General features: G+C 41.0%; 2 protein-coding genes across 2 annotated transcripts; one reads left to right on the top strand and one right to left on the bottom strand.

Annotated features, from left to right (window-relative positions):
• Positions 1–12,201: 12,201 nt before the first annotated feature.
• LOC101174678 (monocarboxylate transporter 8) lies at positions 12,202–41,230 on the bottom strand. Its single transcript, XM_023959091.1, has 7 exons — positions 40,267–41,230; positions 27,670–27,814; positions 26,366–26,858; positions 22,760–22,903; positions 20,485–20,713; positions 18,711–18,971; positions 12,202–18,624 (listed from the first exon to the last, which is right to left on the bottom strand). The coding sequence occupies exons 1-6, from the start codon at positions 40,622–40,624 to the stop codon at positions 18,727–18,729; spliced, it is 1,614 nt and encodes a 537-aa protein (XP_023814859.1). The 5' UTR covers positions 40,625–41,230; the 3' UTR covers positions 12,202–18,624; positions 18,711–18,726.
• Positions 41,231–48,753: 7,523 nt separating this feature from the next.
• LOC101160917 (leucine-rich repeat neuronal protein 4) lies at positions 48,754–51,310 on the top strand. Its single transcript, XM_004073173.4, has 2 exons — positions 48,754–48,908; positions 49,963–51,310. Exon 2 carries the CDS (start codon positions 49,965–49,967, stop codon positions 50,748–50,750), a length of 786 nt encoding a protein of 261 aa, XP_004073221.1. The 5' UTR covers positions 48,754–48,908; positions 49,963–49,964; the 3' UTR covers positions 50,751–51,310.
• The last annotated feature ends 3,623 nt before the right edge of the window (positions 51,311–54,933 follow it).

Genomic DNA, 54,933 nt, shown 5'->3' with positions numbered 1-54,933 from the left:
ATGGCGAGGACTCAGATGCAGAGTTCTTGGAAAACTTTTATTCCTGAGAACCTGAGATAGGCGTAGGTTTTGGTAAACATCTACACATGATAATCAGGCACAGGACAGAGGGAGACACAGACCATAAATACATATGAGGAGGGACAGCACAGGTGGGAACGATCAGGGATGATTAGGACTACAGCTGTGGGGAAAACAGACATGAACAGGAAAGGGAGGAACTTTCAAAAGAAAACAGGAATCAACACACGAGGACACAAATGTCAGACAGGAACTTGACGAAACATGACAGTACCCCCTCCCTAAGGATATATCCATAGCCCAGCCAGTCCACTAGGAACTGCCGACCACGACCCCGTTTCCTGACGGCCAGGATCTTCCGCACCGTGTACACCGGTCCACCCCCACCATCCTGGGCGGCGGCGGGGGCTCTGAGGGAGGCACCAGAGGACTGTCCACCACCGGCTTCACCTTGCTGACATGGAACGTAGGATGAACCCGGAGGGACCGGGGCAGACGAAGACGAACCGCAGCTGGGTTGATGACCTAGGCGACAGGAAACGGCCCCACAAACCGGGGAGCCAGTTTTCTACACGGAACGTGTAGGTTGAGATCCCTGGTCGAGAGCCAAACCTTCTGTACGGGTTGGTAGATGGGAGCGGGACGCCTCCTGCGGTCCGCAGCCCTCTTGACCCGATCCTGTTGTCGAGCCAGGATCTGTCGAGCGGCCGCCCAGATGTGATGGCAGCGACGAACCAGGGCGTGAGCAGACGGGACGGCGACCTCGGTTTCCGCCTCCGCGAACAGAGGAGGATCGTAGCCATGCACGCACTTGAAGGGTGAGAAGCCAGTGGCCGAGGTAGGTAGAGTGTTGTGGGCGAACTCCACCCACACCAGGAGTCTGCTCCATGTCGAGGGGTTCTGGGAGACCAAGCACCGGAGGCCAGTTTCCAGCTGCTGATTGAGGCGCTCAGTCTGGCCGTTGGATTCAGGGTGATGTCCCGAGGATAGGCTGACCGTGGCGCCAATGAGCCGGCAGAACTCCTTCCAGAACCGGGACACGAACTGCGGTCCCCGATCCGACACAACATCCCTTGGGAACCCATGGTATCGCACGATTTGGTGCATGACGATCTCAGCCGTGGCCTTGTCGTGGACCGGAGAACCGGTCCACGACAAGGCGTGTGGCGTGGTGTGACCCCGTGAGGGGGGAAGACCAGTGACAAAGTCCATAGAGATGTCAGCCCATGGTCTGGAAGGGATGGGAAGGGGCTGAAGGAGTCCCATGCGACGTCCGGTGGAAGATTTATTCCGGGCACAGACTGAACACGCCGCAACGTACTCCCGGACCTCCGACCCCATGCTTGGCCACCAGAACCTCCGAGAGATGGCCTGCATCGTCCGCCGAACTCCCGGATGACAGGAAAGCAGCGAGGCGTGGGCCCAGTGAATCACCCTAGAGCGTAGCGACTGAGGAACGAACAGACGGTTCTTCGGGCATCCACTGGGCATCTGCAACCCGCTGTTAGCCTGCTTCACCTCAGATTCTATTTGCTAGGACACCGCTCCAACCACACATGACAGTGGAAGGATAGACTCAGGTGCTTTGGCAACAGGCGCGGGGTCAAATCGACGGGACAAAGCATCCGGCTTGATGTTCTTGGACCCCGGCCTGTAAGAGAGAACAAAAGAGAAACGGTCAAAAAACAGTCGCCAACGGGCCTGGCGAGAATTAAGTCTTTTGGCGTTCCGGATGTACTCCAGGTTTTTGTGGTCCGTCCAGACAACAAAGGGGTGTTCGGCCCCCTCCAACCAGTGCCTCCATTCCTCCAGGGCCACCTTGACCACCAGCAGCTCACGGTTGCCGATGTCGTAGTTGCGTTCGGAAGCGGAGAGACGCCTGGACAGGAACGCACAGGGATGCAGCTTTCCATCCTGCTCCGACCGCTGGGACAGGACGGCCCCAATCCCCTCATTGGAGGCATCCACCTCCACAACGAACTGGCGACGCGGGTCCGGCAGAGTGAACAGCGGAGCCGACGTGAAGCGGCGTTTCAGGGTCCGGAAGGCAGCCTCTGCTGCAGGCGTCCACCGGAACTGCACACGAGGAGACGTGAGTGCATGGAGGGGCGCTGCAAAGGAAGTGAAACCCCGAATGAAGCGTCTATCAAAGTTTGCGAACCCCAGGAACTGCTGGAGTTTCTTGCGGCTTTCAGGTGACGGCCAGTCCGTCACAGCACTGACCTTCGCCGGGTCCATCTCAACCGTCCCTGCGGACACTATGAATCCCAGAAAGGCGACGGTTGAGACATGGAACTCGCTTTTTTCTGCCTTGACATACAGATGATTGTCCAGAAGGCGCTTAAGGACCGCAGAGACATGGGTGACATGAGTGTCCGGATCAGGGGAGTAAATTATCCAAATATACGTATACAAAGTGGTCCAGGAAGTCTCTGAGGACGTCGTTGATCATGGCCTGGAACACGGCAGGAGCATTGGTTAGTCCAAAGGGCATTACCAGATACTCGTAATGGCCCCTGGGTGTGTTGAACCCCGTCTTCCACTCGTCCCCCTCCCTGATCCTGACCAGATGGTATGCGTTTCGGCGGTCGAGTTTAGTGAAGACTTTGGCCTGCTGGAGCTGGTCAAAAACAGAGGACATGAGCGGCAATGGGTAACGATTTTTAATTGTAATGTCATTGAGGGCGCTGTAGTCAATGCAGGGCCTAAGGGACCCGTCCTTCTTCCCAACGAAGAAGAACCCAACCCCGGCTGCAGAGGAGGAAGGACGGATTAGGCCTGCCGCCAGAGAGTTGTCGATGTAGTCATTCAGGGCCTGGCGTTCTGCCGCTGAAACGGGGTACAGACGCCCTTTGGGAATGGTGGACCCTGGAACCAGGTCTATGGCGCAGTCATACGGGCGATGGCGAGGAAGACTCGAAGCCCTGGATTTGCTGAAGACCTCACCCAGATGGTGGTAACAGGCGGGAACTGTACTCAGCTCCGGGGTCCCGGTCCCTAAAGCAGGACGAATGGAAGTGGGTTAATGTTCACAGAAGTTCGTTTACCTGCGGACCCAGGACTCCGGTGTTCTTCACAGCCCGACCCCCATCCCAGGATTTTCCCTGATGACCAGTCGACCTGGGGTCCGTGCTGACACAGCCAGGGGTACCCCAAGACCAGGTTCCTAGAAGAGCCCTTAAACAGGTAGAACGGCATGACTTCTGAATGGTCTTGGATGGACACTTGAAGAGGTTCTGTGGCGTGCGTGATTTGAAAAAGACCCCTTCCATGAAGGCCACAGACCCGGACGGGACTGTGCAGGGGACGAGGCTCCAGTCCTAGGTCTTCTGCCAACATCCAGTCCATTAAGCTGACATCGGCCCCTGAGTCTATAAGAGCTGTGGGGGATGTGGTGACGCCACGGTGTGTTACCTCTTGGTGTGTGAGGCTTCGTGTGGGTCTGCCCTCGGTTGCTATGTGACTCACCCTTGCCGAGTTCTTCATAGGACAGAAAGGAACCAGATGACCGAGCTCTCCACAGAAGAAGCACCGCCCCTCTCACTGACGTCGCTGTAGTTCCGCCGCCGAGAGCCGTGCTCGGTTCACCTGCATGGGTTCCCCCTAGGGGGCGAGCGAGGCGGGTCGGCCGGAACCTGGCGGAAGATCCGCCTCTCCGCGGCCACAGTTCCTCCAGACGTCGCTTCCCCCATGGGACCGCGGCTACGCCGGGAGGCCAGTTCACGGATCCTATTGTCCGTGTGAACGGCGAGAGCTATGAGGGAGTCCAGATCTGACGGTAAATCCAGGGGTATGAGCTGCTCCTGGATGCGCGGCGCCAACCCCTTCAGAAAGACGTCGTACAGCTCCACTGAGTTCCATCCGCTCTCAGCCGCCAAGGTGCGAAAACGGACGGCGTACTCACAGACCGAATCCCCTCCTTGGCGTATGCAGGTAAGCTCCCGCGCCTTATCCCTGCTGGTAGATACGGGGTCGAACGTGCACTGAAGAGCCTCTTGGAAGGCGAGGAGAGACATGCAGAGAGGGGAGTCGCGAGCCCACTCGGCCATGGCCCAAGCTCGAGCCCTCCCCGAAAGGTGGGAGATCATGAAGGCAATCCTCGCCCGGTCTGATCCAAAAGCATGGGGGGAATGTTCAAAATGAATCAAACAGTCTGTGAGGAAGTGCCTGCATAATCCTGACTCTCCTGAGTAACGCTCGGGAGGGGCGATCCTGATTTCCGAACACCGGGCAGGCGCGGGCGGGGCAGAAGCCGGGACGGCTGAAGAGGCTCCCGGGGGCGGGTTGTTCAAGGGCTGCCTTGTACGGAGTTCCTGGACTTGGGAGGTGACCTGAACCATGTGGGCGGCCAGGGACTTCTGGAAGTCCTCCTGCTGGGAAAGGCGAGCCTCCAGGCGTTGTAGAACGGCAGCTAGAGTGCTGCTCTCTGCTGAGTCCGTTCTGGCCTGATTATACTGACAAGGACCACAGAATGGCGAGGACTCAGATGCAGAGTTCTTGGAAAACTTTTATTCCTGAGAACCTGAGATAGGCGTAGGGTTTGGTAAACATCTACACATGATAATCAGGCACAGGACAGAGGGAGACACAGACCATAAATACATATGAGGAGGGACAGCACAGGTGGGAACGATCAGGGATGATTAGGACTACAGCTGTGGGGAAAACAGACATGAACAGGAAAGGGAGGAACTTTCAAAAGAAAACAGGAAGCGACACACGAGGACACAAATGTCAGACAGGAACTTGACGAAACATGACAGGTTCTGGTAAATCGCCTGTCCGTCCTGGGGGAGGATCCCTCCTTCATGTGGGCACCCCTGAGGTTTCTTCGTTTTTTCCGGAATCCGGTTTTTTAGGAGTTCTTCCCTACCGCGAAGGGGGGTCTAAGGGCAGGTATGCCAGTATAGCTTAGTCAGTTAGTTAGTTCAATTTAGTATTTTCCCATTGAATACCGTGTATTCATGATCCTTTTGATTTTATGTTTTACTTTTTCAATTACCTATAAGAAGCCCACCAAGACGACTGTTGTGAATTTGGGCTATACAAATAAAACTGAATTGAATTGAACAGACGGGCAAAAGAGTCTATGAGGTTTAACCCTTGTGCTATCCTAGGCACCTTAACATTGGGAGTTGGGTCATCTAGACCCACTAGACAGTGCTTTGAACCTTTTTTCTTCAATGATTTGTGATCTTCACTGGTGTCCATGGATTACATGAAATCTTTCCACCTTTATCCACCTTTGTCATGGTAAGGAGAACACGTCAATGTAAGGGTGGGGTCATCTAAGATAGCACAAGGGTTACACTTGCCTTCTTCAAAGTTTTATATTTTGGTTGAGAGTTTCCCAAAAAACTTTCATCACCTAATTATCAGCCAGGAAGCTGGGCTAAGAGAGGGCTGAAGTCTTGTTTTATTTGGAGGGCAGTGGGATGCTGGTCAGGACATGTGTTGGCAGGGAGATGGTGGTTTGCCATTGTGCTTGGCACAGTCAATCTCCCTGAAAACAAAGGCAGACTGCCTGCAATCTTGACAACATGCAGAGCACCTGCATTTATCTGCAGTTTAAGGACACAGAAGGGAATCAGTTATCAGCTGCCGGTGTAGCTGTAACTCTTGCGAAACCAGCAGGAACAACAGAAAACAAGCTTATGAAAGACTTCATGTTGGCATTTAGATGCAAAATACCTGCAACAACTGCAAGTCAAAGTAAACATGTGAAATGTTGAAGTCCACATTAGGGAGCTAAGACAAAGCAGACACCTTTATTTTTTTGATAATACTTGCTGATATAGCAGGAAAGTTAGCATAAACATTTCTATTCTTAAATTTGAATAAAAACATTTAAAAGTATTGGGTCCCTACAAAGAGGTTACTCTTGTATCTGTTTTGTGGTTGCTGAGATAAAATCAAGGAACCTTCCATCAACTTTTTTATCACCAATCCTTTAAAAACGAGACGTGATTTCCAAGTTTCTATTTTTTAACATCCTCTTTCTCACAATTGTAGTATATCTATGATGAACATTACAGAACAAACTAATTGTTTTTAGATTTTATTTGCAGAATCTGTGACTGAAGACAACCTGCAATGTCATCGTTCTGTGGATATAAAAATCTGATTTTGCCACTAAGTCATTCCAAGTTCATCATTCAAACAGACGTGACCAAACATCATAGCTTTATTTGACAAGCAGTTCCCCCTGCCTATGGCACACCTTTCCGGTTGATACAGGCAGTCAGATGTTGCAGGTGGACTTGGTGAGTCTCTTAAGTGTCATCAGCAGACTTGCATCAAGACTCAGAACTTCTGGTTTGTGACAGACTCAGGAGTGGAGCCATGCAAATGTCTGACAGCAATCATGAACAATACCTAAGGAGCTCTGCACTCAGTCACGGTTTAGCAAATGCTGCACAGCTGCAGGCCCGTTTAACATGTAAGTGTACCAAGGTTTCTTGACAAAACATTTGCTATCAACTCCATCGCTTTGACTAGCAGATGACTGTTGCAGGTGAATCCACTGACACCAAGACACCGCTGTGGACGTTTGCAGCGGTATCAAGACCATGTGACCTGGACAATGCAGAAGTGTTCCACCGTCCTGTTCACTGGTGAATGCCGGGTCATCTAACAAAGAAATGGTGATCATCATTGTTGCTGCAGAAGGCGAGGTGAGTGATACGCCAAGGTCAAAATGGTCCCAGGGGTTAACTTTGGTGGAGGAGGTACAACTGTCTGGGCAGACATCAGCAGTCAGTGCAAAACCAATTTGGCCCAGTCACTGCACGTTCTTACCACTGAGACATTATAGAACCAATTTTAAACCCCCAATTTTACCAGCACACCCCAATTTCTCTGTTCATGGATGATAAAGTTCTTCCCTATTGGTGCCAGAATTGTCAGAGGTCAACCTCAGGAAATGGGAGTGCCTCATATGACCAGCAATGTCCTCGGACCTTAACCCCACAGAGCAAGTCTAGGACCAGCTGAATCAGAGACTTGATGATCAAACTCCACCCCCAAGTGACCTGACAGAACCACATGTAGCTATTGTAAAAGAGTGGGACACATTGCCTCAGAGTTACATGAGGTTAGTGAGGAGCACGTGACATTAGTGTCAAGAAATCATCACAGCAAATGGTGGAAATACTCACTATTGACATGGTCAATTTTTGTTATTTAGAGCTTTATTGTCTTTATTTTTGGGGTAATAGATATCAAGATAATGAAAATGGTGTTTCTTCTGGCAACATAAGCAATATCAAAGGGAACATTTGCATTTCATTAAGATTCAGACCAAATAGCAGAAGAACTCCTGTAAATAAGAATATCCTAACTTGTTGTGAGTAGTGTACAAATATAACTTTAGCATTAAAAAATATGCTTTCCTAAAACAATATAGTGAATGTGTAAAACAACAACAAAAAACAAATTTGTGTTGACTGATATCAAAAGCACTGCAACTCTGGCTTCAGTATATAGTTTTATGTCACAGCATGTTAATGTACTGAGTCTGATGCATCACAGAATTTTTCCAAAAGGGAAGGGGGCCCAGTGTTACATGGGTTGGGTGGGAAAAGGTTTGGTGATACTGCCAGCACCTTTCCTGCATCTGCTGTCACATTGGAATGGACCTAACTAAGCTCCACAGGGCCATGAAATCTGCGGCTTCTGACATTATACAGTGACGCATGATGGAGGCTCCACCACAAACTTGTGGATGGAGGTGAGGCACTCATGTTTTCTGTCCTAAGATACGCAAACAAAAAGACTGTCTACTTTTTTTCCAGCTACTTCACTTTTTCATTCTAGTAAAGATATGGTGAAGCTGCAAGGGTCGCAGTAAACGTGGCAATGGTGCGTACTGAAAGAACTATGCTTGTGCTGTGTCAACCTGGATGTCAATGCAGAACTACACTCTGCCTGTCAATCTAACCCTGCAAAATAGTACATGGTGCAAAAATGTTTTACTGGCAAAACCAACCGAGCACTAAAACAATCATTTTCTCTTACTTTTTCTTAAAAAAATAAAAAATAAATAAAGAATCAACTTTCTTGACATATGGGCATTTATGACACAAACTGACTCGTTAATTCACAAGAAGTGACTAATTACATTTCAACCGGCTGGTTGCACAACCTAACTACTGTTGTGATTTAAAAAATTTGGCTACATCGTATGTCATATTGTAGAAATGTTCAAAAGTGTTGTTTAAAATCTTTTTTCCTCATAGATCCTGTGTAAAACACAAAGCTAAATTTCTAAACCTAGCAGGATATAATGTTTTGTTCATTAAACAGACAGAGATTTAGACAAAAAGAAATCCCTGGACAGTCTGACTGGAAAATTATAGATAGAAATGATGCCACAGTTTAGTTTATGATGTGATTAATCTGTGTTTAGTGATTGTGCATTCGCAGATTTCCTCAAATCGTTCTTTCCCAGAGAGTTTAATGTAATTTGCTTCTTTCAGAATTGTTTTTCACAGAAATAGGCTGGTGAAAAGAAACAAAAAAAGAAAAAAAAGACCACAATGGAATCATTCTACGTTGAGTAACTAGGTTTTGACTGTCGTTGCTCAAGTAAGCAGAAGTACTTTCTTCCTCTTTCTTTTTGCCCCAGCAAAAGGTACAGCATAACTGAAGGGGGGAAGAATTTTTATCAGAGGAGATTAAAAAATTATTTGCCAATGTTTCAATCTGAGCGAAGAGCAGGTACAAGCAACCATGATATTAGTTTTTTTGTTTGTTCGTTTTTTTGAGGATGAATCATCTCCACAGTTTTTCCAGCCAGATTTGAAACTAAAACCTGGTGTTTGTTAACGTCTACTTAAACCTCTAAATTTCCAGCCTGATGAGATCTGTTTACGCTTAAAAACTCCAGAAAGTCGAAACGTTTCATTACAAAAATGACATCACACCCCACAGGAAGCAAAGGTACTTCTAATATGATGATTGTACACTTAAGTTTGGATTCTTAGTGATAGTTTCTTAGATCTTGTCATATTCTGTTCTGCATTCACACTGGACCGTTGCTACCCGATACTAGCACATTGCCACTACCAACACCTGGAAGAGGTTTGGCATTTGTTCTTTTTTGATACCCAAATCATTGTGCTTGTCTCTGATTTGAAGCAAGCTACGAATGCAGTGATCCCTGAAGAGGAGGTGGACCCTGCAGCCACAAAGTCTCCCATAAGGACTTGACTTTTTCTGCATGGAGTCTGCATGAGCTGCTTCTGTGAGCCTAAACAAGGAGTTAAAACTCAACACACAAGTTAAACAACAATAACACTTTGATAATGTTGTAAATGAATAGAGCCTTTAATTAAAGCCATTTGTGTAATCACAAATAAATGCAAGTTAGACTGAAGTGTTGTGTGGGTGATCTGCAGAAGTGGATTTCTAGAATTCACTTCTGAGAAGTGAGAGGAAGGACCTCTTCTGGAGAGACTGGACTACTACACTCCTTCAAAACATTTTGAAAATGGTTGCAGTAACAACTCACATGACTAAAATTATTTTACTCTTTCAAAGTAACATCAAAACGTACGTAGTTCATCCGAAGTCCAATTACCTATAAAGAGCATCTATTATGCCTGATGTAAAACTTTTAGCTACCAGATATCTAGGCTTCTGTTCACATTGCATTTTTTTTAAATGCAGGTTTCAGGTAGTAGAAAAGCAAAAAATGTCACGCCTCCTATATGTGCAAACAGAGTTACAGGAAGTTCAAAATGAATAATGAGACGTCCTTTTTCAAAAATATTACATAGATCACAAAAAAAGAAAAAGAAAATAAACAGACCTGCACGGAGGGGCAGTGGTTAGCGCTCTTGCCTCCCAGCAAGAAGACTGCAGCTCAAGTCCCAGCTGGGGGGGCCTGAAACAGAACAACAATGGGGGACTTTCTGTGTGGAGTTTGCATGTGTGGGTTGTCTCCGGGGACTCTGGCTTCCTCACACTGTCCAAAAACATGCTTCATGGGTTAACCCTTGTGCTGTCTTAGATGACCCCACCCTTACATTGACGTGTTCTCCCTACCATGACAAAGGTGGATAAAGGTGAAAAGATTTCATGTAATCCATGGACACCAGTGAAGATCACAAATCATTGAAAAAAAAAAGGTTCAGCGCACTGTCTACTGGGTCTAGATGACCCAACTCCCAATGTTGAAGTGCCTAGGATAGCACAAGGGATAAGTGGTTACTGTAAATTCGTCCTTGGTGTGTATGGGTGTGTGATTTTGGCCCTGCCACAAACTAGCGACCTGTCCATAAGTGGTCGAGATGGGCTCTGGCAGCACTGTGACCCCAAAAGGGACAAAACAGGTTTAGAAGATGGATGGATAGACCACAAAACTGCACCCCTAATTTAAAGTTAAAAGGAGAGGAAAGGAATTAAACTAAAACACAAGGAAAAAAATGGGTTGTTCACACATGCACTTCAAGTCTGTCACAATCACACAAAAGGAAATGTGTTATTAACCATGCTGGTTTTCTTACAAATGAATGCAAAAACTCTCTGTTTTGTGATAGTGGCAGCTTGTCTTTTGAAGATGTTCACTTCAAAGATAACAGCTCCAAAGTTCTGCATAAAAAACGAGAGGTTTTGTTTTTATCTGTCAGATAGATGTAAAGTCATAAAAATGCAAAACCATGAAGGTTTTTGTCCCAACTTCCATTCCTTTTAAATTCCACTTTACTTCTATTCACCTGAGCAATGCAGCATCCCAATGAATACAACATCTTTTGTTTCAAATGTCTCCTAATGAAGATGGTGGTGTTAATGTAAGGGTTCTGTGGTTTGGTGTGGTTTGGTTTTTATGTTTTTGGTCATGTTCTTAGACAGTCACAGAAGTTTCAGGTTAATAACGATCCACAGCTGCCTTCATTTCAGTTAATTGCCATCAGCCTAGATAATTGTTTGGTTTTCTGTTTTTCGGGGTCAGGTCATCTGTTCTGTTCTGCTTTGACATCTTTTGGCTTTTTTCATATTTCAGCTTGTTAAATGCTTCAGTTTCTACCACAATCCCCAGTCTCTTTCATTTTGAGTCTTACACCACCATACCTGACAGTTTGGAGACGTCTTTAACAATTTACCAAAACAGATTTCCATGAACTGACATTTCTACATAGCCATTGGTTTAGAGTTAGATATTTAATGCATGTATTTCTGTGACCCCTTAAAAACCCATTGTGTACAATTTGGTCCATGTTCTCTGCTCTGTAGTTCATCACCATTCCTCTAGGGGCAGTAGATGGGCTTTTCCTGTTCATTTCGATATGGCTGCTTCCAAGAGATCTCAAACACTTTTAGCAGGAAAACTTTTTCCAGTTTTCATAACTCTTTCATATTCATAATATATGCATAATATATTTCATTTCATAATACTTTCATATTCTTTTTTTATGACTGCCTATTGTATGGAAAAAACGCAAAATGTTTTAATTAATTATAATACAGTTACATCATGTTAAAAATGTGTGGATCAAATTTGGGGGTAAATAATGGGCCTTTTTTCCCGACCGCATCAATATTTTTGCATTATAAACTAACATTCATTTATAATTTTTTCTTCATAAAAAATTTAAATGGAGAAATGAATCAATTTATTTTTCCTCCTGACAAATTGTGGCTGCATTTAACTTTTAAACCACTTCATCTGTACGTCTGTACGTGTAAACCTTTCATTCACTAAATGTTACAGTTAATGGCATTTAGGGGTTTCATCAACTTTTTGGAAAAACGACTTGTTTCTTTTCTGACTGGAATAAAGCAACTGTAAAAATGGGAGAAACATCAGTCATTATTTTCTCTATTTGTTTATAAACAAAGAAAAAGTGACCTTCTTTTGCTAGCCAAGCGTTTGATTCTCCACTTATGACTTTGAGGACAATAGTTCCCTGTGTGAACATGAAGAGCCCATCCAGTGAAGCGTGGTCTTTACGACTCGCATTTGGGTGGTGGGTTGCGAGTCAGCGAGGGCAGGACTTAATGCCTGATTGAACTTAGCCACGTTGCCGTGGTGATAATGAGGGCAGACTCTGAGCATCTCTGAGCAAGAGACATTTTTCTATAGATCTTCAGAAGTCTTTTGAGAAATTAAAAATGAAAAAAAAAATGGGGAAAAAAAGGTAATCTAACCTAAGAGAAAATAAAGAAATGACACGAATGGTCATTTTATATCTTTATTGATGGTTTTAAAGAAAACATGTGACACTTAGAGATTTGAAAATACAACACAACCAGAAATTTCTTTTTTTTTCTAGCAGCAAAACTTAATCTCAGATTTCATGAATTATGTTGTACTTTTAAGTGAAATTAAATAATGCATGCTTGTTAAAACGTGGAGCTTGTGATGGGACAGAAGCTTGCAAAGAGGTAAAGGGGGTCAAACTGCAGCAACCAACAGGGTACACAGAGGAATGCTTAGCGATCCTGCACTAAAATATTGAACATAATTCACCGTGTAAGGCTGAAAGTTAGTGCAGGGACACAGATGATGGTCTGTTATCACCAAGACAGCTGTACACAGGAACAGGACGATAAAGACACACATATAACAGTTAAATGGGCATGTGGGAAATACAAAGTTTCATTTGAGGTGGAAAAAAAGGACACAAATGAGGTTTCCTGGAAACAACTTTGCGGTGCATGCTCTCTTGGAGTCTGGCAGCCCAAGAGGTTCAGAGTTGTAAATCATGGCTCAGCTGTAACAATTGGACCTTCATCTTTTCATGCGTCTGAGTTAAACAAAGCACAGCAGAGAGACATTAAGCAGACTGAGGTCAAGGAAGCGCAGGAATGGCACGCCTCACAGCAGAGCAACACTGGAATGATTGTAAGCCTGGCAAACATTTCGCCAGGAGAGACACTAATGAGATGAAGCTCAGAGGCCGAGCTCTGTCTTCTGGCTGATTAGATAAGAACAACAATTTTTGAAAGATGGCAACAACAGAGAGCTGTGGCCCTTTTGTATTTTTGTCATACGAGTGCGCCTCGTATGACCTGGTGTGAATTATCAAAAAAAATAAAAATAAAAGTGGAAACAGTTAAAAAAAATATCTCAGATCTTTTTTAAAAGCAACTCTTTTTGGGGGGAAAAAAATCTTAAAAGATGCTAAGTAAAATTTATTAGTGTTGAAACTTGCAGCATTTTTGGGTAAAACACGAGGTGCATAGGCGACAGCTTTGTGTGCAGCACGTGACAAATGCAAGCTGGGAGTCCAGGTAAATATTTAGCAAGTGTTCTGTGTTAAGAGATGAGAGAGAACCGGAGTCACAGGAGGAGGACCAGTGAGGCCACATAAAAGAAACTATCTTCACACATTCTTCCTTGTGTAGCTCCTTCATCTTTAGATTTATCTATTCTGGATTTTATTCGCACTATGAGGCGGATTTAAAAGCCTTCTTTATTTCAAAAAATGATAATGCACCTTATAGTCTGGAGCGCCTTATGTATGGATTCATTCTGGTCGATCTTACTGATGCCGAAGCGATTCTGAGAGGTACACAGGGCTCTGTCAAAATGTTGGTTGGGTTTTATTATGAATACGCTAACATGGTGCAGTGTCAGACTGGTTGTTTTTTTTTAAGTGTTAAAACTAAGTTTGAGAGTTAACGTACTTACAGTAACGTTTGTTTCAGCTAAATCAGTCTTTATTAATTTTTTACGTGTATTCTTAAGGTTCTAGAGTTACTTTGAACGCCTTAAAGTATGACTGACGGGGTTATCTCTCACTCTTTTGTCTCCCTTAATGCGCCTTATGGTATGTACACACCGGCAATGTGACGCACTTTCAATGGCCTTTGGCTTTCAACGGCCATGCGTTTTCTACATAGATCCTGAAAATGGTCGTTAAAGTTGTGTTCCTACACGTCAATGCAAGAGTTTTTAACGCAGAAGCCTGAAATATGTTTACGCGTGTTTACATAGATTATCCATTGAAAGCGGTCGCTCGAACACATGTTGCCGCAGACGGTCTAACGGTAGCTGTACAGTTATACACATGTATGTGATGTGTGTATGACACAAGTTAGTAAACAGACCATTTATTGACTGTACTCCTTACAATCCGGTGTGCGCTATAGTACGGAAATGTGTGTTTCATCAGGCATCTGACCACACTCTCTCAGCAGCAAAATGGCTAAAAACAAACAAATTAAACAATGAGAAACCAAACTGCTTCTCATTCATGTCAGTCTTTTTCAAATCTTTCACAAACATGTCCATCTTCTTGGTTTACACACATTAAAATATAGGGGCAAAAGCCAAAACCAAAGATACCTGGAACCACAAAGATTATAAGATGACACCTGGCACAACAAGACTGTACAACACTCTGTGTGTGTGTTGTGTCATGTTAGCAGACATCAAAAGTTTTTCCTTAAAAGAACACAATTAGTGGAAATGTCGGTTTTTAATATAAAAGGGTTTTAGCTACAAACAAAACCTAATAAGTACAAGAACTAATAGAACAAGAAAAAACAATTCAATTAAATGTGGAAGTCCCCACCATTCATAGTAAAAAAAACTTTTTTTTCCTCTCCTTGCAATTTCAATTTGAGAATATAAAACAGACCAAAACTAATGAACGGAAAGAAGCACCAAAAGGGATCAAATCCTATATTTTAATTGACTCTGGAAGATCAAACAGCCTCTTTATCCAGAGATCCAGCCTGGAGGCAAGATGATCAGGAGGACAAACACAGACAAACACGCCTAAAGAGAGCCAAGAACAGGTACAGCTGGTACCCGAAAACCAGTTAAAGTCTTCCAACATCAGCAGGCATCTCTGCACACAGTTACACAGGTCTGCATTTTTTATAGCACCTAAAACTAAAGTATTTAAAAAAAAATCCATCTTTGGGTTTCCAACATGAACATTAAATCTCTCTATAAGTTGTCTGCAAAAACAAAATTACAACACAGTTTAAAACATGCCTATAATCAATAGAAAAAATGAGTTAAGAAATCTCAGTGGATTTCTCCTTTAAAACTGCAGCGTGGCACCCAGCTGCCATAAATCTAAACAGCCATCCAAACAGATTCTTGATTGAGGCTGTAGTGGGATGCTACATACACACACTTTCTCTTGGTGGACATAATATTGTGACGCATGTCAGGATGTCGGCTTGCACTGCTTAGAGAGGGGAAGCTTTGGAGGACGGCAACACCTCCACCATGAAACGGAAGACTGGATGGAGTCACAAAGAGGGTCGGTAACTGTTAAGGCAAAGAGACGGTGCGCCAACAGAAGGCCAATAAAGACCTGCACGAAAACCCCCGACCAGAACCCAAACAAAACAACTTCACTACTGAACGGATCAGACCCTGACTCAGACTTCTTCAATTCCTGGATCAATAAAAAGTAAGTAAAAAGTATGTCGTTATGATTTTTTTTCATGGTGAAAGAAATACTTGGTATCACTTATGCATAGATTATTTGTCAAGAGTGTCTAATTTTCTTTAAGTAAGTCAACATTTCTGCAACAGAAGCCATAAATTCACAAACACAACTTTGCCCACACAACAGGTTTGTAATTCACTGTAAACTGTAACTTACCCATGGCAGAACACTTTTGCTAATCTTTTTGTAGACACTAAATTGCTGGGGGGAAAAAATGTAATAACAATAAACTAAACTAAACTAATAAACTCTAAACTAAAAGGATGAAGCGGTCCTTCTCAGCTTTTACAATTTATTTACAGTGGAGGAAACAAATATTTGATCCCTTGCTGATTTTGTTGACTTGCCCACTTAAAATTTTCCATTTCATCGCGGGAAATAGGTGGGCCTGAAGTTTGCCAATGAACACCTTCATGATTAAGAGAGGGATTGGGAGAAGGTGCTGTGGTCAGATCAGATCAAAACTGAGCTCTCTGGCATCACCTAAACCCATTGTGTTTGGAAAAAGACTAATGCTGCCTATGACCCCAAAAAGACCATCCCCACTGTCAAACATGGAGGTGGAAACACGTTTTTTTTTTTTTGGGGGGGGGGGGGGTTCTGCCCATGATTCTCCACCGTGTGGATGGGAGGATGAACGGAGCCTTGTACTGTCAAATCCTGAGTGAGAATCTCCTTCCCTTCTTAAGCCAAGATGCTTAAAATTGGTGGTGAATGGGTCTTTCAACAGAATCATGACCCAAAACATACAACCAAGAAATGGCTGAAGAAGTCATGGAGTGGCCCAGCCAGTCTCAACCCAGACTCAACCCTATAAAAAACCTATGGAGAGAATTGAAGGTTAGAGTTGCCAAGCAACAGCCACCAAATCTGAATGCAATTGAAGTCATTTGCAAAGATGAGTGGACTAGAATTCCTCCTGATATGTGCAGAAACCTGATCATCAACTACAAGAAACATCTGACCTCTGTGTTGTTAATAAGGGTTTTACCTCAAAGTACAAAGTCTTTGTGGAAAGAGGGTTCAAATAATTATTTCCCTCAATGAAATGGAAAAAAAGGGCTTTTCTATCTATCACAGTTAAAATGAACCTACCATTAAATTGACAGACTGTCAATTTCTTTTGATAAAGAAATCATAAATGGATAAATTACTTCTTTCATCCGCTGTTGCGATGAACGATTCTCAGGGAACCAAATCTAATTGCTAACATGTATTTTGACAGATTTGACTATGGTGCATTAGAAATATAAAATTCATTTAAAAATAACAAAAACTGCCTCAATGGCTCGAAAATGTAATGTATACACAGCAGGAAGTCCTCAATGAAAGCAAAGGATAATGGAAAGAAATGCCAGACCAGAATCAGGGCGTTCCCTTTTCCTTTTCCCAGATGACCTTTTGCCATTACTGTACCGCCCTACACATATTCTAGGTTGCTGCAGCCTCTCAAAAGATTGTCAGTATGTAAAATGTTGAAACTGTGAATGGCCAAAGGAAAACTACACCCTCCTTTGCTGGGCTTCTTTGTTTGGATTCATGACTGTATGAACATTCAGAGTTCACAGGAGTCTGATTTTGTTGCAGCACGTGTCTGCTTTTACCCCCTCCAGCTTAAAGCACCAGGCTTCTTGCATTTGCATTCTGGTCAAATGCAAACTCCTGCATTGAAGTGGGACTCTACATAAGCGAGCAGGCAGGATGAGAGCAGCAGGCTTAGCTTTGTGTGAGATCCAGCAAATAAACATAAAGATAGCCCTGGGTTTACAAATAAACTCCTCCTGGTTTAGAAAGCTTGTTTGTTTTTTTTAATTTTAGGGTTACAATATTTCAAACAAACACCGCTCTAATGTGCGTTTGGAGCACAAATGTCAGTCCTTGGAGGTTGGTACTCTGCTTCAGGTAATCAGCAGCAGGTAGGGCAGGGAACTGTTAAAAAAACACCACAACTTGGGGCCTTTCAGGACTGGAGTTTGACGCTCATCCTGGGGATCTGTACTGCTTTGCAGTGTCCCACTTTCAGAAACTGAATCTCAAAGTTACTAAGAGCTTTTCCAGTCTGACAGTTCTCCTCACCTGCATGCATAAATGTGAGTTCACCAGAGCTTTGCCCTCCGTCCAGCCATGCTTAGAAAGTTCAAGCTGATCAATACCCCGGCATGAATAAGTACTAAAATGCATCAGTACCCCATCTGAAATACAAACTGACATCACATATTCAAAAGCAGAAACTGCACTGATATAATGAAAATTCCTTTTCAAAATGAAGTAAAGACAATCCTCGGGTTCCTGTAACATCTGCATAAACACTTCTGCATAGATTCTGTGGATTTGTCCAGCACCTGCAAGCTATTTCAAAAAGACCTGTCTGATTAAAGCAGGAAGCAGATGTTCACCTTTTTTTAAGTTTGTGTAACCTGCATGAAAGAACTCACTGATCTCAACTGAAGTGAAAAGTTCATTGCATATCGTTGGAATTAGCAGCTACTCCAGTGACACAACAGTATCACACATAGGCAGAGTGGCAAAGAGATTAAGGTCCTTCAGTTTTACGTTCTGGGTCCTTTAGGGAATAGAGCGCCACGATCAAAAACGCTGAGGTCAGAAGAGCTGAGACGGTTGCGTCTATCAGAAATATCCTTTTTCTCTTTTATGATTTTCTCAAAAGTTGTCTTGCAGCTGTCTCAAAAGTACTGCATCACATTGAAGTGTAACATGTTAGAAAAATCAAAGAAACAAACAAAACAAAAAGACTATTTCAGTGAAGCTATGTCAATAAAATGTACAGCGATACCACAAGTAGAAAATTGAGGTACTGCTAAAAAACTTCGATTGTATCCCTTCACTACATGTCACTGTCTAATTTGTTAAGTATATATGTATTTATGAAATGAAAATAAAAGTGTAGTTTTGCAGCTTTAAATCTGAGATAAATGCTTTAAAACAGAGAGTTGGAATGTTTTTTTTTCCTTATGTCTTGCATCCTAATGGTTTGCTACAGCTGAGCTGTGAAAGCAATTACAGTTGTTCTGTTCGTCCTCCTCACTCATCCAACGCTGACCTTCTCTTTGCATAAAAACAGCAAACTGCTAATGGAATCTCAGGAGGGAGGAGACGAGATCAGTCAAAAGGAACAGGAAGTCCATAGGCATTGTAAGGGTAAGAAAAGTGCTGGTGGGCTGAATCCCTACAGAGGAAAAAGACCAAAACAAAATTAAACAAGGAAGTGATCACTGGATCCTAATTTTGAGAGGCCACGTGTGTGTGTGTAACCTTTGTAGGACGTGACTCAGATGTGGGTCTCCACATCGGTGTAGCCTGGCAGGATGTCTCCGTTGGAGCAGCTCTTGGCTTCTCCAGCTGGAAGCGCTGCAGGCAGCATGTAGGCAGTGGTGTCCTCTGGAGGAGCCTGGCCTCGCTGAAGTCTGCGGTGAATCAGCGGCACAAAGAACAGGACCACGCCGCCCACCATAGGAGGCACCCCGGCCAGGGAGAACGCCACCGTGTAGTTGCCAAAGTAATCATGCAGGAGACCTGTGAAAAGGAATCAAAGCGGTTTTGTATTGAGTCATTTTAAGACATTATTGTCATCAAAGACACTTTTTTAACTACTAAAAAACTACATAGTGCAGAACTATCTACTGCCCTGGATTTTAAAAGCAATTTGGGCACCAAACGGCAAGTATGTCGTCACCAAGTTCCCGAAGTAAAAAACTAGAAAATATGAACATTTTACAAAAACAAATTTTGTGTTCTGAACATGAAAACTTGGATGGTTTACGAAAAAGCATTAAAAGTGTATTTTTCACATTTAAAATAGTTCAAATGCAACACATTGCTCACTGTTTTTTTTGCAGACTAATGGCAAAAAATCTTTTTAATAAATGTGTTTTTTCTAAATTGTTCTGTTTCCATTAGGTGAATGCATGATCACAAATCTAAATTGCGTGTGGTCATTTCACGGTCAATGAAAACACAACTGGTGTCACTCACAGGCTGCAAGTCATTTTAACTACAGGAAGACATAAAAGAAAACACATGAAAAGCTTCATCAAAGGCAGTAAAAGTAACACGTAAGCTACAGAAACACCAATCATGTGACACACATTCAAGAACACACATTTAGTCCATTGTGTCCACACTGAAGAAGCAGGGATGGGCTTCTTCTTCTTTTGCTTTTGCTACTGTCGACTAGCGCATGTCTGCCATGTTTAGTTGGAAGACTCTTAGTGCGAAATGTCGACTGGGCACAAACCGCAATTTTTAAACGGTTGGCACTTCTGTGAATTAAAGGGGACGTCATCTATTCGTCACTACCCAATCCGAGTCCCTGATTGGTCAAAGTTCAACCTGGTTTAACTTGCAACGCGCGTTCAAAGGCCACACATTTTGTAAATAAAGCCTCAAAACAGTCGTAAAAGCATACGTAGCTACCCTTGGATGCCAGATATTTGAAGGCATATACGCATATACATAGACCTTTCATCTGAAGTGGCCGCATGAACGCGCATTGCCGTGGGTGGTGTGAACAAAGCTTATGGTTTGCAGCAGACTGGTGAAAGAAAAGCTACGTTACCCCTATCATCACCACTACGACACATTTTTTTCACAAAACAAATGTTCAGGTACAAAGCCTTCAGGACAAGATTCTGTGATTTCTCTGAAACGATTGCTCAAAAACTCTCCTGTTAATGGCAAAAATATGTAAAACACCGAAGCGGAATTAAGTACAGTTTTTTTGTGATTGTATGGTTGATGTTTGCTTATTTTCTGAACTCTAATACCTAATTTGGGCACAAATCCAGACACTCCACTGATTTTGGGCAACTGAAAAATCAACCCTCCTGTGCATTTATCTTCTTTTATCTTATCTTCTTTATCTTCTTAACTCCTTGCATGCTTTTTTGCTTTCTCACTTTCTCCATTTTCTTGATGTCAGTTAAAATGTCAGTAAAGGGAGCCATGTTACAGTAAGGTCATTCTGGTTCAAACATCAAAGAGAAGGAAAATGCCAGAAAGAGAATTTAAAAAACAGTAAGCTTCCCACCTGCAATGGGTGGACCTGCCGTCATGGGCAGAGACATAAGGCCAAGAAGGTAACCGATGGCCTGCGAGGCCTGCATGGGGCCAACCAGTTCGAAAGCAATGGGAGCCATCATGGTGAGAAAGCAACCGTCGCAAAGTCCCAGGAAGGCGCACACCACCACCAGCCCCTCAAACGCTGCGCACTGAGGAATCATCATGGACATGAGGCCCAGAGCCATGAAGGACACCACCTGAAAGAAAACATCAAAAATCCAAGAGCTCTGGACTTATTTTTATGGTAGATGAGGATGAATCCACTTTTACTGCGAGACAAGAGATTAGCAAAGCTGCTTTTAATATCAAGAAAACTGCTAAGTTTATGCTTTTCGTTTATTCAACCCCATTAAAGAAAGAAAAAAAGAGGTTCCTAAGTTTCAGTTTTGCCAGCAGCAGTGTATAAACCCAAAGCCCGGCCATCCATTCCTGAATTTGAAGTAAACCGGAATCTATTAACCCTTGTGCTATCTTACTTAGATGACCCCGCCCTTACATTGACGTGTTCTTCCTACCATGACAAAGGTGGATAAAGGTGGAAAGATTTCATGTAATCCATGGACACCAGTGAAGATCACAAATCATTGAAGAAAAAAGGTTCAGCACACTGTCTAGTGGGTCTAGATGACCCAACTCCCAACGTTAAAGAGCCTAGGATAGCACAAGGGATAAATGTTCCAGTTCCTCAAACCACCACAAGAGGCTCATAGGGATTCATTTTCCGTTCAATCCCTTGTTAAAAAGTCCAACTCTGTCCCATGACCACTGAGGCTAAATCAGTTTTTTTTTCTTTTTCGTTTATGTTATCTTAAATTTGTGCGTTTCTAACAATACTTTGACTGGCGGCAGCCAGGTGGATAAATGCATGGGACTCAAACAAACACTTTGTCCCAAACCCAATGTCCATCTTTACAATGTTGTAGAGTTGGGTGAAATAAACTCCTGTCAAAATGCCCTTCCTACTTTCTAGATTTATTGTCAGTAAAAAGAATCCAATAGATTACATTAAAGATGGTAGGTCCAGTGGTGTAAACAAAACGGTGTGGTAAAAAGACATCAGCAATGAGCTTATTGCAACATCCATTGTTGCATTTCAGCCTCAGAAAGTTTCTAAAGCAGCTGTGCAACAATCTGGTGTTCATCACTTCACAAAGAGGAAGATTATTTCCAGTGGAAAAATTTCACGACAAACATTCAGGCTCCCACGGTCTAACTTTGCATGCTATCGGTTAAAGCTGGAGCCAGATTACAAACAGAATACAACACACTTCAGAGGAGAAAGAAAACACACAACAGCAAAGCTTAGATTTGCAAAGCTGAATTCTGCCCAAGCGCAACGATTTCCTCCCAACCAGTGAGATCAAAGCCTGCATATTAGACCAGAGGATGACAAATAAAGAACAAAAACAGAAATGTGAAAGTCCAGGGAAATTTCCAATACCCTCAGTTAGTCCCTGAACTCACCAGGGAGTTTGCCAATCTCATCGACTCTTAACAATGATGCAGGAATGACACTGAACCCCCTATTACTATAGCATTCAGTCAGAATTAACATGAAATTTACAAAAAGATTGTAAATGTTGTGGTTTAAAACAAACATAACACACAACTGTGATATACCCATTGGAATAAATCCTTGGCACTTTGATATTTCAGTGGAGTTTTGCAAGTTTTTTTAGTCATTTTTAACATAGTTTTAACCTTGTCATTGCTTTCTTTGTGGATTTATACAGTTCTTAAGTTTCTACGTGTTTGATCTTTCTCCCATTGGCAAGGTTACACTATACTTTATAGAGAGGCAGCTTTAAAACAGGGAACAAATGCAGTCCTGAAATAGCCAGTCTGTGTTCACAAACACACAAGGGAATAATAACAAACCATTACTGCGCATCGTGTGCTGGCTTTTGCCCGTCTGTTTTCTTAGGACAAACCCAATTTCTATAGTTCTTAGCCAAGTTTTTATTTTTAATTTTTTTGTTAAAGCAAAGCTTATATTCTTCCTGAAACAGTGCATCTTAAGAACATTTGCAAAGAAAATACATTTAAAAGCTTCTTCTTTTTTTATGTCACTGACCAATTTAAATATCAAGAGTTATTTAAGAAACTCTTTAAATATGAGTCAGATATTTTGCTTTTAAAGAACCATTTCTGATTGTGCAACACTGTTTTCTCGAGAAGTTAAATGACTAAAATGAAAACAAAAAGCAGACAAGTAGCATTTGTGTGTGCTGGCTGCTCCTGACCTGCATATAAATCTTCTTCAGACCCGGAATCAGGTCACCAATCTTGCCGAAAGCGAGACGTCCCACCCCAGATGAGGCTCCAATGCAAACAAGCAACACCCATTCCTTTTCATTCTCCTTGAACTGCTCCTTTGCGAAGTTGATCTGAAATGCAGACAAACACAAAGCCATTACGCTCTCTCTAAATATGGTTAAGAGGTCAGCTGAGTTTTGGATGTAAGATCTGGAATCAAGGAACTGATCAATTTTTGTAACCAAAAAAAAAAATCAAGGGCTTGCATGTGTTCATGCACAAAACCGTGTAACAGCAGGACAGGAAGAGCCAACACATATTGGTCAGACTCTCGCGATTCAGATAAAAAAACATGAAACTGCCCGTCTCAAGTGTTTCCTGCAAGGACGCTTGGTCCCTGTAAAATATTTGATCTGCTTTGAAGAGCTCTACATTCATCGGTGGCCATAGGATAAGCGTGTTTAGGGATACAGAGAGGCCATACAGGAGAGGCTTCCTGAAGCGGTCGAGCCGATACAAAGACCGGGGCTGTGTTTACATCTGGGCTTTGGCCTGAAACAACAGTACTGACAGAGGGAGGCCGGAGCGGGAACATCCGACATCTGGATGGAGGGAGATCAGCTTTACAGCTCTGTACTGCAGCTTCACGCTCATCCTCCTCCGTCACGCTATCTCCAAGCTAACCTTTAAAAGCCTCACATTATAAAAAAAAAAGAAGTAAAAATCTGCAATATATTGTATTTTAGGAGTAATATCACCAATGTTGACCAGAAAATGAAACATATTGAGAAATAGCAGTGTTGATCTCACCCTCTCAGTGGACATGTCGGGGTTTGGCAGCATTTGAATAGCTGAGGCCCAGCAGGGTGCAAAGAAGAAGTCCACAAACCACCAAAGGGCAAATAAAAGCCCTGATGGACAACAGCATGCAGAACCCACAGACCTCAGTTTATCAAAGCAAAAGTTAGAGAAGACTGAACAATCAGAAGTTGGAGAAGAGGCTCTTATGAGAAAAAAAGGGAACGTGGAAGTTTCATTGAGGCAAATACAACCAGATTTTGGGTTTTGAAATCATGTTCTATGGATAAAAAAAAAGCTTCTCAGACCTACAAGGTGCAGACACTTTGCAGGAATGAAGTCAGTCCTGGAGTCTGTCAACCATTTTTTTTTTATCGGATCGGATCCAGCCAGCTTGGCTTAAACTGGGACAAGCAACAGAGCAGTGATCTAAAGCACAGCAGGAAATGTACATCAGAATGGCATAAAAAATAAATTAAGGTTTTTGGAAAGGCCTGACCTCATTTGAGAGACTTTGTGGGTTTCAGCATCCTAATAGAGCAGTGCAGTGTTTTGCTAAAGCGTGGCCAAAGTTTTTTACATGGTAAAATAGTGACACAGTGGTTATACAAGCAACTGAGTTCTGAACCAGCAGAACCTTGTTGAGGGATTTGTGGGGAAGGTTGAAGAGAAGAGAAGGCTGTGGGCCAGGACACAGTTGGAGGTGTTATGAGGGGCTGAAAGAAGGGCTGGGGCAATTGATGATGAAAAAGAAAAGGTTATGCCAAGAATGACACTCAGGCTTTTAACTTGAAGAAAGATGGTAACTGTAGAGTTTTTGATGAAGTGAGAAAAGCTATAAGGTTTGGAGAGGGGGGGGTTTGGTAACAACAAGAAGTTCTGGTTTGTTCATGTTAACCCTTGTGCTATCCTAGGCACTTTAACATTGGGAGTGGGGTCATCTAGACCCACTAGACAGTGCGCTGAACCTTTTTTCTTCAATGATTTGTGATCTTCACTGGTTTCCATGGATTACATGAAATCCTCTTCACCTTTATCCACCTTTGTCATGGTAAGATAACACATCAATGTAAAGGTGCGGTACGGTCATAGGATAGCTCAAGGGGTAAGATGAAGGAAGTTAAACGAAAACCAGGATCTAACTTGTGAGAGAAAGCTAGTGGGAAAGTTGTGCTTATTACCTGCGTTCACAGTAACTCTAGAACTTGCTAACCGTTTGCCGTGTATTAACAGTGCAGTAATATTGTTTGTAACACATAAAAAAACAGATACGCCGAAACAAACGTCACTGCGACTACGCTAACTTCCAACCATAAAACAGTCCAACACAGCTACACATTAGCTGCGTTACCGTATTTACAATAACACCCTACCAAACATTTTGACAGAGCACCATCCCCTAAAAATCCCTTTGACATCGGTAAACACTACCAGAATTAATTCATATGCGGATTATAAAGTGGAACCAGATGAAACAACATTTTTTATGATAGAAGGTTCTCTTATTTTAATTCAATCAGGGATTCACAAGAAATCTTTATGTAATAAATCAATTTTATTGACCAAAACTTCTTTTGTGTTCATTTTTAAAGTCTCCCTATGATTTTTTTTTATATAAATGTTCCCAGTGGTGTTTTAATTATGATTATGCAGTTTTTAACCAAAACCCCACATCCTAAAGGCCTTAAAAAGCTAAATTTCATGTCTAACTTAAGCCTGTTGCCAAAATCTTCTCTACATGGGCGTGGCCATTGGTGCTGAGCTGAGTAGCTCCGCCCTCTATCCCCTCTTTCTGCAAGCTGCGTCTTGCATGAGTGAAAAGCTTGACCCAAGGGGAGGAGGGGCGCAAACAACACCGAGTGACAATCTCAGAAACAGGGAAAATTGTTTATTTTCCTTGCACAGCAAATAAAATGAAATGCCAGAAAGAAAGTGACTGTTCACACATAATTTTCCAAATATGTGCAGCCAGAGCTACACTTTTTTTTAGGATTTAGGATTACGGGTGACGGTTGAGCTGCAGAGCTCAAAAAAGTAGCAAATCTCTGGCCACAGAAGAGGGAAAAATGCTTTCAAAGGCTCCTTTTTGCCGCAAAGGGGGGTCTAAGGGCAGGGATGCCAGTATAGCTTAGTCAGTTTGTTAGTTCATTTTAGTATTTTCCTATTGAACTCTTTGTATTCATGATCCTTTTGAGTTCATGTTTCACTTCGAAGCCCATTGAGACGACTGTTGTTGTGATTTTGGGCTATACAAATAAAATTGAATTGAATTGAATTGAATTTGCGCGGCAGCCAGTTTCAATGTTAAGTCAATGTCAAGGATGAGGTCCAGCAGGGCAAAGGTTTGGTAGCAGTGCAATTTCAGCAGCATAGGGCGATTTGGTACTCGTCTGAACCTAATTGCCCAACAGTACCCTTTCCCGGCTACTGTTGGGCAAAGGCGAGTACACACTGAAGTCTGTCACAGGGCCGATGGAGCTGGAGCGATCACTATGCCGGCTCCCGGGAGGCGAGCTGGCGGCCAGGCAGAGACCATTGCAGGATAGGGAGCCAGCCTGCTTGGGCCTCCTGAACTTTGTGATATTTTTCTTTTTTTCATCAAGTCATTAATTAAAAAGGTCCCCTGATTTTAAAAACAGAACTGTCATCAGTGGGGGACTTAGAAGAAAAATAAAGCTGCTAGATTTAATAATTATAAACCACAACTGATTTAGCAACTTTTAGAAAAAAACATTTGTCTACTTGATCTTTATTCAGTGTGTAAACATTTTGGCAGAACAACGAAGATGTCTTACCAGATGGACATATGGCACAAAGTATCCCAAAACAGCCGTGGCCACTCCAAACGCCCACACTCGGTACGTCACAATGTGAAAGACACGCAGGTTGAAGTACTTTCTGATTCTGGCGACTACTTTGCCCCACTTGCTCCCAGCTTGGACTGCAGCCTGAGTCTGGGACTCAGCCTGACCAGGCCCCATGGCTGGTGGGCCCATGGCCCCCCCAGAGGGGAGCAACGGTATAAACGTTAATGCTAGAAGGGCCTGGACCAGCATGAAGAGGCTGAGGATCTGGAACGTTCTGCTGAGGCCCAGAGGCTCAACCACTTTATCAAGCAAAACTGGCAGGCCCATGGAGAAGAGGCTGGCTCCAGCTGTGACCACACCGTTGGCTAAGCCCAGGCGCTGGCGGAAGTAGTGGCCAAGGATCACCAGCGAGGGTTGAAAGGCAAAGGAGGAGCCACATCCGAACAATATGCCGTACGTGAAGTATCGAAGAATCAAAGAGCTGCAGGGAAGAGAGAAAAGTTATTTGAGAGAAAATCATGACTCCTTAACAACCACTAACTTTTAATGATGTTTTGCCGGTTGGAAAACAAGGACAATCTTATGCATTGTACTCATTGTAAAGACTAAAGCCTCAGGACCATCAAAAATGCTGCTGAGATGCAGGTTCATTGTTTCTATCCACTGACAGCTCCCCTTACTGGACAGAGCAGGATTTAGTGCTGTTTGACCAGATTCTGAGGTCTTGCACTAGCCACCAGTTTTGGCAATCTGTGTCTTAAACCAACATTAACACTTCAAAGACGGCATCCCATTGGGGGGGCATTTAACCAGGACCATATCAGCAACCTGCACTCTGACTCAGTCAGAGAGGGGGAGTAAACATTTATGCAATTATTGTCTAATAATTTGCACAAACATCCAGTCAATGATTAATTGCCGGTCATCCACGTTGCTCCCTTTCACGTTAGCAGTAGTTGCTTAGAGAGTTGGGTGTATTTTTTCTGTAATATTAAAGGTCCTACTTCATGTTTGTTCAATCTGGTTTAAGTGGACACTTCTGGGCCAAAGCACATAGGAAAACTGGATCTAAAGCAGATCAAGCTACCATACTTTAACTGACTTTAATGTTTTCTAAATTACACCATTAAAGTCAAAATATGCTTGGTGGGACTTTGGGTACAGGGTAACAGTGTGGATTGAATCAATATACTTTTACAGTTATAAATACATGTAAAAATTAGAATATTTAATGTTTTTTTAAGAAAAGGTTGGGATTGGTGACAGTGGTTCTTCGACAGGATGGTTCTTACTTTGCAAACGATGTGCTGAGAAGCCCTATAAAAGCGAGCGCGGCCCCACTGACGGCCGTCTTCCTGCAGCCAAAATGGTCGGTAAACATGCTGACCACAGGGGAGCAGAAGAAGATCATGCCCATGGCCAAGGCCCCAACCCAGGCTGCAGAGGGAACAGAAAGGAGAGGTCGGTCATAACTCACGGCATGAGCTGTTGAAATCATGGAAAGCAAACAAGACGCTGTTTGTGCACAGAGCAAAGATAAGAGTCCTTGGAAGGCCGAATGCACCATGACACTCTAACTAACATGCACAGAAGTCAGTGGAAAAGACCTATATAAAACATGAGGAGCATCATTGGGCATACATGCAGTTTCTTACGTTCTGTCTTCTTCTCTGCTACTTGCTACTTGTTTGTATATAAGCATCTGTTATCTCAGCTAAAGTAACGTAAAAACGTGCCCTGTGTTTTCCTTCAACTGCCCTCCAGGCATTTCTTAACTCAGGCTGCATACATACTTTCATGTCATTCAGATTTGACATTTCCAGGTATTAAAAAAATACCAATTCATGACAGAAACAACACTAATTCACAAGGAAACGCCTCACTATCTACATCTATACATACATCTATACATGCTAGTTATACATGTATTAATCTGAGATTGGAAGGATTAACAAGTGAACTTTATTGTATTTATGGCCTGTGGTTCAACCTTACCAGCTTTTATTACATAGAAAGCTAAAATCCTCCACATGGGACACCATTTAAATCCAATATCCAGTATGGGATTCGGGCAGTGGATCACACGGTTTATTGGCGATGAGACTCCAGAGACGAGTACCAGGACTCCTGTAGCTGCTTGAAACATGAGCTCTGTTGCTCTGCAGAGGAGCTTTTTTTTTTTTATCTGTTGTGCATTTACCGATTAAACCGCAACATTCAAATATATTTTTTTAGAAATGGACATCAGTTTTCAAATATATTCTCCCCAGTAGTTTTGAAGTTCACAGGCTTTTGTTGGAATTCTTCTCTCTATTCCTTCACATATTTTTTTCCCTGGAGCTTCAGATTTTAGATCCTTGCTTTATGCAAATAAGGCATTTCTCTGCAGGCAGCAGTATATTAACAACTCACAGTGTAGTTCAAATTTGGGGGGGAAATGATTTAGAGATTCACTGACAATAAGCTGAGCTATTAAAGATGTTAGTACAAAGATATGCAGATTCCCCAACCTCTCAAGCATACCCTTCAGCAAATTTAAGCTTTCTGAATGCCTGCATCTTTTAAACAGTCAGTAAGCACAAGAAACAAACCAAAAAACTTTGAAAGAGTTTATTCATCATTCTCTAAATGCTGCTAATCTCTAGGGCTGCTCCATATAGGAAAACATTTGATATAATTTCTTTTGCTGCAAAATCTATACACACTTATTTGTCTGCATGTGCTCTTAAGAGCCTCACCCACATTCATAATATGTACATATTGTATTTCATATCATTTTGTACAGCTTGACCCAACGATTCACGTATTACATTGTTTACAAAATTGTAGTAAAAAATCTGTGAGCAACAGGCAAACACACATTTTTGCCACCCCCCCCACTAGCGCTATTCTCCAACTTCTAACTCCAACAGTTTTTTGCCAGTAGCGTTCCAATGGTGCTTGAGGATTTAGGAGGCAGTAGATCAAAATCTCTAGGAGGATATTAAATTTGTGGCCGGTACTGGAGGTGATTTGGGGGGGGAAATTCAAGATAGCAGCCTCTTCCCAATGTCAAAAGTCACAAAACGTCAGTAGATTTCACCAAGTAAAGTGTGTCCATTTTTTGTAGAGGTAGCTGGAACAACTTTTCTTTTCCTATATTGTGCAAAAAAGTGATTAAAATGGCCAAATTTTATACTTTGCCACAAAATGCCCCACGTCTTAAGTCCTGTGGCCATCTCATAATAATTTTCAAACGTCAGGTGTGTGTTTTGGGTTTCAAACTGGGGTTTTTTGTGCCCATAAGGAATTTTTTCCTCCAATTCATTCATTTTTTGATGGTTTTACCTGCTGCGATGTCCTCATTTTTGAGGGAGTCATTCACAATGCACATAGATCAGATCAGAGCGTGCAAATTGTGGTGAGTTTTTGAGTATGCGATGGGGGTCAAATATTCCCGCAAAAGTGCCATAAGAAAGATAAATTGAAAAAACAACATGGTCCATGTAGGACTGCTACAGGCCAGACTATATATGATAGCATAATAGATATTAGATTATAGTTTAGGATGATCAATGTGAAGAAATCATTAGGATTTCTATCTGAATAAAAAATACATTTTTAAAAAGTTGAAGGGGAAAAAACTACACAGACGACAACAACAAAAATCTTTGTTGCTTTTATGATCATACTCCTGTCAAGGTTTTTTCACAACTTTATTAGCAAATGGTCAGTCATTGAATTAAATTTATAAATGAAATTAATTTGTCCTTATCAATGCGCTGTTTCAAGTATTTATTGTCTTACATGTTTCTTCGCTATGACAGTTTGATGCCCTGGTCTGTTATTTATATTATCTTTTTTGTTAGGTATCGTTTGTTTTCTAATGAAATTATTTCATTTTACATTTTTCATTTGACCTTTTAATAGGAGTTTAACTAAATCACAAGTGCATTACAAGAACATCAAGAAGCATCATAATAAATTGGTTTTGGTTGGTGTTATAGCAGATTTTTCTTTCATCTCCCCCCCAAATTTTTGAGTGCACTCCTCAGCAATTTGTGTTTTAGAAGGATTTTTACGAAAGGAGCTATCACTTTTGTTTAACCATTTCTTAGTTAAAAGTCAAGATAAGCTCCTTCCAAATCAAATTCATACATTTTATGAAAATTTCACGTTTTTTTAGACACTGGATGAAAGGAAAAGGTTCTGTCAGATTTTTAGAGTGATCAGCCTTTTAGTCAGCCAAAAAGTAACATTTGTTATAGAGTAATGTTAATGTTTTCCTAATATTTACCTAATAAAGTATTAAAGGAGCCCATACCACCAATGCAGAGAATGCAAAGCCTCATTAATTCAATGCTTAAGCTTTTTAACTACCCAACCAAGACAAAATCAATTTAAAAAGATGTTTCTGCTTCTTATTGCCTTGGGGGAGTTTTACACCACATCAATGTTTTTAATAATTTGTTTTCTAAAAGTGATCTACTAATTGGTTGAGCGGGCAGTTAAAAGGTCAAAATGATGCAAGCAGGTTTATCCCACAAGTGTCTGTTTTGGATCATAAAGTGCGTCTCACCTTTAAGAGAATTACCTAAAATATACTTTGTGGCTTCTAACGAAGCCTCTATCAGTACTAAAAAGACTTTGTTCTTGCACAGATCATTGACTTTGTTTTCCTTTCTTTGAGTGGTGACAAAAGACCTTTACTCAGCTGACACTGCAAAGCGTCCAGAACAATACCAGCCGTTAAAAACCCCTATATTTATTGTTTTAGATTGAGCTCCGAGCAGTACAGAGAGCAAAAAGCAGGACCTTGTTTGGGGCTGAAGCACAGCTGCTGAAGTTTTCCCCGAACAAAACAATGCACAGGAGTGTGTTTGGCACCGCGTGGCATTCTCGCTGCAAATGAAACAATAGCCATACATTGTTTTACACTGTTAGCGGAAGCCAGGAGGCAGAGGAGCAGGAGTTTTTATATGGAAGTCTTTCCCGCAAAGACCAATTAAATGAAATATCCTTTTGCAGGTGGTTAGCAGGAAGACACGTTGCTGACGCAAAAGCTATTTTTGTCGCCACAAACAAAATCTTTGCTGCAGACATCGAATAAACACACTAAAATAGTATATTTTGTCTTTAATAATAAACCTATCACCATAATAAGGAATAAATTTGATATTTAACTATGGCTTAATTAAAGGCTGTACAACCATAGCTTTAGTTCAACAGAACATATTGATGTAATCTGTGCTTAAAGCGGCTTTTGTTCTCTTCTCAAATCTTTTAGCACTATATTCATTTTTTTCTTAACTTGTTCTGTCCAACAAACTGAGTAAACAGATTAGAGCTGAAGTTCAGCACTCTATTCAGATCAAATGGTGGAGATTTTGGTCTTTTGGATGCAAAACATAACCAAATTCTTACCCCACCTCCGCCATGCCAGACAGTTATTATTAGGTACTTACCCTGATGCATTTTAAAACAGTAAACATCCTAAAATCCTAGAAGTCTGGAGTTTGGTGTGAATGCAATTGTTCAGACCAATTCTCAGACTTGCACAGTCGGAGATGCACCGATTGTCCCCGTTTCAATTGACCGCAAAGGATGACACCCAACAGGACTGTTTAAGGCTGAAATTGTAAGGAAATGAGTATCTTAGTTCAGACTAGTCCTGCACAATATGAGCAAAACTTGCCATGTGTGATATAAGTGATCAATGTTGCAATGACGATATGACAAAGAGCAGAACAGCACAATTCCTTCTGGTTAATAATATGGATAACAATCAAAAACAATGTGTGCATTTCCTTAACCATTTTTTCCATGCAACATGCAAAGACCCTGTTCTTAACTGAACCTGTTTCTCTGCCCTTCTTATTGCCAAAAATGCCAGAGTGCACCCTAACCTGCCAGCTTCAGGCTTCGACTGCCCTGGTGATCCTGGAGGAATCTAGGGCAGCACAACAATATCCCTTCCATCTAAGTGTGTGGCCTGAACATCCTGCAATTAAAGTGAGCCCTCCTTACGAATGTGATTAAAACACGTCAAGTTCTGACAGATGCATGTGTTGGTGGGTCGTGGCTGAACGCCAATCTATGTCGACCTGCTGGTCTGTTCCAGCATCAGGCTGAGGAGGCGGCTTTATCAATGAATAACATGTCGATAAGTCAGTGGGAAAAAGTGCGAGCTCCTTACGAAACATGCTGAATCTTTTCATGGGGACTCGTGAGGTCACTTTTTGCCTTCCTGCTGACAACAGCCAAGTTAAAAAAAAAAAAAAAAACAGAGCAAGGCCACAGACGGTTGTGATATTTGGAACACAAAGTTGAGCAATATTACAGCAGATCCCAGTCTGCGTTTTTATTTGAACCACATTGACTGTAATCGAAAAGGAAAATTCCCAAATGATGTTGTTTAAAACACTGTGAAATAGTGCAGCACACAGTTGTATGTGATTATATAGTTTTCCTTTTGCTGCGTGATTTTCCATTTGATGAGACTAGGTCAGTGGAAGTGAGCATGTCTTTTTATAAAAACTGACTAAAATCAGCTTATTCTTAATCTAATGCAGTGGTCCTCAAGCTTTCACTGCCATGGACCTGTTTAATGTCAGCCAATATTTCCATGGACCGGCCTGTATGAGGGCTGAAGTGGGCGTCTGATTTTGATTCCTGCTTCCAGTTTGCCTTAACTTTTGAAGTTAAAGTTTATCTTAATCCTCGGTAAAATATCTGCAGCTGCTTCAAACTTCATGTGTACACTAGATTTCCTGAAGGAACCATTCAAATGTGAAATAAATTTTCCACTGACCCATAACTGTCAAAGTGGGAGCTAAAAAACTGGACGCCAACTTCAGGCTGATCCAAATTCTGATCTAAGGTGTGACAGATAAACACAAAAAAACAGTCATTTAATCTGATATTTCTAAATAAAATCATAACCTTGTTAGCAACATCCTCGTGACATAAGACAGCTGGTTGCTTAATTTTATGCATTATTATTATGGTTATTATTATGTGAACAACAGTCGTAATAAAACCATATTTTGTGTAAAGACTCCTGGTTTATGTCTTTTAAAAGCTGATATATTTTCTATAAAGGCAAAGGCTTTTCTTCTGTTTCTTCTTTTTTTGCAAAAAGCAACTTTTTAAATAAAGTATGTTTTGTTTTACCCTTGTCAGCTTGGGGGTTTCAATTTAGCAGTCCGTGCAGCCGCTTTGAGAAAATAGTGGATGTATTTCCGACACGTGACGGAGCGACTTAACATGTACAGTATCAAGTATGAGTCGGCTGTGGGGGAAACGAAACTAATAGTTTTTCAAAATAAAACATCCTTGAGAATTATATTCAAAATAAAACTGAAAAAATTTAGGACGTGCTTTCTTTCTTTTTCTGCTGCCAAGTACCGACTGGTTTGTGGAGCACCGTTCTAATGTACACATCCAGCTTGAACCTTCCCTCTGTGCATCACCTTCCATGTCAGTTGAATTAGGGAGGACTGATTCCCTTTTCCTGAGTTATCCTAAGATGCTGCACAAAGAAAAAACATCAAAGATTACTTATTATTCTTTTGATTTTTCTTGTTTATTTTAATTTTCATTCAAGATCACGCAGGGACAAAATGTTCCAATAACTTTGTCTTTTATAAATAACTAGAAGGCGGAAACCTTAAGAATGTTAAGGGACGTGAAACGCTACACAATCATCTCTTAAATCAATAAAACATCATTTCTCATCCTTTGTTCTGCTCCTTTCACACATTTTCTGCTCTGCAGACTGCGGCAGTCATCACACTCAGCTGCATTTTGAACATTTCTCCCTGGCACGCCTATGTGCTGCTGCCCCCCCCCCCATAATCATTCAATTGTTAGTTTCTTTCCTACCTCTGCACCCATTGCTTTTTTCTTTTTTGGTGTGGTCTCAAAAAAAATGAATTAATCCCACCCTGTAATCCCAAAAACACAAGTGATCAAAAACTAAATATCTCTAAAAATGACTTTATAATCTTTAATAGTTCTTCTTTTTTCTCCCTGTATCTCCACATCAGTTCGTACATGTTGGTGCTCTGCATGGATTATTTTCCAACCTAGATACTGAATTCAAAACGATGGCTACCTGCTTTTTTTAACAAATGTTTTCCTCTTAATCTTGAAGGAAAAAGGTCAGGCCTCAGCCTATTAACCTAATCCTCTCACATGTAAGTACAACTGAGAGCAAGAGCTCAGATGAGATCAAAGTCGAGAAAAAAAAGGAGAGAAAGGGAACAGAAAGCACATGTCAAATCGCTTAACAAACGCATTTAATTTTTACAATTAAAAAATGGTCATTTCCAGGCTTTTGATTGAATGAAACATAAAAGCAAAGCGACTTTTCTCTTTTACTCTTTTACTTAATAAAATAAAGATGATCCAAAACAAAACCTGGAAAGGAGAAAGCCTGGTTCTTCTTTTTCTCTTTCATTACTGTCTGTTGCCTTTGAATTATAGGGAGAAGTTGTTCCAGGGGAGCATTTCAATCTCCTCCTACATGCTGACCTTATTATTTTTTTGGGGTTTTTTTTTTGTGATTGTGGAGCTCTGCAACAGTTTAAGAAAAACAACCACCCAGGTTTCAGCCTGATTCACTGGAGCGCTGCACCCACAGAACTCCTTCACATCGGGAATGAAAAGAAAGACGACTAAGATTGAAAAAAGAACAAGAAAACAACAAAATCACAATCAACTGGTCAAATTGCCACTCTTTCTCTGAGTCATTCCCAGCAGCCAAGGCTGCAACGTGCAGCAATCTCACTCAAAAACAGCTTCATTCTGCCTGCTTGTGATGACTGTTGAGCGCCATACAAATCTGAGATATTACAGAGGAATTCCAATGAACCTGTCCAGCCAGTAGCTGTGCAGATCTAGTTTGGAGGGCTGAATATATGTAAGCTCCTAACAACCCAAATTCCAGACCAGCTTCACTCAATCTGCTGAAATGTTGTTTCCTGAAAACAGCATTAAGTCATTTCAACACTTTTTTCTATTGGAGATCCTACAAGCGTTATTAACATGTCCAACAGGTGTTGACTTTATTTTGAAGGCAGCGATCTCTTTTCATAAAAATGTCCCGACTTACGGAGCTAATTTATAGGGCTGCACGAAGAAAAATCGCAATATCAGTGATCAATATTGCGATAACGATATATCTTGCGATACATGAACAAATAGCAAAACGAACAAAAACATCAATTCTATTTCAATGCAACTTCTTAGTTTAAATAACAGTTAACCCTCGTCTACATAGCAGGCGAACGTCTAACATAAAAGGGCTCCGTCTGATTGGTCAAATGCATAAAGGGATTTGATTGATTCGTTAAACACTTCAATTCAATTAAATTTTATTTATATAGCCCAAATTCACAACAACAGTCGTATCGATGGGCTTCGTATCGGTAATTGAAAAGGTTAAACATAAAATTGAAAGGATCATTAATACATAGAATTCAATTGGAAAATACTAAATTGAACAACAGACTAAGCTAAACTGGACATCCCTGCCCTTGGACCCCCCCCTCCGCTATTTGTTTTGAAAAACCTAAATATTTTTTAAGTTGCTTTTAACTTTAAAAAGTAACCATGGTAACCGCAGAATGAATTTACTGATTCAAGCTGCCAAGAGATTGTTTTAGCACATTTAAGGTAACCATTTATTGCAATTTTCGCCGCCTTTGTGATTTGTTTATTGCACAGCTTGATATTGCGATAACGATAAATTTGCGATTCATTGTGCAGGCCTAGAGCTAGATATCAGCAGGATGGTTGTCTCTGCATTGCTCCTTGCACTGGTGCTTTTCCCAAATTTGGTAACACAACCTATAACCTTAGTCACATGACCCGTTCAGGTGCTGCTGGGCCCAAAGAGGGTCGTAGAGAAGAGCAGCCGCCTCTTAAGGGGAGCAGGTGTTTCTTGCAGTTCCCTTGAGACTCATACAGCCACCTCCAGGGACGTTGTTGAAAATGGAACGTACCATGGGGCATCATGAAGTATCCGTGAGGCTAATGTAAGTTGCACACAAGTATGACACACGGGGGATGTTGTCATCTGCTGCCCTTACACGCTTTAGTAGTCATTAGTAAAGATGCCAGTGCTGGTTTCTGACTGACCCCACGCAAATGCAGCACACAGAAAAAATACACTTCAAAAGTTTAAATTTCATGGGATTTTGGGGGAAAATCTGTACGTCATGCAGGCGTCTCCCCTAATTCACTCTTACTTACCCATGTGTGTTGCATAAGAGATCACAACAACCTATCGCTCGCAGCATACCCATGAAAAAAAAAAACCTCTTTTCTCAATACAAGTTCACTGAGTGGTCTATGACCTTAATATTTCATGTGGACCGCATGCATGACCCATACAGGTTTGCCCATTTTTCCCCCCCAGATAGCCCATATCCACCCGTCAGAGCAGTTGTGACTACAACTTATATTTTTTGGAGTTGGTTCCACTTGGGGGCAGCATTTAAAACCTCAACATGATGTTCCTCAATGGACTATTGCAAAATGCCTTTGAGAGCTGTGCTCTTCATGGGATCACAAAACTCAAAATGACACACCTGTCTCTATCACTGGTATGGAAATTCACCAACAATGTATAGCATGGTTGGTTGGTTTGTGCCCGACTTTCTTTAGCCTTTCCTTCCTCTAAGCAAGCAGCAGCTGACTGTGTTGTTTTCTACTTCAGAATCAGTCCTGCACACAAGACCACCGTGCCCTGCACTTCTGTCCACATTCAGGTTTGCGTTTAAACAAAACACGTTGACTTAAGTTTTGTCTAGGTTGGGATTTGGACTTTAGGCATATTGCAACACTGATTTATTTTTCTTTAACCCAGAGCGCTTCAGCTCTGCTTACTGTACTGCTGTATGATGCAACAGTTTGGCTGCAAGGGCCAATGCCATAACATCTGTACCCAGAATTATTGTGCTCCTTCATGTGTTATGTAAATCATTAAAAAAAAGGATTGTCTCTTTTTCTACATTTCCCTTGTTTTAAATTTTTTTGGTCAACTTTCTAGCATTGTAAAGTTTTAAGGTTTCTCAGAGAACAATATTGGCCCCTAAACTACTTGGAAACGATTTTATACCTCTATCCAGATTGATCAACATTCGCTTCTGACGTCTTTCCTCTTATTGTTTTAACATTTATACGGACGGAAAAAGCAACAAGACCTCTGGTCATTCTTGCTAATCATGATTGGTCAATGAAGTGCATTTGTTTAGGGGCATCTGTTGTTGTACGTACCCGGTCAGTTCTTCTGGTTTCACTCACACAATGAATCCAAAATGTCAAAGATTCCACTTTTGAAAATCTGCATTCAAAACGTTCACATTCACGTGTAGCTACGCAAGATTTTACAATTGCTTTCAGGTTGTGTGTACAAAACGTGTGGTCTTTGAATGTGCATTGCCAGTTAAACCAGGTGGAGGTTCGGCCGTCGTGCAGTGGTAGGGTGGTCGACCCATGATCGTAAGATTGCAGGTTTGATTCCCGCCTTGTCCAAGTGTCCTCACCTTGCCTCTGGTGGGAGGTTGGTGCCAGTGTTCAGCAGCTGAGCCGCCATCAGTGTGTGAATGTGTGTGTGCATGGGTGAATGTGCCTGTAAAGCGCTTTGGGCCTTCGAAAGAGGGTAGAAAAGCGCTATATAAGTATACGCCATCCGCCATTTACCATGGATTTGGTTAATCAGCTGCACCCAGACACTGCATCAAGTCTGACAACGTCTTCTTGCTTTTGAAATAAAGATAAACCAAGACCGCCGCTCTCGTCACATGATGTTGATCCATATCCACCCTTGAAGGACACTAGCGATGAATTGAACCCTTTCCGTTTTGTGCCTGACAGTTGCACGGTTTTGAAATTTGGTACCTCCTCCAACTACAGGTGGCGGACATGCGCAGGTAAACAGTAGAAAAGGAAAAAAGACACACATAGCGCATTTCTTTTCCGGTGTGTATGAAGCTTTACAATTAAAAAAGGCAAATAAGGTTTTTTTCTTTGGGCCTTTTTTATTATTTTTTTGTTTTTGCTGTTTTGGCCCTCTTCAGTTTGCAATCACTTGCAGCCTAAAGGATGCTGTTGGGAAAAGATGCTAAACGTGACATTTTCATTCCTGCGTTTACATGCAGCTGAACATTCAAGCTTATTAACTCTGTGCTTTAATTCAACATTAAAGAGATTTTAAAAGTTGTTGACTTTTTCTTTCAGACATTACACTAACTGGACTGCTGCAATCTGTCAAGGTAAGTTTGAATTCTATTTTACTCTTTCTCCCATCTTCCCTTTGAAACACAAACAAAGTGTGAGGAAAATAAATAAAAAAATAAAATTAAAAAAATCTTTACAACAGAACTACTCCCAGCATGATTAGTTGTTTTTAGCATGCTTGCCATGAGAAATGCATGCAACAACAAAAAAAATTAATTACGCCAAAAGTGATCAAATCTGTTCATTCCAAAGAGAAAAGAAAAGAAAAAAAGATTTCCCAGATTAATCCTAAAATCAGCATATCGATGTGTTTTGGTGTTGTGAAAAAAAAACATCCCCTTAAAAAGGAAAAATAAAATGAATAAATGCTTACATTTTCTTAAAGAAAAGCTGTAAAGATTTCTGGACCTCATTTTCTATGTTTATCCTAATGATCTCAAATTACAAACTTCATCAAAAGTGATAAAAGTGAGCAGGTATAGGTGTACTGTAATGGTGGTGATAATGATTAGATAAGTACAGTGTTGTCACTGAAATTCGATCAAATCAATAAGTCTTTCCTTCCACTGATGGGATGATGTCAGAGGTAAAGTGATGACCCAAAGTCAGGTTTACATCACACCTCCAGGTTTCATTTTATGGATCAATCTCTTTAATAATAAAAATTGGGATAAAGCATGTTTATCACCTGAAAACATTTTGCATTAATAAATTGAGCCCAAAACGGACATAAACAACTCTTACCTAATATTTATTCAGCAAATATGTGCACAGCCAGATTTTCAAATTTTGATAATAACTGTAGCTTTTGCAATGAATCTGTACTTCACCTTTTCTGTTACTGGATTGTTTTAGTTCTGTTGGAAGGATTAATGAATAGTAAATTAAAACCAAGTAGTTTCATTTACTTCAAACATAACTATTTTCATTTTGATCAAATAAACTTTGAAAATACTGTTAATGACTGGAAGACTGGACTAACCTGAATCATGCAACACGACATGCCATCCAGCTGAGACACTAAGTGCAATAAACAATGAAACTCCACAGAAGTGTGATCATTCTTCTGAAAGGTCGGGACGCTGCAATATTCATATTTATTTATATTTATATCTTATGCTTTGTACTTCTGTTATCTAATTTTATTCTCTTTTTTGTCTTTTTCTATTTTCACCCTGACCTGAGATATGCCAAAGAGAAATTCCGATGTACTGTATGTGCAAACGGCAGTAAAACCTTAAAACCTTAATGTATTACTTCTTCAAACAAAATTTCATATACATAAATGCAAAGAAAAAAAAGATTTCTCCTAATTATTGTTTATTTTTACTTATTATCCTCTGTTATCATTTGTTAACCTATCAGTTCTTATTCATATGCTATAATTATTTTGTGTAAAACGTTTATAGTCCTTGCTTTGTTTTGGATGCACTTCTCTATATATTTTCAATAAAGTTTAAAACAGTCTGGACTTGTTTATAACTGCTTTAAATGTATTTATTTTATACATAAATCTGGACTTTTTTATATGTTCTGTAAATGTATGTATTTTCAATAAAGTTTTTTTAAACCATGGAATGGATCTGCTTAATTATGAAGAGAAGACGTTACTTTGATGCTGATGTGCATCTCCCACCCCCACCTGTTGGGACTTCGGCACTCACCCACTTTGAACTGAGACGTGGGGTCGTCTGGGTCCGTGTGCTCCTTCACAAGCATGGTGTGAAGGATGCCGAAGGAGTTCTGGATCCCGAAGATCGAGCCGTTGCACCAGGTCGCGGCAAACACCACGAGCCATCCCCAGCCTCCCTCCGGGGGCACGAAGCCGGCTCCGTGGCCGTGCGCCACGGCGTCGGGAGCCGGTGAGGCGGGCGTCTTGCAGTCGCCGGCCGCCGGCGGAGCGTCCCGGCTGCTCTCCGGCTCCGGAGCAGCATCTCTAAACTCCATGTGGAGGTCCGGCTGCTCCGTCCGGTTCTCCTCCTTTGACTCCTGCTCTTGGCTGCCTAAGCCGTTGGTTCCCATACTGTTGGGTCTGGAGCATAGAGAACTCTGGGATTTTGGAGCACATGCATGGATTATAGGCCAGGTCAGTGAAACAAGAGCAGCGATTTGAATAACAGATTTGATTGGCTATCTGTCAAACGCGCAGGACGGACAGTCTTTCTCAGGCGCGCGAGCCTCGAAGCAGCACTTTGGCGAATTTCCCCTCAACCTATGGGTGTCACCATTCTGGTCCGAGCTCGGGACTTCCACGAATCTATTCTTTCCAATTTTTAGGTGTCAAAACAACAGGCTCACTTCGCGCATGTATCCACTTGCGCTGGCTGCCAGCAGTTCGGTACGTCCAACCCGCCTCGATGCCGCTTCGTGTCTCGCAGCCCGCTCCAAACCATCTCGGGGTCGGCGTCAAACTCGGAGATCATGTTGAGCTCCGGGTGTGCCTTCTAGCAGCTTCATGCGGGGTTGCGGTGCGGTAGGCCCGCGCAAATCCCGCCGCTGTGCTGCCTCTGAACTGTCAACACAGCCTCGACAGTCATTGAGCCGCTCGCCCCCGCCTCCTTTTCCCGGCGGATGGAAGGCTGGAACCAATGGCGGAGCGCCAGTACAGTTACTGTACAATCGTGGAGGAGTCGCACTTCGTGTTTGTTTACGGAAAAACCCGAGCTGCCGACCGACATGCAGCTACTTCCTCTGGCAAACAAAAATACGTTTTTAGACGCTTTGACTTCATACTAGACATGTTTAGTGGTTTTATAGTGTATAAAAAACAATAAAAGTAATTGTTCACTCAATAAAAAAGTTTTAACTTAAACGGTAAGGCAATTAAAAAATGTGATCATTTAAAATAGCAGGACAATAAGGTTTCTCCAAAAATTTTTACCGTCTATTGAGTGTTTTTTAGAAATATATAGAAATAGAACTATAAATAAGAAAGATTTTGGTCACGTGTTTGGAAGTCGCAATAACAAGTGGGTGGCGCTAGGGGACGCTGCAACCATGCCTTAAAACTAACTCTGTTGAATAACAGTAAACAGGCCTCACTATAAATTATTTACTATTTATAGAAATTAAGAAATAACTCGTTGTTTTTTTTTGTTTGTTTGTTTGTTTTCCCAAAAAAGTATTTTTATTTGAAAGTCTATGTATTTTTCTCAATTTTAATTTTAATTAATTGAAACAGAAGAGTAAAATGAATGACTGACTTGATAAATTAAGTGTTAAGAAAAATAATAGAATTAAGACATATTAGGCAGTTTTAAGAAGGCTTAAGTTAATCTTCTACTTTATATAGTTTTTTCTTTAGTTTCATATTTTTTTAATTATCATTTAAAAAAAATATAATCTAATCTTGTTTAATTGCACAGAACACAGTTGAAGTTCAGAAAAAAAATATCTGAGGGCAAAAAAAGTGAATTATTCAATTCTCAGTTGTGAGAATTGAATAAGAAATGAATCAGAAGCGTTAACCAGGTATGTCTAATCTCAAATTTACAGCATCATACAGTAAGTGTAAGTAATGTGGCAATAGTTAATAAATAAGCTAAAGTAATACACACAAGAAAATCCAAGTGCGTTTGACACGAATTGCAGTCTTGACAGTAATACGGTCACAATATGGTTTTTGCATCATTGTGTCTGTTTTCATTTGGACTCTTTTGGAAGCTGTTCAAACCCCACTTAGTGTTCAAGTTAAATGTAGAAATGATGTCAGCCTCGCTGAGTCAATGACCACGCTAGGATTCCTTTTGAATGAATTAGAGGTCAAAGGTGATGGGTATCTGGGCTTTATTAGTGCTTCCTGTCTGAACTGAAATAGTTGAAACCCTCAGAGAGGTGTGGGCAGGCGCAGAATGAGCCCACACGTCTAGGATCCAGTCAGCTAAAATGTGAAACTGAAGGGATTTTGTTTTAGCTCTTTAGGCAGGCGGATCAGGGGACTTCCTGGTTTAACAAGCTCTTCTCCTGTATCTCCTGGCTCTGTCTAGTTTTGTTACATTTAGTGATTACTGTAATAGAAATCACCATTTTATTGGCTTTAAATTCATTTTCATTAGTTTTTGAAACTTTTGGTTGAAAGTATGACTTACAGTGAACACCAGACTTCTAGAGCTGTCACACGTCTCCATCTAGGTTTCTTAGCTGTTTTTGACTTAAAGATATGTTTTAAATACAGTTTACTAGTTTTCTTACTATCTTTACACTTTAAATGTACATGTCAAACATGACATTTCTTGTTGTTTTACTACCAAAGCATTTGGTATAACTACAGTAAAAATGTAGTATAGCAAATGTTCTAAAGCTTTGACAGTTTCAGCTTATTTGGAGATACTTTTACATTCACTACTGGGTAGCTACCGTTACCATAACTACTGGAACAAAGCAGGGCTGAAAAAAGAAACTGAGCCTCAAGTCGTAGAGCAGGGGTGTCAAACTCATTTTCACAGAGGGCCACATCAGCATAGTGGTTGTCCTCAAAGGGCCAGATATAACTTATACATGTAACTAAATGTAATGAAAAACAAACTTAACTAATCCCTAATGTTAAATAAGTCATTTATTTATTTATTATAACTTTTTAAAGTGATAATTACAGTTGCATAGAAAACACATGTTTGCTTGTTACTGTACCATAAATCCCTTTACATTTGATTCTGTCAGGTTAGGTTATAGGGACAGTGTTTAAGTTCTAATGTATAGTTGCCCAATCCGTTATTTCAAGTCCAATTCCCCCTAGATATGAATAAATACACACCAATTTTTATTTTTTATTTCAAGAAATGAAAAACTTTTATGCTCTCGCGGGCCACATAAAATGACCTCGAGTTTGACACATGTGTCGAAGAGCATGAAGTGCACAAGCATTCACATGGCCTACATCAATGTGGTATGAATGTTCTGTACTGTAAATACAAACAAGTATTCTGTTCTTCCCAGTTAAGAAAGGCTGCTGAATCTAATACACTAGAGAAAAAAAGACTTTTCTGCTACTATAAAAATGGCTTTATTATCAAAACAAAAACTTGTACTTCTCCCTACATGAAAACAAGATGTCAAAGTTGGAATTCTCACCATACTTTTTTCTTTTTCACTTCACACAGATCTGTTTTACTATCCAGGATGAAACATCCAAGATGCATGAATACATCAAGCTCAAGGCCCCAACTGACAATGTGCTCAGTGAATGTCTCAGGCATGGAGAACAGAGGATACAGTGCTGGAGGACAGATCCTCATGGGAGGACAAACCCCTGCATGGGATGTACCACCGGACCATAACTGAATCAAGAAGTCCTACCAATGGCTAGAAAGGGCTGGCCTACAGGACAGAACTGAAGCACTCATCCTGGCAGCTCAGGAACAAGCCCTGAGCACCAGAGCCATAGAGGCTCAGATCTACCACACCAGACAAGACCCAAGGTTTAGGCTGTGCAAAGAGGCCCCTGAAACAATCCAGCACATAACTGCAGGATGTAAGATGCTGGCAGGGAAAGCATACATGGAGCGCCACAATCAAGTGGCTGGAATAATATACAGAAATATGTGTGCAGAATATGAACTGGAAACCCCAAGGTCAAAATAGGAAACACCTCAGAGGGTGGTAGAGAATGAGAGTGCAAAGATCCTGTGGGACTTCCAGATCCAGACTGAACCACCAAATGATTCCTGAGCATGGCGTCCCTTTGACCTGCCCTCACTAGCTGACCCACTGCACTCCACTTCCTTTAATCTTGCTTCTGCCACCCTGGTCAGAGCTTTACGTTACATATTGATAAAAAAAAAACACTTTTAAATATGGCAGCGGTTGGTTGTTTTCTCTCCATAGCAACATCAAGGTCAAATGTCAACAAAACGTTGGTAGTGAAATTTTGTGACTATCACTCAATCAAAAGATTTTTTTTTCCCACTGAAAATCGTAGCATTTCGCAATTCGTCCACATAACAGCCACCAATCCATAAGTCCTTTGGCCATCCCACAATTATTTCAAATCTTCCTTTGGATCTCCCCAACTGCTCAGTTTCCCCCTCTGGTCACCAATGGGAGCAGTCTCCAGAGTACTGAATGCACTTCATCTCCAAGCAACCCCAGCGTGCATTTCCTGGATGCCTCACACCTGACTCTCATTTGTTAAATCAGCCTCAGTCTCTTTAAGTTCGGCACTGAGCCTCACTCAGTGCGAAGTATGGTTTGCACCATTCTGCCTTCATTACCAAGTGTGGTAGTTGGATCCGATCTTCTGTTTCCTGAGCCTGTGTCTGATCTGTTTGCCTGCCGTCTGCCCTGACCCTGCCTGTATTTTGAACATCTTGTCTCTCCTTTGATGAACTTATAACTGTTATCGACCCCTGCCTGACCCTGATTTTGCTTTGTAGACTTTTACCAGAGCTAATAAACCTGCTGCATTTGGAACCAGCGGTCTGCCATAAGATATTTTGAACCCCTTCTTTTTATTGACAACTTGTCTCACTGTGATGTCATAATTTTTATCAAGGACAAAAATGTATATTCACTGGGTACTATCTTTGGTGAGTTTTCAAGTAGGTAATAATGGGGCAAAATTTTCCTCTAAGGAGAAATTTTCTTACTCAAAGTAAAAAAGGAGAATTGCGAAAACAACATGGTCGTTTCAGCCCAGGACTGCCAGAATAAAAGTCTAAACTTTCCATCTGTCTCTGCACTTAACAATTTAAACTAAAATCTAAAATAAAATTCTAATATTTTTCAAGCATTTTTTGTTTCCTTTCAGCTAGAGTTCTGATGAGGCTTTAAATAAAGGAAAGCAAAGTCATTTAGCTCTGATCTTTCACACAAGTTTAAAGGAAGCATGGTTTCTTAACAGACTTGCATAGACTGAGATGTTGTGGGGAGAGGAATCTGCAGTGGCAAACAGCTCATTATCTTGAGGACCATGACTCAAGCTCCATGAATCCTTTTATTTCCCAGAGGAATTTGAAACAATATTGTAAAAAAAAAATTAAAAATCAAGACGTGTGCTGTTGGCAACAACGCCTTTTGTGTTAAATGTATTCATTCATGCATCCTCTAAACCCGGTTTGTCCCTTTCTGGGTCACGGGGCTGCTGGAGCCTATCCTGGCCCCTCCTGGGCGAAGGCAAGGAACATCCTGGACAGGTCGCCAGGGCTTCGTGTTAAATTTTGCCACTTAAAATCAGCAAAATTCCTGATTTATCTTTACGGTAGGACACACTGGGCAACCGGTGAAGACATAACAGCAGACAGAGACCCAGTTCTGATGTGTATCTGCGTCCTGCACACACTTGGTTTCACCTGAAAAGGTGACATCATACATTCCTACAAGAATAAGAAGCCTCCAGTGTTTCTTGAGTGTTAAAAGTATAAAACACATCAATGACTTTTGTATCTTGCATTTGAGCCTCAAAATACTCAGCGTCACGTTGCTTATAGTCAAAATGAACAGTAAAATATATACTGTAAATAGTACAGTAGATTTCCACACTCTCCTCCTACACATTTAGACATTTCCCTTTTCTTATCCTTTGAACAAAAAAGGAGTATTTTTGGTCTTTGATGTTGCAAAAATGTGTCACATTTTCCAAATCTCTATGCGTGATGGCTTATACTGTAAGGATGAATCATCTTGAATGACAGATTACAGTATAATATCCTTCCAAATCCTTCTGTGTAGTTTTGTCCGCAAAAAGAGATGTAAAAGAACAGATTTTGGGATCTGTCAAAAATAAGACAGCATATGAATCATTTAGGCATGTGATGCATCCCAGTAACCCATACCAGCATGTTATGAACCAACTGTTGAAACTTATCAGCAGTAAAGAGAGCGCGTGATATAGAGGAGATGACTGTCTCCCATAGTCAAAACATTCAGAAGCTTAAAGTTGAAAAAGCGGCAGAGCAGACACAGAACAAGTCTCTTCAAAGCCCCTGAAGCATTTAGACAAACTGTTTACAGAAAATGGTGCTCTGGACTACTACTATTTCAGTCATATTAAACAAACTGACAATGCTTTGACATGTACTTTTGCTATCTAAGCAAACGGCAGTTTCGGCCTCTTTGGGAATGTTGCAACTTCCTTAAGTGGATTGAATGAACAAGGTTATTGTAGTAGTGTAAGGAGCACAGCTGTTTTTGGTATCTTCTGGGATATCAGGCACAAACCAGCGACAGTAAGCTTATAATTCCCAGTTTATGCTTTACAGCAATCGGCCATCGCATCAATCGTAGTGTTGCGCGGGCTAGTTAGTCATAGTCAAAGTCAACTTTATTGTCGATTCTTAACATGTGCATCACATACAATGAATCGAAATTCTGTTTCTTACTCTCTCATGTCTGTTCAAGAGAAGAAAAATAAAAAATAAATAAAAGGAAAGAAAAGAAAGATGCAAAAATATAAAGAAAAGCACCATCTTTACCCACTGTTTAAAATTTGATCAACACGTTTTTAACATGGTCTAACTGTTTCATAAAAAATAATTATCAAACAAATGTTGTATTCTTTCAATACACCAAGTAGTCATATAAAAAATGAATAACAACAGATGAGTATTCTCACCATAAAGTTTTCAAAATCAGCAAAACGTTTCCCGCCAAAAGAATTTCAGAGATTTCAGAGAAGCAGCCATTTTTAAATGACTGGGGAAAGACCCTCTACTGCCCCTAGATGAATGGTGATGAACTACAGGACAGAAAACACAGACCAAGTTAATGACAGGGGTTTTTTTCAGGAAGGTTTGGATCGTGATAATGATATAGAAGTCTCAGAAACACATGTATCAAATATGATATGAATGGCTATATTGGGATAACAATTAAACTTATGACTATTTTATATTTATGTTGGCTTTCGATGTCAGAGGAAAACTGTCAAGACAGTTACTTATATTTATACTTATATATATATACTTATATACATAATTTGTAAATACCAAGGGTCAATGAGAAGCTAAACCTAGATATTTATAATTGTCTTGTTTTTCAGTTCAGGTAATCAATCCAATCTTTGCCAAATGGTTTCAGTTCTACACACTAGTGTGTTCAGACCTCTTTAATTTCAGCACCTTTGGTACTTTGTTCAATCTAAAAACAAAATTGTCACTTGATCTTTTCAAACCACTCCTTTAAAAAAATAACTTTAATTTTGCTGTTGGCGAAAGTCCAGAGCATTAAAGGTTTCAGGAAAGACAGAATTTTCCATCCCAGCATCCATATATCTGACTGCAGTGTGCCAGATTGGGTATTTTATTTTTCCATCATCATCTTCATTTTATGGGCAGCTGTATTAAAAATAAACCATCCTCTACAAAAAATAAGCCAATGCTTTTTTCTAAAATCCACAAAAAGAAAAACAAAGTTAGGTTGTTTCAACAGAAAAAAGCACATTTTTTGTACAACAGTTTGCCATTTAACCTCCTTTCTTTAGACTAGCATTTCTGTTTGATCAATACAGTTAAAAGACAAAACACTTTTCCAAATAAAAAAAAGCTGATTCAGAAATGATCCATCTCTACCTAAACAGATATTCCATCTCTTAATTTCATCACTTCCTCCATCAGTCAACAGACTAAATGGAGGCGTCATCCAAGATTTCTGTAAAAAGCTATTGGGTAACTTCTTTGAAGCTCAGACTTCTTCATTGGTACTTTTCCTCCCCTCTGTGCCATGGTGCCACTTGAAAAGAAAACAGAAACAGAATAAAAGCTCATATTTATAGCCAGCTTTACCCCATAAAAGGAGAAAAACAGAAAATGTCTGTGGCTCCATTTCTCTGTGGCAGAGGGGACAAACGAGAGGTGAAGGGGGGGTTCTTTAGCAGATACACAGGCGCACATTCCTCACCCCCCACCCTGATGGGCTCACATAAACACACTCAAGTGACCTTATGTGTTCTGTTCTTCTCTGCAAGAGCACCTGTGGAGCATGCGGGAAGTTCAGCTTTGAACCGAACAATCAGGAACAGATAGCTGCCTGCACCTTCAGGTTACAGAAACCCCACGACAAGCAGAAACCTGCCTCCTGCTGCTGCTGCTCTGAAAAATTAACAGGCCAAGCAGCCACCCCCTCTCTCTCTAACACATTTTCCAAACATAAAGAGAGAGGGGGGCCGCCTGAGTTGGAGAAAAAAACAGAGCATGAGAGAGAAAGAAGAAGGAGAGGCTCTGAGGGGAGAGCATGAGGGGGTGTTGAGGAGGAGGAGGAGAGTCTGAGAACCGGCTTAAAACAGTGAGAACGTCGGGCTGTTGTGAGCAAAGAGTGAGGGCAGCCAGAGTGTGAACAACGGACAAGGAGATTTCAACCCACCAGCACAGAGAAGGTAACAACTTTCTTTCATCATTTTTATTTTCCATATTAGTACGATCTAGAGGAGAGGATTCTATTCACCATCAATTAGAGCTCTTTCTTTTTACAACCACTTTCAGTTTTGGCTTTGTTCTAAATGGAAGAGTTGATGGAGGTTGCCCCAAAACTCCCAGCAACCAATTTATTTCCCTGTGTTTATGGGTTTCAAGCGGGAAGACTGCAGAAAAATGCGTGAGCGTAAACATTTCTGTTAACTCAGCCGTCAACTGCTCCATGATGTGGTCCAAACGGGGCCAAAATAACATCAGAAGAAGGCAAAAACAAAGCTACATTGTTATTTTCTCCTTTTTTTAAGGTGTAAAGGGAACTAATTTGGCAGAGTTAGTTCTAAGCCTGAGGCTTCTTAAAAGCCTTTTATCCAGTGATCTTTATTTTAAAGACTCAGGCTGCTAAATTTGAATCTTAAGAAATTAAAAAGACCTGTGTTTCAAGAAAAAAATCTCTTGTTTTCTGTTTTAAAAGAAAAACAACCGTAAGCGAGTTTTTCTGAAGTTTGTTTGAGAAAACATTTCTTAGTGACCATAATTTGTTTCTTAAAATAATAATTCTTACCCCTCTGGCAGATTTTTTGCTTATTTAAAGAAAATCTGCCATTGGGGTAAGAATTTTGGACTTATTTCTAGGAGGCCACATTTAAAAGTTTGGATCAAAACTGGTTTTAAAGCAGCATAACACTAATCACTGAAAGAAATTACAGATCAAACCAACTGTCAATGAATAGACCTTTGTAAACCTTTGCATTTGACACAGTTTTCATGGACATTCCTTGTTGATAAAAATAAAAAATCGTGTTTTTTGTAATTTGGGTTTTTGAACTTTTTTTGCCGCTTTTTCTAAAACAAACCTCTATCTTAAGTTTACACATTTAACGCATTTCTGCATTTCTTTAAAAGTGGTTCTCACTGACTTAGTAAAAAACAAATGGCATGGGTGACATGACGGTCTTTTAGTGTGTTGTGAGCAGAATTTTGGAAGTCCTTAAAATGTTTTTCGATGTCTGCCCACAGAGATGGCGTCACTGCAGAGGATCCTGGCGACACTTCTCGTTTTTGCCCCGCCTGTGATTCATGACAGCTTTTTCAGTTCTGCTGCATCCACTTCCCCGCCCACCACTCGACATCAAATTGTATTCATGACTGACTTGGACCTCAGCTATGACTATGGGGATACTTCTGATGAGGATCACAGCCCTGACCTTGAAGTCCGATCCTCCGTAAGGACTCCAGTTTTTGCTGGGAAGCCTGAATACTGCAAGTACAACCCCTGCTTGGAGGATCAGGAACCCTGCGATCTACTTGCAACGAATTCTGGGTGCCTTTGTCCTGGGATGAGTGGGTCTGACGTACCTCCTTATCCACCTGTCATTAATGGGCTTCGTCCTGTCACTGATGGAGATAACAGAGCAAAGATCGAGGTACAGTGGTGTGCACCCTCCTCTGAGGTGATTTCTTACAGAATTGTAATTGAGGGGACAGACATTCCCGCTCTGGAAGTTGGGAAAGCTTCGCGGAAAGGTTTGGTGGACTCTCTGGAGGTGGGCACAAAGGTGTGCGTGGAAGCCGTGAACAATGCTGGACACAGCAGGCCCTCAGAGTTCTCCTGCAAGAGATACGACCACTCTGGGTCTTCAGGGCATGGACTGCTTGCCTTGGTCATAGGTGGGGGAGTTGGTCTCCTCCTACTTCTTGTTGTAACATCTGTGATTTTCTGGAAACTTCAGATGTGCAGAAAGGCAAAGAGACATTCTTCTAGTGGGATCGGGAACACATTAAATAACACTGGAGGACATCAGTGAGACAAAAGGAGCAAGGACAATTTACCCAACCGCGTGGAACAGAACAACATGATCATAAGAAATTCTGTTCTTCGCTACTTACAGAATATATTGAGTTGTTTAGACTCCTGTTCTAAGGAGATTGTATAAAACCTAGTGACTCATCAAAAAACACTAACAAAAACTGTGTTTTGTTTTTTTTTTGGGGGGGGGGGGGGGGTTAAAACGACAGGTTTGTTTGCTGGCAGATTAACCTTTGTGCGTTTATTATTGTAGTTTTTAAGTTGTCTCATAATTTATGTTGTACATATTCATATAGTGGCTACCTAAAAGCATTGAATTAAACTTGACGTTAAAAATGCTTTGATGTCCTTGGTAAAGTGATGTGATTTCACCCTGTTGTGTGTGTGTGTTTGTGTTTGTGTGTGTCTGAGTAAGGGCTGGACACCAATTTACGATTGTAATCATTTTTATCTTCCTCCCATTACTTTCTCAGACTACAACAGATTTTTTAAACTCTTTTTTAACATCTGTTATTGGGGAGTTGAGCTAAATACATGCTGTAAATATATGGCGCACTGCAAAAACAAAAAATTAAAAAATTGTACAATTTGTAAATTTTTCTTTAAATAAGCCAGAAAACCGGCCAATGGGGTAATAAAAATTGTCTTACCGAGAATTTTTATTTTAATAAAAAAAACTCTAGTTACTAAGACATTTTTTTCTCAAACAAAGATTTGAGACAGAAATAGACTTTGCAGAAAAATTTGTTTGACAGAAATTAAGGCTTCTTAAAAAAGGGGCCTTTTTACTTTCTTAACCCGTAAAGCTAACTAAAAAAAGAATAGACAGAAATTCAAATTTTCTGGAATCAAGTTATTTTTTAAACTCTGATGAAATCCATCAAAAATCAAAAAAATTGCAATATTTTTTTAATGAGATATAGATAGTATCAGTTATGATCTGGTTAGGTTTTGCTCACAATAATTTAAGGCTGAATCAGATATGCTTCCCTAACCCTAGCTTCTCCCTACCCAGACATTTATCCTTCCAAGTAGAGATATAGAAAATAAGAGTTTCCAAATTCAGATCGTACTACTCATTCATGACATCATAAATGGGTCATAAATGGGTCTTCTATGTCAGCACATAGCTGCCAGCTCTCGGAAAATAAATAACATTGTTTGTGTAACTTACAGTTACATGTAAACTTCTGTGCCTTAGAGCATACCCACGTGAAGAAATGGTTCACTTTTCGGCACATTGGCTCCTATTTATCCGGACATTTGGTTTGGCAGAAATGTTTTAAACGGATGCCCTTACAGACACAACCCTGTATTTTATCCGAACTGGGGACAGGCACAGGGAGACCCAAACCCAGGTTGACTTGTGGCTACGTAGTTAGGTAGAAGCCTGAAGAGTGTTGCCTAAAAACCCATACTGGATAAAGCTCATTGCACCCCCGGTAGAGAAATCCTGGTGTCCCATGTGCCAGTCCTGCATACAGCCACCTGTGCCATTCAGCTGGCACCAATCATGACTAAGTGATTTTTTTTTATAAACTCGACAGAATCATGACCAGACATGACTGTTTGTGTCAGACTTTTGCCCATTTTTAGAAAGGCCTGAGTGCCTTGATAGCAAATGCTGCCAAGATGGTGAAGACCTGTACAGTAGGCTTCCAAAAAAATGTAAATTCATCCACTGGATCCCCTGACTGCCTCTTTAATTCATCTTTACCTATCTTCCTTTATGTCTGACTGTGTTCCTGCTGTTTTTTAAACACCCGATTATACCCGCCATGCATCAGAAAGAACCATTTGGACACCAAATCTGAGTTCCTCCCCTCTCCAAGCTGTAGATGTTATCTAAAATCTAAGACATGGTAGTTTGTAAGCAATACCATGTCCTAAACTAAATTTCAGATCAAATTCCAACCTGGTGTTTATTGAGATCCCAGCACAGAAAGAAGCCTTATCTGGATACCTGGGGCAAAACTCTCAAATGGCCTCATATATCAAACAGGAGCTTTCCTGTCCAGATGAGCGAGGATTTCTCCGTCGTGTCCACAATAAACAATGTGGCTACCACTTTCAGCCTGAGAGGTTTTTTTTGTTATTTCTTGAAAACATTTGGGATCAATCTTAACACTGTCATGTAGAATCCTAGACAGTGAACGCATCCTTCTAGAAATGTTCTGTAGCCCAGCTTGAAGGAATCACAGTGTGGTTATTTTTGTTTTTTTATTACCTCAAGTTAGATTAGATTCTTGTCACTCCCTCCATGTTGACCTTGGCAGCTGGTTACTACACCTTTTGTAGGTGGTGCAAAATGTTCCTGCTTGTTTGATAACATAAAACAGGAGTAAAAATGCATCATCCACTCTGAAATGTCAGTTCTGTCTAAGGGTGTACGTGTTTTCATTGAATTTCATTTATTATTATTTATATTCTTAATTCAGTTTCATTTTCTTATGTTTATTTTTAACATCAAGACCTTTAATTGATGTTTTTATTTGTATTTTACTTTAATCACGAGTCCGTGATAAATTGCTTATTATTATCTTTGCTATTGTTTTTATTACCTTGTGTTTGAATGGGTTTGCTGTTGATTGTGCTGCATTTTGGTCAGGTAAGGTTGTTCGTAAATGCACTTCTTATTCTGAAAGTTTGTTTAAGCTGAGCTTCCTATTATTGTTTCATTTTTGGAAGGTTCTATAATTATTATGATATTCAGATATACCCAAAAACCATATTTTTTTTTGAGATAATAGTTTTTCTGTAATCATGATCACAATTGTCCCACAGTGTGTCAACCCAGCATTTGCTGCTGCACAGTTTGCCCTCACATCACACAGTCATCCTAATCTGCCTCCACTTTTATTTTGAAAGTCTCCACCAGCCATACTTTTAAGAAACTCTTATTATTGGCTGGTTGCCATAAATTCTCATAAGGGAATCCCTCCCACTGTGATTCTATCAACCAATAATATTTCACAAAAATATGAAGAAGGACAAGATTATCAATAAAAGATACGATTTTAACATTTTTACCTTCACTAAGGTAAAAATAGGGCTTACCATCTAAATGACATTGAAGGTCAACAAGCATGAATGACTGCTATGAAAGCAGACTGGGCAAAAGTAAAGGGAAATTGAAACCCTATGGATGATGACAATCCTCCTAGACCTCTTCCGCATAACAGTCCTGAGTTGATCCAAAGTCTTACACTTGTAGGAAAAAGAATTAGAGAAGCCTTTCCAATGAGACCTGATTGTGGAAAAATTGGTCAAACAAAGCAAAAAGATGGAGAGTTAGAGTCTGATTTTAGAGTCAGATTTGAAGAAGTTTTTAAAGCTTATAGTGGACTCAAAGATGATGATAATGATGATGGTGCCTATAGACAGCAGCTGAAACAAGCCTTACTGCAAGCTATGAGACCAGAGATTGCAGATTGGATAAGGAAGCATCACATTGATCTGCCTACAGGAGCACTGCAACAGTGCATGCAACATGCAGAAAAAGTAATGGTGAATAAAAAGAAATGTAGGAATTGAAGTGCTGATACATTTTGGCAGGAGGAAAGTAGTGATGTGTTTTTTGGACGGAATATGAACAGAGAAAGAAATCATGGATGTGGCCAAGGGCGTGGTCGTGGAAACGGTCAGAGCAGGATGATGATGGATGTGGATTTGTGGACAGAGAGATCATTGGGCTAGAGATTGTCATGAAAGGAAAAAATCAGATTGACTGGATGGTAGAAAAAATGAAAAGATAAAAGATTAATCTGAACTAGAAATTCAACCAATTAGTGATGAATTTTTAGATCTCACTGAAGTTTGTCTTATGGAAAAGCCAGAAATAACTCTTTATGTTCAGGGACAACAATTTGTTTTTCTTTGTGATTCAGGGGCTTGTAGAACTGTGAGAAGAAGTCTTTACCATGATTTTCCTAAATCAAATAAAACGATACAAATGAGATCTGCAGATGGTCAGATTGAGACTAAACACTTGAGTAAACCAGTTTGTTTCGAAAATCCTTATACTAAAGAAAGAACATGCATTCCTGTGGTTCTAGCACCAAACTTTCAATCTTTTAGGGCGAGAAGTCATGATAAAATTGAAGTTAGGAATTTACCCCACTAGAGATGGGGGGATAACAACACTACGTTGTCCAGATACTGACATCTGTGTGCTAGAAGGC

This window comes from Oryzias latipes, chromosome 10, assembly GCF_002234675.1.
Source record: "Oryzias latipes chromosome 10, ASM223467v1".
Taxonomy (NCBI): Eukaryota; Metazoa; Chordata; class Actinopteri; order Beloniformes; family Adrianichthyidae; genus Oryzias; species Oryzias latipes.
The sequence above is the reverse complement of the archived record's forward strand: the minus strand, read 5'-3'. Positions and strand labels throughout refer to the sequence as shown.

Excerpts from the sequence above, each read along its gene's own strand:
- LOC101160917 (XM_004073173.4), top strand. The coding sequence starts at position 49,965 with ATGGCGTCACTGCAGAGGATCCTGGCGACACTTCTCGTTTTTGCCCCG.
- LOC101174678 (XM_023959091.1), bottom strand. The coding sequence starts at position 40,624 with ATGGGAACCAACGGCTTAGGCAGCCAAGAGCAGGAGTCAAAGGAGGAG. Across the intron at positions 20,714-22,759 it reads TGAAGAAGATTTATATGCAG|GTGGTGTCCTTCATGGCTCT; the intron begins GTCAGGAGCAGC and ends GTTTTCTTTCAG. Across the intron at positions 18,972-20,484 it reads GGCAGGTCCACCCATTGCAG|GTCTCCTGCATGATTACTTT; the intron begins GTGGGAAGCTTA and ends TCCTTTTCACAG.